Raw genomic sequence first — 62,224 nt, forward strand, 5'->3', positions numbered from 1 at the left:
TATGTGGAGAGCATCTTAGAGAATTTTATGTATGCAAACCCACAACTCATCAATTGTGTATGTTGCCTAGGCTTAGGATTAAATTCTGGATAGAGTGTATGGGCATGTTGATTGGTGCATTCAATTGAACTTTTACAATTCACCATAGTCTGATTGTCTAAACCAAATCATCATACTATAGTTCAAAGCTGAGACAATAAAAACAAGAGTGTCATTGTCCATTTCGTTGAAATTTTCAACTCCAACATTTTGAAGTGGTGAAGGTTTGAAAACTTATATTTGTTAAATGGAAACATACTCAGTGCGTGTGGAATTTTGTCAAATGGATTGCGGGCATTGCTTCAAAATCAAATGAACTGTTTTTGGAATTTGAAACTTGATTATGAATGAAATAGTTGTTTGATGTTTTGAAGTTTGGGAATCACGAGGAGGGAATATGGTGAATAGAATTTGAAGCCAAAGTATCATTACATAAAGCTGGAGTGAAAAACAAATTAAGAAAAAAATGTCGATATTATCAATGTTCAAAATTATTTTATTGCCATGTTATTGTTCGATTTTAAGTTATGTTGAATATATCGGTCATTTTCCAATAAATTGTTGATACATACCGGTATTTCATATGAAATTTTGCAAAATCATTCTTATGGCTTAAAAAACCACCAAATCAATAATAATGATTAAATTTAATTTTTTTTTTCCAAATATGAGATTATTTTAAAAAAATTTACTACTGTTGGTTGGTTACTATTGTTTGTGCTCATGATGTCGTAATGAATATCGATGACCTTTTCACTTTCTTCATCGTCATCTCTATATAATTTTTCTGTTATATATACCAACGGCTTGGCCTATTCATTTTTTTGCTTGTTTGTTGTTTTTTGTCACGATGAGGAATAATCAATAGTATAATACCAAAGTAAGTTCCTATGCTTTATCCAAATTAAATACAATAATAACATATAATTAGTTTGCTATTCCAAATCTCGTCGTGCCTAAGATATTTGTTTATTATGTTATTCAAGAACCAAGATATATATTATTTTATTTGAGAAATCATTCTACCTTGCCAATTCAAAAGATAACTTCTTTTTGTACTCCAAATTTTTCTTTTAAGTTTTATTTTCATTATTGTGGGGGATTGTTATATATTTTATAAAATTTGATTTGTTTTTAAAATAAACAATTTTATAAAAAAAAAATTAGAATGAAACTAATCATTGTATCATGGGAGGTAGTTGCCAAGAGGTTGTTAGCATCATTGTGGCGGCAATAATACTTTAAGGACAGTGTGCAAGCACATGCCTCGATCAAACGATAAGTTTTACGTTTTTTCAATTCTATTTACTTATAATTTTTGTATATTTAAATTAGTTCGATTAATTAATTTAGTGGCATAATTCCCTACAATTACATCACATGCATTAATGTAATAGTAAATAAAATCTCATTTTTTTTTTTTGGCTAAATTAACTTGTGTTAGTAATAGGTGTATGAACTATGTAGCATTACATGTAACCTTGTAACCAATAACTCCCTTCCAATAACTAACCAATAGGGCAAAACTATCCAGCTCATGGTTTACCACTAAACACTCAAAACTGATTTCGTCGTATTTTTGGATGATCAAGTGCATACACTTTGCCGAGCAGGGGTATCTTGAACGAACCTTCCACATTGTATATTTTTTAAGTTTTCCACACAATGATTTAAAAGGTTGGTGGCGTTCAATTTTGTGTTGTGTTAGTACATAAAGTTTAGTTATCTTCATTTTAAATGTTTTTTACTAATTTGATGAGCCTCCCCCCCCTAAAACCATACTTACCAATTCATTAGAGATTCAAAGGAACAATGTTCAGTCTTCATACACTTTGGAAGAGGGCCCATCCCTTGACTATGACTAGCCTAACTAGCTAGGTCATGGGCCTCCCCATTAAATAATCTACGGATCCATCTAAACTTACAGAAAGACAATTCTAGAAAAGTTTTTCTGCATATAGAGTCTCTGACTTGCTGGAGGTTCCAAGTACATTTTGCATTGATACTAGTTAGAGCTATTATTACTTTCTGACAGTCACCCTCAAAGATATAAGTTGCTCCTCCCAGTCTCAATGCCAGTTGTACTGTGGTTACCTCTGCTGCCAGCATCTCTACTTCTTCCGCACTCCTAGCTTGAAACTTTTTCTTGCTACTCTCAGCTCATTGTTACGCCCTCATGGTCCCAAGCAATTGCACCATCACCAGCTCTCTCTGTTTCCTTGCATCTGTCATAGGCATCATCAAATTTAATACAATCTGAGAGTGGATTAAAAACAAGGAAGACACCATCCAAATTTGAATTGTCCACATAGTTATTAGAAGAAGAGAAAGAAGGAGCTATCTCATATGCTCCTTTGAAGGCATTGATATATTTTGAGGCTTGAGTATAGCTCTTGCATAACACCCTTCTTCTATATTAATGTGAGACCCTTCAAATTTTATTTCATTTCTATCTTCCCATAAAGCATGAAACAAAGTTAGTTAAAGCTAGAATCCCCCTGTAAGCAACTTTTTCTTTTTTGTTGTTGGTCTAGTTAATGAATACCTCCATCCACTGCTTTATATCCCTACATGCTAACTCTTCCACCCTTGATGCCTATACCAACAAACCATAGGCTTCTGACCTAACTACATTCAAAGAAAAGACGCATAAGATCTTCCACTTCTTTGTCACAATAAGGGCATGAAAAATCCCTCGTCATATTCCTCCTCAACAAACTATTGCCAATAGCTAAGCCAAACATATAAGCCTTCCACGGAAAAAATTGTATGCTTGTTGGAAGTTCTGTTTTCCAAAGCTTCTTGATGATGACAGTATTGAAGTTGGATGGTTATTGTTCAGCCCAATTTTTCTAACATAAGAAATTGTAGGCTGATTTTACAGTCAGTTTTCCATCATTCCTGTTCATCCACATGATTTTGTCAGCCCTTGCATATATGGGCCGGCCTAATCAGGATGTCCAAAATCATATTACTAATGATTGGTGGGAAGTGATTTATTTGTTATAAGTTCACTATCCCACTTGTCCCTGATCAGCTCCCAAATGTGCGTTTTATTACCCGTATATTGCTGTATAACAGTCATTCGTACGCTTAATGAAAATACAACTTATAGCTTTTATTGCCTTTTTCAGGTTAAAGAGTATTTCAAACCACTTATCATAAAAGCTGCGTCTTAGCACAAAAATGAGCCTTAATCACGCTTATTATGAAGATCAGTATCTGCTATGAAAAAGTGTTGAAAAAGTCAAAGTCGATCGGTCAAAGTCAAAAGTTAAAGCCTTCAAATCAGAAGACCAGATATGGAGGACCTTATCTCAAAATATGATGACTTTTTTCCTAAACCTACCTTGGTCAAGAAGAAACCAAAAAGCAAAAGCAAAAGTGAAGTGTGAGGTGTCTAGTTGGTAATGGAGAAGGGCAAATTTATAAAAGACAAAAGTAGGGGTATATAAGCTTAAAGCAAGGGAGGGAGAGAGAAACCACATGCATCCATTGTCTTAGGATCCAAACCATTTGGTTTGTTTAATTTATTGTCTTGTTTTTCAATTCATGTTTTTACTTCCTTGTTGTTTTATTTTATTTCAATCAACTTGTTATTTACTTGTTCTTATTTCAATCTTATTTACTTTGTTCTTGTTTCAAGTTTTAATCAATCTTTACTTCCATGTTTTTAAGTCATTTCAATACAACAATTAAAGCTTCTAAGTTTTCATTAGCTTAGAACCATTCCAATCCATACAAGAGTCTACCTTTCTTCTTCACATCTCCCTCACTCAAACTCTAACAATTTAGGATGAACCTCACTCTTAAACAAACTTTTTGAAGTATACTTGCCACTATCTAAAGCTTCAAATGGCGCCGCCGTCATGGATTGAAGGAGTGAGAGTGATTGGTTGAGAATCTAAGAAAGGGGCATCATTCTCATCTCTCCATTTATATATATTTTTTAATTTTTCGTTATTTTATTTTATTGTTTCTCAGTACTGATCTACTTTCTTACAAATCAGGTTGTGGGACAACAAAGCTGGAAAAGAGTTGAAGACACAGGAGAATTAATTGGGAGGGGCTCTATATAGTGGTGGACATAGGAGGAGCTGGCACCTACAAGCTACAAACAGTGGGGGGGAAATTAATAGAAAGGTCGTGGAATGTGAGAATGTTGAAGAAATTTTACACTTGAATGTAATGTAAGTCTAGTGCAAAAGACTAGAGTTGTTTGTAAATATATAATAGAACGACACTTTTGAGAAAGGAATATCACATGTAATGAAAGGCTTCCAAATCAAACTTGAGACAGCGGGGGGGACGAGCCCTTCACGGACACGAGGTCCGAATCAAACTTGGGGCAAAAAAGAGTTGCCTATGTGACGGACTTAAACTCCGAGACAACGGGGGAGACGCCCCTTCACTAACACGAGGTCCAAATCAAACACGGGGCAAGATGAGTTGCCCCCAGCAGGCCTCATAGCCTAATAGAGACCACGGAGTGGGAGGATCCCTTCGCGGATGAGAGGTCCAAATCACACTTGGGGGCAAAGTGAGTTGTCCCCAGCAAGCTGTACAACCAATCAAAGAGAGCTGGGATGTATGGAGAGGCCCCTGGAACCCAGGGTTAAAAGGAGCACCTTATATTGGGAAACTTAATGGGATAGAGAAAACATGATACAACACAATAAGAGAACAATGACAATGTGCATACCAAGCTGTCAATTTGGGGTATTAACTAGGGTAGGGATTGGGTCGGGTTCGGGTCGGATATGGCTATATCCGAATCCGAATCCGAAATCGATTATATCCGAAATTTAATATCCGAACCCGACCCGAACCCAACTAACTCGATAAAAATTCAAAAAAAGCCCAAAAAATATATCCGAACTTGACATACCCGAACCCGACCCGAATAAGTAAACGGATATAAACATTGACCAGAACCCGAACTATTCGGGTTCGAGTCGATTCGGGTCAAACCCGACCCGATTCCCTGTCCTAGTACTAACTCTCGCCAGAATTTATCCAAACATATACAATCAGAGGGGATTGAAGAGGATAAATAGTGGTATCATAAATCACTAGACTAAAGCAATTCATAATTTCAAGTACTAGCAGAGTTTAAATGACAAAGGAACAAAAGGGTAAAGACAAACACATTAGTCAAAGTATCCACGAGACAGAATCCGAAACAATAACTAGATCATGAGTTCTTATACATAGGTACAATATACATATAGAAAAACTGAAGGGAGCAACAAAAGAGTACAGGCTTGGAGCCAAGGGGAGGTTTGACTCCTAGATTATCTTGGAAAGGGGTTCAAAAACATCTTTCGCAGGATCCTTGCCCGGCATATCCTTGTTTATAGCCTCTTCCACAGTATCTGCAGCATCCTTGTCCGCTGATCGCTCATCTGCAGTGCCTTCATTCGCGGTGTCTTCCATCATGGCTTCCGTGACTTCAGTCACAAGGGAGGCTGGCTTCTCGGGAAGAAGGCGCCTTTCTTTGAGGAGTCGCACATGTTGTTCTTGTATCTTCTTTGCCACCCTCTTGTCTGCCAAGAGTTTGAAGCGTTCTTAGAGCTTGTCCATGTCAACTTTGTGCTACTACAAAAGAGCCGCAGAAGAGTCTTGGTGCTGCTGAGTGAGGACAACTAGACTCTTTTGATGTTGCTGAAGGAGGGTTTCCCGATAACGACTCAAACGGTCATTGACTTCGTCCATATATTGTGATAAAAGATAAAAATGATAGTTTTACCTATGAATAAGTTACGAGACTCAAACGCAAGTAAAACTAAAACTTGACTTGAGTGTGTTTTTATCAAAGTTTTTCTACTCTCAATTCTATAGCAATATAGTGGGAATAGAAGATTCGTTCCACTCCTAGTTCTTTAGAATTAGCGTTTACTAAGATTATCAATCTATCCAAGGTCAATGAGAGTATTGCAGAAATTATACTACAATGCAAATTATACTAACGATACGATACTTCAACAATGAAATGCTAACTTGATACTAGGAAAAGGAATTAGGGTGGATTGATTCCACCTTAACTCGACTTAATTTACTAACGAAGAATCGTCGTAATCCGAATTGAAATGTTTTCGCATAACAATTGGTTCTTCCTAATCCCTAGTTGTTCATAGTAATCTCTACCAACTAACATCTAGTATGTGAAACAATCAAACCCATTCTCATGGTGAACTAATTATTTTCTAGAATGGAATGGAAATTACGACTATTCTACGCTTAACAAAAATCAAGCTTCATCAAACCCCTCTAATGGAGGTTTAGCCTAGAATCATTATGCTATCATTTCCCAATGAAATTAAACAAGACATGGTATAAATATTTTAATTTTGCTTATTTGAATTCAAATGGAAACTACTCATACAAGATTTGATTGAAACTAATAATGACAAATGACTAAATCTGGAAATTAAAACTACAATGATTAATGAAATGAAACTATATTATGAAGAACAAACTACTTTATTGATCTAATAAATAAATAACAATTGATTCAAATACTAAATTAAAATAAGATAATAAAAACTAATTAATAAACTAATTAATGGATTCTCAAAACTAGATCTAAAACTATGCTCTAATGGCTACCTTCTACCTAAAATAAGGATCGCTTAAGAGTTAAGTCTTGTGTGTTCAAATGGAGGAGACCAGATCCACATTTTCATGCATGGGCTGAGGAGCCATGTTTTAGGCAAAAAAATCGAGCCCAAAGCCCAATTTCTTCAGTCCACAGACCCCTTTCCAGCTGAATTTGACTTTAGTAGACTTTTCATTCACTTTTGCTCCTCTGATTGGGTCAAGGCATGGACCATTGTAAAGCTCTTTCCGAGCCAGTCATTTTTACATAAGGTAGGCCCAATTCCGATGTCTGAGTCCAAAGATATGGCCTTCGGAAGTTCTGCTGACTTTTGTGTGTTGTTTCTATACCCGCGTTGACTTTGACTTTTCAGCTTTAACCGGGCTTTATAAAGGTTTTTTCTCCTTGAATATTGGCCTTTAATCACAGAACTTCTTAGCAACCAACCCTTGCTCCTTTATTTCACCAAAGTGACACCTTTCTGCACATAATTGACTTCAATGTCAGAAATACATAAAAGCACGTAATCAGCATTAACTCTTATTTATTACTCGCATAATTGGTCTAAAAACATTATTGTTAAGGGGTTAAAACTACAGTTTTGGGCTCTTATCAAACCACCCTCAAACAGCATTTTGCTTGTCATCAAGCAAATATGAGAAATTAGAATAAATGACCAAAAATGGAGTTCTAACTACTCTCGTTTCGCCGAGTGCGATTGCATTGACTATATGCAACAAGGCCTTAAACCACTAGGAATTCCCTAGTGGATGAGTTATAGCCTCGTGAGAGTTTTCCAATGAAGGTACTCACAAACTTCATCTATACTACAACGACTAAGAAATAAAACTATTGTTTCCTTATTTATGCTCCCAATTATCTATATATCTCACTAGCAATGAATAAAGAATAATCAAGTTGAACCCTAAGCTAATATATGCATAATAATCAATCATCTACGAATAAACATATATACAATGAGTAATACTATGAAGTACACTAGCAGGTCCGTTTCTGAAAACTCGGAATAGCGTCTTTAAGTAGGTCTTCACATAAATGTCAAGACAAAAACCACTCTGATTTTTCCGCTCAAGTTTTGTTACTCTAGTGTGCAGTGGGCATACTTTACCTTACAATATCAATGACACACACGGAAGCAAGAGTCGATCAAACACATCTGCCACTTACTATCACACTAACATATTCCTAATTGAGCTAGAGGTCTTTATTAGGTGTTGCGGGGATTAGGAGATGGTTTAAGAAGAAAGGAAATGGATATTCAAAACGGACAAGTATGAGATAATAGAATCTTCATATTAGGTAACTAGATAAAATCTTGTTATTTACTTTTGCTTCTACCCTTTGTTTCTATCTTTAGCCATTTTTTTTTTCTTTTTCTTTGGCTTTTAACTCCTTTGATTCTATTTTTTTGGAGTTCTAACACTTTATTTTCTTTTATTTTTTTATTTTTTATTTGGATGAAGCGACTAACAAATTCTTGATTTCAAAGGTCTTTCTCTTTTCTATTCTTCATATATATTCTAAGACTCATTCAAAGAATGGGTAGGCTGATTTTTTTATTTTGTTTTGTTTTTGTAACAGGGTAAAGGAATTGTGGTTTATGAAAGGCTAGCTAAAGAAAGGCTCAGATGGGCGACTAGCGGAAAATAATTTCATAAGGTTTGAATTTCTGGCTATATCGATCCAAAGAGGGCCTAAATTCTCGCTTAGGATATGGTATAGTGATCAAGCAAGTGGACGTGTGATTTCTCTATCCGGATTTTACTTCTCCCTTGTGTCATTTCTCAAATGTTTCACTCATATAAGATTTTAGGCTATATTCTCACAAGATTTGTAGAATAAGTACTCTAGCCTAGATTTCAGAAACTTATTACCAAACAATCATAGATACTCATGTAATATATTTATAGATAGATGCAAAGATTATTATCTACATATTAACATAAGTTTCTAAAAATTATTCTAATGCATAAGCTATGTGGGACTTCTAGATTATTCAGAGCATAGAGAAAGAAAACAATATCAATATTCCTAAGTGTATATCATAAACTTTTTATTTATTTTTTTCAAATTTTTGAATTTTTACTAGAAAATAAGTGCATATTATACATATCTATATCCTAACAGATGCCTTAATTACACGTTTTTCTATGCCCCCCATCTAAAACAAAAAGCATGTTTTGTCCTCAAAGTATTTAAATAAAAATGGTAGATAAATACCATTAAAATGCGTGAAATTCTGGAACATTTGCAAAACAAGGTTAAACATACTAATAGAAAATAAAAATTGACGCAACTCTATAAGAGTTCCACCCGTTATGGGGTTAACAGGAATCAAATTGCTTGGGACATAAGCAGACACTAACTAAAACTAAAAACTTACCTTAACTCCCGTGTTTACTCGTCATCATCCTCATCATCCTCTCTAAAGAGATGAGGTTCCTTCGCGTCCTGCCACGTCATGACGATTTGCTAGGCTTCACGCTGCTTATCATCTACTATAGCTAACATGTCAAGCGCCACTTGGTCGGATGGGGTGTAAGGTGCAACCTGATGAGGTTGTATCCTCCACCCTTGCCAAGTCATTGCACAAAACGATCGAATAATACAATTGGTGGGTCTCACAACGTCGACCCCAACCCAATCCATGTAACGAGTACAAAAAACAGGGAAGAAACATAGCATAATACGGCAAACTAAAACATGCATAAGAATGTACTTATGCCTCATGCTATGGGCTCGCGCTAAACTATAAACTAAGGTTCGGGGAAGGTCATAAAACATACGTCCCGTGGCTAAAGCAAGAAAGACATTGCAAGTGGCGTCATTCACATACGAAAAATGTCATTCCCCTAATATGTTTAGCATGATTCAAAACATAATAGTGCCCACGTTCATGGACATGCTACCAAGGGCGACGTTGTATTCCCCTTGGTCCTCGATACAGAATATTCCTGCCCCATAAGCCTTATGCAAAAACTCATAGGTGTAGACATACATATTATCTACCCAATAGCTCCATAGGTCTTGTATTTCAGCGGGCATAGCAAATCTAAGAACAAATGCTAGCAAGAACCTGGTAATTTCCATTGGTTCATCCTCAATGTTGATGGAGAACACTTGTTCTCCATCCGGTCTATCAAAGAACATGCAATTATCATAAAAATAAGATGTAAGTGCTGGAGAATAATGTTCATCGGGTCTTACCATTAGTGGTTCCCAGCCTACGTGTATGATCACCTCGCGAAACCAAGCACCATAGGTGGTGCTTTGGAACAAATCTTCGAAAGACTATTCCGGTATGACTATAGGAGATGTCATCTCAAAATTACCCTCTGGAACAGCTGCAAACGATCCTGGAACAACCCACAAAAAATCGGAATTTTTCTTGCCCACGGGGGTCAGGGTGCGGGGTGCGCTCAACTGAAGCCTTGTATGGGTGCGGGTCGCGCTCCGGAGAATTTGGACTTACAGTGTTTTGGGCGTGGGTCGCGCTCAACCTAGGCCTGGGTAGAGGCGAATCGCTTTCGGTGAATTTGGACTTCACGGTGTTTAGGGGCGGTGGCTTCTCTTTGAGGCACAAGCGCTCGAAGTCTTTGAAGTGAGAAGGAAAAAGAAGGAAAACTTGGGAGTGAAAGGTGAAAGATGAAAGTGAGAGATGTGAGTTGTGTGTGGAGAATGAATGAAGTTCATATAGGTTTTTAGTTTCCAAAACGAATCGGGAAGTTGCCAAAAAGTTTTAAGGCAATTGTCGGAAACAAAAATTTCCAAAACCGAAAACGGAAACAACCTATATTCTTGATTATAAAACAAACATAATATATTTTAGGTTGAATTTAGGGTAGTAACTGCCTAACTTATTGAGATTTCATCCTACCACAATATTTACTCATAGTCATGCCAATATCGGCAATATTCTCAACCATCACTCCAAAATAACTTCTAAAATGAGGATCATATAAAAATCATGTTAGAATAAATAATACCACCCCCAAACAATTCGGGAAGGTGGGATTAACAATAAAAACAATTCACAATTTGAAAAGAACCACATTATATTAAAAATGACATTCAGACAACATGTAACTACCAAATTCAAATTTAACTACGGAATTCAAAATTAACATACGAACTAAATAAAAAAAAATAAAAAACGACATCAACTTAAAATATCCCTAACAACGCGCTACTGGTAGTGGATGGCACATGAGAAAGAGATGACTCCTGAGTTCCCGATGGCCCCGAGCCATCTGTCCTACGGCGACGACGCTCGTGCCTCACAGACACCTCCTCAAAGGAGGAACCCCCATGGGGTGGGAAGCGTTCAAGCATATCTTCACAGAACTTACGTTGAGCTTCCATCTCGGCCTTCATTTTCTCCCAACGCTCATCCTCGCGCTGGGCATGAGTCTCATAGTTAGGATGTATAACAGCTTGTCGAGTCTAGAGATCTCCACAAATAGCGTTGAAAGAACGCATGCCACGATGAAGCACCGACATGCGTTCTGCATCAGACTTACACCTCTCTAAGGCATCGGCATCAAAACATGTCGTGTCCTCCTCATCCTCCAACTCTTCCTCTTCCACTACCCTCTATTCAGGCAACCTCCACGTCTTCTTGATACACTCCGTATAAATAGTAGGATTTTTGTGCCTTTTCAGGCAAATCTGATCAGACTTCGGAGTCTCTTTCAAACTCATCATGATCTTTGTTATCAAAACGGGGAGAGGTGCAATTCTCTTCCCAACTCCCCTAATCATACTAATAAAAAACTCAAGAATACAAAATTCATACTTATGCTCCTGTAGTATCCATAGCATATGAAGACAGTTCAGACTTATGTCACTAACCTTCTCTTTTCCCGTGACATTCCTACCGATCCACTGAGCTACAGCCAGCTGGTTGGTTCGCAGAGACGACAGGCGAACACAATGTGAGCTCGCATTGTAGTTTCCTTCCAAAACCGTCGTATTCATCAAGGGTTCGATCCCAGTAAATTGGGATTCCTGCAATGTGGCGTCGAGATGGCGTCTAGGCGGAATGCCTAAAATCTCAGCCAACAACTTCCTACATATTTTTCTCCTCGTCCCGACCACCTTAACAAAATTTTATTCCCATCCAACTCCCTCTTCTTATATAATTGTTCCACCAAATCGGAGTGATAGAAATCCTCAGTCGAATACTACAACCTACTCCAATCCCTCCTAATCATCTCGTCACCGTAAAAGCGTAGCGAAAATGATCGGTAAAATGGCAGAACTTGCTCGGCAAAATTCTCCATCTTTGCGCCATTGGAGTTTTGATAAAATTTGTGGGTTTGAGTAAGGTGGAGAAAACAATTTGAAGCAACCTTACTAAAAAAAAAAGGGTGGTGGCACAACAGTTTGAAATTGTTTAATTTTTTGATGTTTTTGGTGGTTTAAAAAGGTCGGAATTGGTGGGGGAATGTTTTGAAGAAGATTTGAAGTTAGGATTGTATTGTGGGCGTGGGTGTATACTACACCATAAGGGATATTTTGTAACAGAGCAAAATTTTCATTTGTAATGAATATATCCGTTACTATCTTTCTAACAGATATAATTGTGAGGTTTGTTGCTATCCGTTAGTATATTTCAATTGATTTTTCTAATTATTATCAAAGCCTTTTGGTAACAATTGTGTCCGTTAGCAAACAACTAAAATAATGACCAGAAGGGTATATTCGGAACTAACATAGAACATTAAATTAAATAGAAGAAAATTGATTTCACATTCTCGTCTCTCTCTTCAAGCCTCCATCGAACACTTCCCCCGTCTCCTCTGTCAAACCCTCACCGACGAAGAAGGAAATAAACCAGGTACGTTTTTTTTCTTTTCTTCTACCCAAACCCCATCTAGCGAATTTCTAAGTTATTTTTTTTAATGGTGCTCCATGATCGAATTGTTCAAGTTAGGTTTACTTGGTTCACTTGCTGATAAATTTGGGGAAATTAAGCTTTGTATTGAAATTGTAAGATTGGACTCTAAATTTATGCTTCTCGATCAATTGGGATATTTCGTTGGTTTGGGGTTCGGTTGGCTAATAAACAATCGAAAGAATTTCGATATTAATTAAATAGTTTCTGTTTATCTAAGATTCAGTTTTCCTTACAAACTATTTCTGTTTCTGTTTGATTTCCTAGGTTGTGACTGCTACATAGCTTTTTCTCTCTTCCTTTGACAGACACAGGCAGGTTATCGAATTTTTGTTACGTATTATTTTTTTTACTAGTTTTTTTTCCAGTGAATTCAATCTTCAGATAATGGGTTGGTTTATTCCCTGTTCATTTTTGTTTTTGTCAAGTGAAAAGCTTCGCCACATTGAACCTTTACAGTATTTTTATGGAACATGCACGACATTCTCCGATTGATGAGAGCAACTCTTTGGAGTCTGGTTATTGTTTGGAGTTGAATTGGATTTTTGTTCAAGGTAGTATGATTGATGGTTTATTTGTTTTGTTTTGGGGTTTAGGATATTGCGGTTGCTGACCTTCCTCCAACGCAACCTATTCGATTGGGGATAGCACTGAATTACTCTGTGTTTTAGTATGAGATATTGAATTCTTTTGAGAAAGCTTGTAGCATGGCGAAACAGGTTTGCTTACTTTTTTGGATTCAGGATATTGATTGGTTCTAATATGATGGGTTTTTAGCATTTTTATGGATTTGGTAAGTCATATGTGGTAACATAATTTGTAGGTAATATAATTAAATGAAGTAATTGATTGTAATGAAAACATGCTTAGTCAGCTAACTAACACAATGTTTAATTCTTTACTTTTTTTCTTTGCTCGGTAATGAATGAAATTAATTCCTTGTTTGACTTCTCGATTTATACATGTCCTTCCACAAAGGATTTCTTGTGTAAGTTGACTTGTGCATAGAATTTGCAAGCACATTGGAGTTAGTCTAGCTAACTTGTGTGATTTTCATGTTTTTCTTTTCTTTTAATTCCTTTTTCATTTTGCTTGTTCACATATTTGTGGGTAAGTTTGTATAATCACGAATGAGTGTGCATTTGTATTACAAACAAACACTACACCATATAGAAGCTGCAAAAAAACTTGTCTCGGAGAAAGGAGAGGCAGTCAAATCTGCTAAAGCCAAAAAGGAAGATATAACTGATTTGGTGACTGAGTTAAAGAAGGCCAAGGATGATCTGACACGTCTAGAAGAAACATTTAAACTCAAACCTGGCCTCCCAGAGAAGGATGGGAAGATTGATTATACTCGTGATTTTTTCGCTCGGCAAGCATTTTTGACAGTGTCGGGCCAGCTCCAGGTTGAGACATTTGCTTGTGCTCTTAGCAATGTTTATACATTTGGACCAACTTTTCGAGCTGAACATTCTCACACATCAAGGCATCTCGCAAAATTTTGAATGGTAGAGCCTGAGATAGCATTTGCAGATTTAGAGGTATGAGATGTTATTTTACGTCATTTCAATTATACCAGCATAAAAATGACTCAAAGATTACACTCTAGCTTTATAAAATGTTCATGATAAACAACAACACGTGCATACACACATTAGAACACACTGGTTGAACCTCCAAAAAAATGTTTGTATCAAACATAGTCAGACATTCATGTAGTCCACTGTTCACAGAATAAAAATTATCTCATGATCTCCCTAGATTAATCTTTTTTTTTTTGTTAACGCCATCAAACCCATAGTTTCAGTTTTGAGTAAAACAGATTGCCCCTCCCTAGTCGGGTCATTCTCGTAATTACCTCTTTCAGTTTTCCATATAATAGACAGCCTAGTTTTTTTAATTTTACAGCCCGATTTCAAGAAGCTTGAGGCGTTCAAAGGTATGATGTTTTATGGGGAAATTCTTTTTAGTGACTTGACGATCTTCACCAAGTAGACCCATAATTCATCTCTTGTGATCATGCTCCCGTGTTAGTGTAAAAAATTCTTGATCTATTTGACAACTTAATATAGGAATATGTTGCATTATAGTTTCCTATTGATGGTTCTAATGTTTATGTTTGGAAGAATTTTGGTATTTCAGTGGGCAATTATTGAAGTTTCCGTGCTTGTAGGATGATATAAACTGTGCGGAGGAATATGTTAAATTTCTCTGTAAATGGTTACTAGAACATTGTCGAGATGATATGGAGTTCATGGTGAAGAATTTTGACAAAACAGCGATAGACCATCTGGAAATGGGTTCTTCAACTCCCTTTGAGCGTATTACTTACACAAGAGCAATTGAGCTGCTAAAGGATGTCGATGCCAAGGTCAAGACCTTTGAGAAAAAGGTGGAATGGGGAATAGATCTAGCATCTGAACATGAACGGTAGATGAAGATATTGTGAAATGATTGTTATTTTGTGTTAATCTGTTGATTTACTTTCTAAGCTGATTGTGTTCCTGATGGCGAAGATACCTCACAGAGGTCATGTTCAAAAAACTTGTTATCGTGTACAACTATCCCAAAGATTTTAAAGCATTTTACATGAGGCTTAATGATGACTTGAGAATAGTGGCTGCTATGGATGTACTAGTACCCAAGGTATGTTAGTTTATGTCTTTCTTTGGGAAATGTTGTACTTTTCAGTAGACCAAAAGTGCTCCTTTTTTATATATTTAAAAAATAATAATCTTATGCTAGTCTGCTGATTAACCAAAACATTATATGGATGCTATGATTGAGTTGAACATCTAGAGCTGTTCTATAATTGAGATTGTTTATTCCATTAGTATTTAAGTGATTTGCTTTTGCATTTCAGGTTGGGGACCCATGTTGAGAGATCTGTTTGACATGGTGGAAAGTTTTCCACAAAAGCTCCATTGCCGATAGGCTTGCACTTGAATAACGTTACGAACACTACATCAATGGTCTGCTCCTTGTCTACAAGTATAAACTCTAGTGACGATGATTATCCAAGTGCACACAGAGAGAAGCCACCATTTGTACTGGTAAGGAAAAAACTCTCCCACTTCTCCTATTTCTTACGGTATGAGTAAATACTTTGATAGTTTTTTTCAATTATTTTACAAGTTAAGTCATTATAGTGAGAATTTTGTTTCCTCCAGATGATGCTGATGGAATTTAGGAATTTATCGAAATGAGCCCCACAAAGAATAGGCAAGAATCAAATCCTTTTTCCTGAGATTACGATATGAGGCGAGTAACTACTTCTAAATTTCATTGCTTGTTTGCCTTGACATTTTGTACTAATCAAGTGTCATTTTGTAGGCTCACAACGAGTAGCCCTGTTCCATTATGCTGCCTCAATTCTGTTTTGGATCCTTGCAATTTTAATATGCAATGCAAAACTAAGGTAGGTTCCAAAATCTGTCTTTTAACTATGCTAATTGTGAAGTGGATATAACTTTATGTTGTCGAGTACTTGAGGTTTTTTAACAAATGCTTGCAACCATTCTATGGTTTTAAATCTAGATTTACATACAAATGACTTTGAATTGTTTTCCATTTTTTAAGTAGTGGGCAGTAGTGTATCTTATTTATTTGTCTTGTGTCTTAGACCAACATTACAACAATGTGGACAATACACTAGGCTTACGTTCGTTCTAATTGCATCACTTGCACTTCAGTAAGAATAATCAGCTCATGCATGTATTAAACATGTGCCCCTTGGCCAACAAGCTTGACGTGTCGATATCGTTAATGGCATCATCTCGCATTTGGTCATTGTTGTAGGCTCTATCTTAAAAAGCTAGTTTATTCCTCGTGTTCTATGTTATTCAGGTTTGTCCACCCTTTAAATCTTGAACCCCAACATACTTGACCAAGGCAGTAATATTATTTTTGAAGGATATGCAAAAAATGACCCTGTTTTTGGTTGGTTTACAAGTACTGTTTTTTGGTTGCTTTCTCTTCAATTTCGAAGTGAAGATTATAGGATCAAGTCAATGGGTCCATTTGGCAAAAGCTCTAACTAAAGGAAGAAAAAAAATATTTTGACGGAAACTTAGGCTGCTTGACTGAATGATTCCATTTGCTTATGGTAACTCAAAGTTAAACATTATACTTATAAAGTACACTAATACTACTTATATCTATTCTTTGGTTTATAACTCTTTTGCTATTAGTTATTAATAATGACAACACAGTTTCTGGTTTTTGTTTCCTTCATTTGATCAGGAGGCGTTAGATATTGTTCAACTTTGTAAAGATGATCAAGAAAGTACATTTGCTATGCTTGCTTCTGTGCTAAGCCTGGGAAACATTTCTGTTCAAGTAATTGACAATGAGAACCATGTGCTTGTTAGGTTTGTCAATATATGTCCATCTGTATATGGTAGAAATGAATCGAGAAAAAAATAGGAAAACTCATTTTGAGAATTTGTTTTTGTTTCAATGTACATTGTAATTTGGATTGGAGGTTTTGTTTCTTTCTATGTAAATTGAGATTTGGATTGGTGGTTTTATTTCTATAAAGTTTAATTGGTTATTGGTTTTTCTTGTTGCCCATTTGTTGCTTGAGTTGTTGTGTAGATATTTATGTGAGATGAAATAGTCAGATGTAGTAGAATTAGATGTGTATGGTGGACATTATTTGACCTAGGATTTATTTTTTATTTTTTAGTGGCTACAGTTTACTAACGGATATTTCCGTTACAAACAATAGTTAGTAAATAGCACATCCATTACTAATATCCGTTAGAAATGACAAATTCAATCGGGACATCAACAGTTAGCTATATGTTACAAAAAACTTTAGTAACGGAATTTGGCCTAAGTGAGAGTGACGCCCCAGAGTTAACGGATATAACCGTTAATAAACGCCTTTTCTGGTGGTGTTTTTTATTTATTTATTTTGGTTTCTAGGTTTTAAGCTTTGTTAATGGCGGTGGGGAAAAAGGAAACTCGCGATCTGTTGGTTTGAAGGAAAGGGACGCACGCGCATGTGAGATATTGGGCCCAAGCCCAATTTCGATTTTTTGAAATTTGTCGATTTTTCCGCACAATTTCAAACTAAAATTGCGGCTTCGTTACCGGTCCGATTTTTACGAATGAGATATGGAAATGATCAAGAGAGAATTTCCAATCCAATGATCCATAAAATACTCTATTCCGACCGTGGGTAACATATAAGAAGATGGAAAATGCCTCGAAGTGTGTGCATGACGTAAATTATGCGAACGAATGAAATCTAAATTCATAGATAATGTTAACCTGAATCGAAATACGATAAAACGGCCTAAGCAACACAAATGGAAAGTTGAGCAATCAAAGACGGAAAACGAACATCCCACCCCCAAACAAATTTTTGGCAACGAAATTTGAAAATTTGTTTTAAACGTGGGTCTTTTAAAGTCAGACTTCCTAAATTATATATATATATATATATATATATATATATATATATATATATAATTTAGGAAGTCTCGGAAATCTGACTTTTATTACTATTTATTTATTTATGAAGAAGATTTAATATAAGAAAAACAATAAAGTAATAAAAACATAATTCACACCATAGATAAACATGACTCAAAAACTGAGAAAACATGCATGAGTGGAATACGTGAATTATGTTAACCATGGACTTAGGATCTGGTACTTATAGCCACACACTCCATAGGGAGGGCCCGGTTACCTGAATGATGTACTTACCCATGTATGGAATTATAAAGAAGTACACCAAACAACAAAATAAGTCGTTTATAGTCAGATCCTCGAGACTTTAACAAATAATTGGATATATATATATACCCTGCAGTTTTCTATAAATCAACAACCTAAAGAGTTGTGGGTCTTTCCATAAAAAAATAATATGGAATGCACCCCCAAACAGAATCAAACACCAAGATTTTCTACGACTCAACTTAGTGAAATGGAAGCGAAGTCTAATAGATCTAGAACGTAACCGCACATGTACCTTCTTTTTCATCGTTGAACAAGAGGGTGTCCAAGTGAATGATCGTGAGAAAATGGATGTTTGTGGAAGATATGGTGGATATGGATGAATTTTAGGCGTAAGGAATTAAAGAATTGAGAATGTGGGTTTAGTAGAAAACTCATTCATGGTGTAGGTGGGTGCTGTCTCAATTCTGAAAATGAAGGTGTCAGTACGTGCTTTTCCCTTGAGAATTATTTCCATATTAGGAGGATTTAGAAAATCATGGTGCACAGAAGAACCAAGAGGATCAAGCGCAAACTCCAGGTTCCGTTGAAAAGGTGGAGAGTGGGGAACATTGATGGAAGGTGAATGAGTGACTGGATGATATGAAGTAGGTAAATGGCACTCACCTAATGCTCTCAGTTCTAGATCATCAGAATCTTTAAGATAGGCGAGACATTCCTCAATAGGTGGGCTAGAAGAATCACTGGGATAGATGGTGAAAAATTCTTCTTCTATCATGGCGTCGAGGGATGAATGGATGTTGATAAGTGGGGACTCATGAGGTGGCAAAGAAGAGTTGCACAAGAGTTAAAGGAAATCTTCCTCAATTTCATCTACGTCCAGGGAGTCCTTGTCGAAATTAGAACTTTCAAAGGAAATGAATTGGTGCATATGATTATGAGGAAACGTGTTGTTAAAATACTCATGAGATAAGGTCTCTATCATGCTAACTTGTCCATCGATATTCGTATCAGGAAAATGTTTCCTCGTTTTAAAAACATTGACCTCAACATAAAGATGGCCAAAGGACAAGGACATCGAACCATCGCGGCAGTTTATAAGCGCGTTGGCAGTTGCCAAGAAAGGGCTCCCTAAAATAATTGGAACAAAGTCGTTAGTGACTTTTGTATCGAGGATAACAAAATCCGCAGGATAGTAGAAATCCTGAACCTTAACCAGCACGTATTCCACTACACCCTTAGGATACTTGATAGACCTATCAGCTAATTGCAACGTTATTGTTGTAGGTTGCATCTCCTGTAGACCTATTTGTTTATATAAATAATAAGGAAGTAAGTTAACACTCGCCCCCAGGTCTAATAAAGCAGTGGTCGTGTGAGTATCCCCTAAAGTGCATTGTACAGTAGGACGAACATGGTCCTTGTACTTAATAAGTCCATTGTGATCCGTTAAGGTTGGAAACTGTTCAGTTAAAAAGGCGTCTTTAGAAATATTTGTCTTACGCCTAGTAGTGTACAACTCTTTGAGAAACTTAGCATGGTGAGATAATTTTTTAATTACTTCAAGAAAATGGTAAGTTTATCGTTAGATTTTTAAAAACTTTCCTAATCTCGTCAAAATTTGTATCCTTGTTTAACATAGCTAATCTATGAGAAAACGGTGGTATCTCTCTATATTTAGCATATGGATCAACAGGATGTTTAACCTTGGCGTTCTGTTTCTTAGTTTGTGGTTTAACTGGTACCTCTACAGGGGTAGGATCTTCAGTTTCTATTTCGGTATCTAGTTCAATATCTGGTGTAGGGACTACTGGTGGGGTAACTATAGGCATAGTTACTTTGTTATCAACCACTCTGCCTGAACGGAGAGTGGTGATGGAATTAAGCTCACCTACATTTTCATTGTCCTTACTAGTACTATCGTTAACCTCAAAGGCTGTGTTTGTTGTTTTAGGATTAGGTATCGCTTGTCCTGGAAACACACCTTTTGTTTGTACCTTCTCTTGTGCTAACTGCTGTAAGAAAAGTTGGATGGCTTATAAAATCTGTTGTTGGGTTTGCATAAAGGTATCAAAACGATCCGGTTGTGGAGGAGTGTTAGTTGTAGGTTGTGTGACAGAAACTATGTCACGTTGATTATTAATGGGTGGATTTTGATAAATATTATTTACCGGAGCGATACCTCTATTAGCATTATAATTATTATTGTTATAATTATTATAATTACCCTGATCTTGTCCTTGTCGTGGGGAGCTTGGTTGTTATAATTATTATAATTACCATGACCTTGTCCTTGACCTTTTCGTGGGGAGCTTGGTTGTTATAATTATTATAATTACCCTGACCTTGTCCTTGACCTTGTCGTGGTGGGGCTTGGTTATAATTGTTTGCTGGCCTAACATTTTGATTATTAAACCCTGGAGGTGTTACTTGTTGATTATTTCTCCAACTGAAGTTGGGATGTTGTTTCCAAAGGGCGTTAGGAATAGGATAACTATTAATCGAGCAAACATTATCTTGTTGTGATGTTTGTTGTTCATAAGTGAAAGGACAATAGGAGTCAGGATGCTCTGGACTCAAACAAAAATTACATGGATTGGTGTTGACATTCATGATGGAAATAGACTTTTGTTGAACAGAAATAGCCTCTACCTTTTTAGTGAGAGATTCGATTAAAATTTTAAGTTCAGGATCGGGTTTCATCTCAAACATACCGGGCGACCTTAATCGCATTGTAGAAGAACTAGCTTTAACGGAGAGATATCGTCTACCCGCCCAGCTTATTATTACACTTGGTTTGATTTTCTAAAAATTTATAAGCTTCTGAGGCTCCCTTATTGAGGAAACTACTCCCATTCATTATGTCAAGCACCTCTTTGTGGTGGTGCAAGTGTCCCATGAAAAAAGCACGAACTAACGTGTCTTTCGCGAGGTTATGGTGTGGACACTCTATAAGAAATATCGGTGAAATGATTCCAAGCCTCTGAAAATGATTCATGAGGATTCTGTCGAAAGAAATGAATCTTGGAAAGCATTTCATCCGTCTTCAGTGATGGGTAAAAATGTTCCATAAATAGTTGAACAAGTTTGGCCCACGAGTCCACGAAATTAAGTAGCTTGGGCAAGTTTAACCAAGACGCCTTTTGTCGGCTAGGGTGAAAGGAAATACCCTCAGTTTAATTTGTTAAGCACCAACCGTAGGATGGTGGAATGTTGTAAGTACTTGTTCAATCCTACGCATGTGCTGATAAGGTTTTTCATAGTCTAACCCATGAAAAACGGGTAACAAATTAAATATATTTGGGGGGATTCGGAAATCCCCCACTGGGTCCGGCTTGAACGATGCAAGATTTTGGGCTATCGTTCAAGGCTTTGTAAAAGTCAGAGAGAGGAGACTCTCTTTCTTCAGCCATTATTTCAGGTGTGGTGTGTGGTATATTAGTTAGAGGTGTAGAGAGTGGTATACTAGAAAAGCGTGTTTGTGGACGTTGCCGGTTGATTACGTTAGGTGTTTTTCTTCGACCTGACCTTAATCTCATGCAAGGCTAAGACCAATTTTAACTAATAAACACGACAACACTTAAACAATCCTGATATACTAGTATGAACCTCTAACATGTGATGCGAGGTGTGGAAGATAGAAGTATCTGAAAGCCTCCTTGCTTCGCTTATGAATACCATCTTGTTTACGCGAGCTCAGTGTATATAACAAGTTAGAAACACTGAATAACTTGAAGAAATGGAAGTTTGAACTAACCTGCAGAAATCAGGTGTTTTCAGAAGAGGGCGCAGGTCGCGCTCTGGTGAAGCATTTGGAGGGCGCGGGTCGCGCTCAAGTGAAACTCGAGTTACAGTGATTTGGGTGCGGGTGGCTCTATTGAGGCACAGGCGCACTCTGGTATTCACTCGAGTTACAGTGATTTAGGTGCGGGTGGCGCTCCAATGAGGTGTAGGTGCGCTCTGGTATTCACTCGAGTTACAGTGATTTGGGCGCAGGTGGCGCTCAAATTTAGCCTACCAAGGGCGCGGTCGCGCTTCGTGTAATCCTGCGAGGAAAATTTCAGTTATGAAATGAACAACCATAGTTAGAATCAAACAAGGGTGGGTGGGTTATGGGACTTTGGAAGACTAACAATACTAAAGAAAACAATACTAAAGGGAACTAAGACGGCAGCGGCGCCATTTGATAAAAGATAAAAATGATAGTTTTACCTACGAATAAGTTACGAGACTCAAACGCAAGTAAAACTAAAACTTGACTTGAGTGTGTTTTTATCAAAGTTTTTCTACTCTCGATTTTATAGCAATATAGTGGGAATAGAAGATTCGTTCCACTCCTAGTTCTTTAGAATTAGCGTTTACTAAGATTATCAATCTATCCAAGGTCAATAAGAGTATTGCAGAAATTATACTACAATGCAAATTATACTAACGATACGATACTTCAACAATGAAATGCTAACTTGATACTAGGAAAAGGAATTAAGGTGGATTGATTCCACCTTAACTCGACTTAATTTACTAACGAAGAATCGTCGTAATCCGAATTGAAATGCTTTCGTATAACAATTGGTTCTTCCTAATCCCTAGTTGTTCATGGTAATCTCTACCAACTAACATCTAGTATGTGAAACAATCAAACCCATTCTCATGGTGAACTAATTGTTTTCTAGAATGGAATGGAAATTACGACTATTCTACGCTTAACAAAAATCAATCTTCATCAATGCTTCATCAAACCCCTCTAATAGAGGTTTAGCCTATAATCATTATGTTATCGTTTCCTAATGAAATTAAACAAGACATGGTATAAATATTCTAATTTTGCTTATTTGAATTCAAATGGAAACTACTCATGCAAGATTTGATTGAAACTAATAATGACAAATGACTAAATCTAGAAATTAAAACTACAATGATTAATGAAATGAAACTATATTATGAAGAACAAACTACTTTATTGATCTAATAAATAAATAACAATTGATTCAAATACTAAATTAAAATAAGATAATAAAAACTAATTAATAAGCTAATCAATGGATTCTCAAAACTAGATCTAAAACTATGCTCTAATGGCTACCTTCTACCTAAACTAAGGATCGCTTAAGAGTTAAGTCTTGTGTGTTCAAATGGAGGAGACCAGATCTACATTTTTGTGCATGAGCTGAGGAGCCATGTTTTGGGTCGGAAAATCGAGCCCAAAGCCCAATTTCTTTAGTCCACATACCTCTTTCCAGCCAGATCTGACTTTAGCAGAGTTTTCGTCCACTTTTGCTCCTCTGATTGGGTCAAGGCTTGGACCATTGGAAATGTCTTTCCGAGCCGGTCATTTTGACATAAGGTAGGCCCAATTCCGAGGTCTGAGTCCAAAGATATGGCCTTCGGAAGTTCTGCTGACTTTTGTGTGTTGTTTATGCCCGCGTTGACTTTGACTTTTCAGCTTTGACCGGGCTTTATAAAGGTTTTTTCTCCTTGAATCTTGGCCTTTAATCACATAACTTCTTAGCAACCAACTCTTGCTCCTTTATCTCACCAAAGTGACACCTTTCTGCACATAATTGACTTCAATGCCTGAAATACATAAAAACATGTAATCAGCATTAACTCTTATTTATTACTCGCATAATTGGTCTAAAAACATTATTGTTAAGGGGTTAAAACTACAATTTTGGGCTCTTATCATATTATTGATGGGAGTCCTCCACAGACTTGAGTTCATCTTGAGCCTTGAGTTTGGCCAGGTTAGCAACTTCCAGCTCTTGTTGGAGTCAAGCAGACAGCCCTCAGTCCGGTAGGGCTGCTGAGTTCCTTGTCAAAGGACTCCACCTTGGCCTTGGACCGAAAAGGCCATGGATCATATAAAAGATGTCCAAGCTCACCTGAGATCAATGAGGATGGTGGGTCAAGAATGGAATGTGACAAAATAAAAAGTAGAGGGAAAAAGTCGTACCTTCTCCCAATTGGTGTACAAGGAAGTCCAGTGTTGTTAAAACGACCCCCTTTCTGCATAAGCCAAGTCTTTGGGCAAGTGGGTGCCGTAAAATAGGGAGGAGGCCACCACTGGGTTTTCCAGAGCTGAGTCCGCGATGTTTACCTTGCGGTTGCGAACCTTAAAAGTGGGGCAAAATTCCTCTGGGGTCGCAATCGTGGATCCCTAGCTCGAATGGATGACAGGATCTTTCCCCGTCTGGCGAGTACGGGGAGAAGAGGCCACAGAATCGACGGCAAGTGTCGTGGGGGCAGGTTCCTCGGACACAGAAGTATGCTGCCTTTGTTTGGAGGCCCATTAGCATAAACACGCACCTTGGTAGAAGGTACCTCCATCACATCATCGTCATCATCAGTGTCACTGTCGAATAGCTTTATCTTGTTGACATCCATGTCATCGGCGGGAGAAGGTGGGGAGGTGTATTAATCTTCCCAGGTGGAGATAGAGCGGTAAGAGGGGACGTCTTCTGGTGTCAAAGAGGAATGAGGTTCGCGGAGTTCAATGGAGGCAGGGGATGAGGTACGGGGATGGTTACGGCAGGAGGACTGAGTACGAGATCTTTTCTTGGGAGGGGGTGAAGCTCGAGGTTTCCTTTCCTTGGGCGGCGGTGGACGGTAAAAAGGGGCGGAATATCTACCGATAGAATGGAGTGCCGAGACTTGCAACAGTGGAGTACCTTGAGTAGGATGTATGCCCAACGTTCAACTTGAGCAGAGCCTAGATTGCGGAGTCTTTCGAAAGCAGGGCAGGATGTTCCAGAGTAGATTATGGACTTAGAATTAGGCCGCCAACCTATAAGTAAAAATAGCCATGAGTAAGTTGATAACAAGGAGTATATATCAGAAAACAGGGAAAGTACTAGAAGACTCACCACGGGTTTATGGAAGGCAAGATGATTAAGAGTTAACTCATAAGAAAGGTCAGCGGATAAAAAGTTCCCGGATACATATAGCGGATAGCGATGGCACACCTTACCTGAGGTGATAATACGGAGGACAAAGGATTGTTTTTTAGGGCGTACACAAAATGACTGATACCCTACACTGACATCTTTGGTACTTGTCTTTATATAGTATTGGGAGATGATATCGCGACTAGCTATCTTGGGTTCTCCTGTCTTATTATAAGCATTCGCGGCATACATAATCCTCCAAAAGTTTCCAATGCCTTGGCAAGGAGGGATGTTGAAATGGTTGCACACCTCGATGTCTAATAGTGTGAGAGAAACCAGATGAGGATAATGGGTGACTGAGGGCACATGTTCTAATAATACATCAGCTAGAACCCCATAGGTATAGCCCTAATTGCATCCAAATTAGGTCTACTGCATCGAGAAGGGGGCTGCAGTAAGGGTATGAGCCGCCCAGAGGTGGAGGGGGTTTCAGCCGGGGCAAGAGGAGGTGGGGATGCTATCCTATTAGACGGGGAAGATGATGAGTCACCGGATTCGGATTCCGATATCGAAAAGGGGAGATGAACAAACTCAAGAACAGTTACAAAACAAAAGGAAATGAAGGAAAGAAAACGTACCAAGACAAAAAAGGGGAAGAAGATAACGAACCTGAGGGGAGTGTCCAAAGGACAAGAGAATCACGGAGAAAGCATTGAAGAAACATGCGTACCGGAGAGCGAACGGAAAAAGGATAACTGGTAAGGTAAAGGGAAGACTGAGAGAAAGTGGAGAAATAAAATGAGGGAGGAAGAAGAATGAGCGGGATTTAAATAGGGGAAGGGCAAAAAAGTAATTTCAGTATGATGGAGAAGTCAAAGAGGCGTCAAGTGGTCTAACAAGAAGATGATGCGTGAAGGCACGAAAAGCTAGGAGTCGATGAATAGGTGCGCATGATGATTGCACTTAGCAGTACGCGCATACCGATGCAGAGATAGAAGAGGAAAACTAGATTCATAAGGAAAGGGGCGGCGGGAGTTCTCGACCCTAGGCCAATTAGATGACCGTGGAGTCGAGAAGGGGCATTTGTAGTGGCCTAAGAAGAGTAGGGGGACTTAGTCAGCGGTGACCTGTTTGGGAAGCAACATAACAAGGGAAGTTAAGGAGTAGGGGAACATGGCCGCGGATACCTAAACCACGGACGTGGCAGATGTACGGGTAGAAGGGAGATCGAGTGATGAGAAGACAGGTGGACGTCTGGGATGAAAGATGGAAGGGGTATAAAGAGAAAGAGATGTGAAGGGAAAAGGGGGCTGAAAACAGAGAAAAGGAGAGAGTTAGACAGAGCATCAGTGCGAGTGAAGAGTAAGGAGAGTGTGATACAATAGTGATCATAAAATTGTTAATAGTGATCATAAAATTGTTGATATCGGTCAAACGTATCACGCATGCATAGTTCAACACATTATTATTGTAATAGAAGTGAATTTGGAAATGTTGGGTGTATGACTTGCTAAAATCTTAATCCTCCTTGTTGGTGTTTCCAAATAGTGTGTTGTCATATTTAACTTTCTAATGCATGTTTCCAAATAGTGTGTTGTCATATTTAACTTTCTAATGCACACAAATTGTATGTTGCATGCCAACTTCCAATGTTCTTGGAACCCGAAATCAATTGCAAACTCAGTGATGTTATCCGTTTGACGTTATTCAAGATCACTAGAGAGCCTAACTATAATTTTTCAATATATTTGGTACAAAGTGTGATAGCTAAATCACGAGCAGAGAATAAATCAAAACGATCCCTAACATGTTGTTTATGTGTTTTCCCTCACAAAGTGTAGAACAAGCAATTGGTTGTCCAATAATCTCTACATCCCCTATTTATACCACACTCCATTACTATAGTCCCAACGTTCTCTCACACTTAGGGGTGCCAATGGGTACCCGATTACCCGAAACCGAACCGAAATTGAAACCGAATATTTCGGTTTTGGGTCTTAAAAAGTTAGACCCATTTAAAATGGGTCATTAAAAGCCAAACCGATAAAGAACCGAAACCGTTGAACCGAATAGTAAAAAACCCGTGGGTACCCGAACCAAAACCGAAACCGATTATTATGATTTCGATATATAAAATTTAATATTATATTACATTTAAGATAATCAAACTCATACATCATAATATAAAATATATATTTTACGTGTAAAAGTCTATTAAATATATATAGTATAATAGTGAATGTGTATTGTTAAATGTATATTTTATAATTATACGTTAAACAAGTGAATCATAGATTGTTAATAATAATGTCAACGTATATATTATGAATTAACTAATACATTTTATATTTATTAACTTATGCACGTGTATATTTAAATAGGATACACATGCTTGATATATTGTGGCACACACACTTATTATAAATCAATATATAGTGTTCATGTTAAAAATTAGTGATGAGATGTAATTGTAAAATGCATGTACTCGCCTGTTCGATTTAAAATGCGAGTTAATACACGTATACAAATATGTGTATGCACGTAAAATATATAAATGTAACAAATATATGTGATTGCACGTATACACGATCTAGTTAATACAAGGAAACAAATATGTGTGTATGTACGTAAAAAAAAAATCAAAATTATAAGGTTATATATTTGATTATTTTAATTTCTATATCAAAGGTTTAAATTATCACATGAATAGTAAATATTTTAACGTGTATGATTGATACATATTCATAAATTGATGTAAATATGATTGTTGATACATCACTAATTATATATAAAATATTATCGTGTAGGAAAAAAAAAAACAATGCAAATTTTAGTATTTAAATTATTGAAATTGTTTAATAATCATAATAAATAATAAAGACCCGAATTAGAACCGAAATCGATAAAAACCCATAGGTTTTTATGGTTTTGGGTTGGGTTATATAATTCTCATACTAAAACCGTTGAGAACCGAAACCGATATAATTGCAAATAGTAAAACCCAAACCCAAAACCGACCCGTTGGTACCCCTATTCACACTCCATCAAAATATATCAGGCTACCAGGCTACCAGGCACAGACCCACAGTAGGTGGACGGTGGACCACTCGAATATATCGCTGACTTTACATTGTTTCAAAATTCCAATATATGATGACGATATATATCGATATTTCGTGTGAAATGTTGCAAAAAGGATTCTAAAAAAGCACCAAATCAATAATAATAATAATAATAATTATTCTTTCCCAAATCTGAGATCGATCAGAGTTTTGAGACGTTGTTAGCAAGAATGTTAAAATTCTTGAAAGGAGTGGTAGCGGGATCTGGAACGGGACTAAAAGATCTACCATATAACATAGGTGAACCATATGGTTCGGCTTGGGGTTCCTGGGTTCACTACCGTGGCACTTCCAAGGTATTCAATTGTCACAAAATATTATGTTTGATTATATACAGATGAACATTTTAATTTTTTTTACCAGGATGATGGATCTTCGGTCTCCATATTTGCTCTCTCAGGAAGTAATCCTCAAGATGGACATTTAGCTGCTGGTCGGAATGGCGTTAAGCGCCTGCGTACGGTAATATATTCCTTATTTGTAGTTCTACATGTTGCAGGATTGCCCTCAACTAGTGTAACCATTTTTCTTTTATTTTCTATGTTTTGCAGGTTAGGCATCCTAATATTTTGTCATTCCTTCATAGCACTGAAGCCGAAACCTTTGATGCTTCTTCTACAAAGCAGACTATCTACATTGTAACGGAGCCGGTTATGCCATTATCAGAAAAAATAAATGAATTAGGCCTAGAAGGTACACAAAGGTGTGTACAAATTTATACATTTCATAGTATGTACGTACTTTTGTTATGTATTTGTTCTGTCATTGTATTCTTTCCAGTCCTACACTCATCATTAATCGAATCAGGATTACTTGTGAAATTTATCTGTAGAATATTTTTTAGCAATAAGGCTTGTTGACCTAGTGTTGTTTTTTAGCATATGTGCTGACTTAATATAGTACATTACCGAGAAATGCTGCTTAGACTCTGGCTATTAAGATTCAATGTTCTTTACGAATCAATAAAAATGTCAAATTTTATGGGGTACTGTCGTTTCATCATGAAACAATTATTTAGAAAATCCTTTTTGCATCATCGATCTTAATAATGTTTTTCCATTCCTATTAACTTGGGGCTCTATGCCCTTGGATTGAATCATATAATGTATTTAAAGGTTGGTTCTATGCTTCGAAGGCGTTTGTTTCTATTTCCCACACCTACACACACAAGATTTATATTTAATTGTACGTTGCTTTTACTGTTGAATTTCCTTTGAAAAAAATATATGTAACAATGCATAATTGTTGAGTTATGAAGTTTTTTTTTCTCTAGGCTGCTGGTAAAAGTTTCTTTGCTCATAATTTATTTTTGTAAAGTTGCTTTTGGTTTTTTACGAAACAGAGAAATATGAGTCCTCGCCTACACATATCGTTACAATACCCCACCCACTGTGAGTGTGTTTCTAGTCATTTCACTCCCATGGTTACAATATGTATTTTGAAGAGGGAGCAACATGAATCTCCTTGCCAGTCAATGTGTAGACCAACCCTCCCCCCAACACACACACACACACACACAAACAACACCTCTCTCTTCATACTCACACATATAGGTATGTATGTGTGTGTGTTTTTCGGCGTACATATGTATTTAAGGTATATTGTACATATAAGTCAACCCGCACAAGTTAAATACATAACTAGATTAGTTCTTACATACATATAAAATGGGCTGACGTGTACTTGTGGGTGTGTGAATGCGTATATGTATAGAGAAGTCATCCTTGCATATGTTTGCATACCTGACAGAGAAGTTCCGTTTTCTGACTCATGATTAATTGCACTTCTGGTGGCAGGGATGAGTATTATGCTATGGGGTTGCGCCAGATAGCTAAAGCAGTGAGCTTTCTGAATAATGACTGCAAACTTGTAAGTGCTCTCACTTGGATGCCTCTTACGGTATAAACCAAATTTCAATCATCACCATTGAAATTCAGTCCTCAGCCTTTTATTATCAAGTCCGATTCCTTTTTCAACTTTCTGGTCCTGTTGAGGACTTTCTTTCTTAGAAGGCCAGGTTATGTCAGGAATCTTTAAGCCAGTCGATTTTTCATATCATATAGCTCTATGCTTTTCAACTCCTAGCTGTCTAGGCAAGGAACTTTGTGAGATCAGACAGACTGAGCAACTAGCTCTCCACGGCAGAAAGAATGCCCTTCTTTCTTACAGCTTGTTTCTGCGATTAATACCTTTCATATTTGAACTGTCCTTTATTTCTGATTTCTGACATGGAAATTGAGTCTGTAGATATTTTTCCCTTCACAATATTTGGACGGTTTTTGTGCTTGACGTTAGCAATTCTGTTCCCTCTCTCCCTTCGTTCTTTCCTTTATAAGAACCCGAGAAGGCGAGAAGCTTCTTAGAATTGAAAGTTTTTTTTCAGCTCATATATTTTGGCCAGTTTCTCACTGCGTATGTTCCTCTTTGATGTCTGACTTTTTTTGGTAATGACTGTTGGATTTACTTGTTGAGGGTTACCTTATCTCTTCTCCGTTGGGAACCTGGGATGTCAAACATCATTTCTTTTATTATCAGAAAATACTCACGGTCATATACTATTTGTCTCGATTGTTTCCCTGAATAGTAACTAGTAGGCGCATTGTGGTTGTGTTAGTAGGATGACCCAACCCAACTAGGAACCTCTGTGTGTATAGAACCTCTATGTGTGTGTGTGTGTGTATGTGCATGCATGTGTGCTGCGTGTGTATAACAGCCTGTTTTGGACATTACATTTTTTTTTTGCCATTCTATTTCAGGTTCACGGAAATGTATGTGTTGCCAGTGTTGTTGTGACTCCGACCTTGGACTGGAAGCTTCATGCTTTTGATGTCTTATCAGAGTTTGATGGGAATAATGAAGCTTCTACTGGACCAGTGCTGGTAAAATCTTTGCTGAAGTTTAACTTTTTCTTGGATTTAGTTTCTTATACTTCTTTGTTAGCATGGGAACTACATTTTAGGACATGGATGGAATGAAGTTTGTTAATTGGTTGATCAGTTAAGCCTTACTTCTATGATGATTGAAGATGACCAGATGCTGATATCAAAATTGTGATAGAAATAGAAATATTAGAATGGAGGGTTAGGATATTCCCTTTTAAATTGGGATTTATTAAATCCAGCAGGGTGTGTTGATGATTCCTGTATGTTTAAAGGTAGATGTGTGATATCATTAAAAAAAGGGCAACAAACATGGCATTGACTTGTATTTGACACGATAGCCGTTTTTGTTTCTTTTTCGACTGGTACTTGTACTGTAGGTTAGCTCATCCTATGATTCTTTTTCTCCTTTGGTTCTACGTAATATATATCGATTCTTACTGATCAAAAGGAGAAAAATGAAAAGAAGAAGAAGAAGAAGATGCAATATCTATGGAATGGTAATTAACATTGTTCATCAGCAACGACAAGCCCATAATGGGCTAATAATCAGTATGCCATTCTACTGAAAAATGTGTATTTCCAACTTATATCATTGGAATTTTGTTTTGAATTTATTAAGTTATTGGGGCATTTGTTTTACTGATTTTTCTGAATTGTCGGGAGAAATCATAAGATGAGTTTATGACCCATAGTGATAGATATCGACCTAGTATGGTGGTATGTGAGCTGTGACATGTGATTACCTAATACTCTCGTTGTGAATTTCTGATATTGTAGATCTACAAGTAGAGTAAAGACATGGTTAAGATGTTTATTGCAAAACTACACTTCAGATTTTTTTTGATCGGTAAAGTATAATTTTATTGCAAAACTACACTTTAGATTTTAAGGGTAGAGTCAAGACGGTGGCTGAGATGCTTACTCTAAAACTGCATTATTCTTCCATATATCTTTGCGTAATGAAGTCCTATATGTATAATTGTACATTTTCCAAAAGAAGGGTTAGTCTGATAGTCTTCCATGAACTGTATCAAGCAGACGTATATAAGCCAGCTGAGGTAGTTTTGAAGGTTGCCATCTCTTGGGGAATGTTAACACCATGCAAAACTCAGGTTTAATTATGGAGACTTTTCCTTTGTTGATTTGTGTCTACATGAATTCTCTAAAAGCCAATGTACGAAAGAGATTGTAGTCAACTGTTTCAATCAGACATCTACAAGCTAGCTGAGGTGGTTTTGGCTGACATCTCAACGGGAACATCAACACCAAGCCAATTTTCATGGATTCAGCTTTATCTTAGAGACATTTTATCTGTTGATTTGTGACTACATGAATTTTCTAAGCATCGGTGTGTGTGTTATGCATGTCAAATAGTAGTTGTCTTCAGTTTTGGTTTGTAATGAGTCAGTGTATCCTGATTCTTTATATACCCGTGTTTGACAAAGACCTCAAAAGAGGAATCTGGTGTGAATTTTTAACCAAGATTGGAGTTTTTTTATAAGAAAACTGTAACTTCAGCTATATTTGTAGTACATACATGTGTGAATATGGACCTCTGTTTGCTCTATAGTTATTGAGATTTTCTATCTGGGTGAGATGGAATTCACGGTGTACTTTTGATATTTTTTTAGATAATTGTGTTTGCTAATCAGATAAACTAGGAGGGTGTCTCACGGAGTATTGTTTTGTGCAGCAATTTGAATGGCTAGTTGGTCCACAATACAAACCGCTGGAGTTGGTAAAGTCTGACTGGGTAGCAGTCAGAAAATCACCACCTTGGGCTATTGATTCTTGGGGCTTGGGTAAGTATTAAGAATTTGTAGATTCATAATCACCCTTGTCATCTGTGTTATAAGCTCCTTCCATTCTCAACTAGTGGTAACTGTCTAATTCATTCCATGCAAGAAGAGTAAAAGACTGTTAGCAAATTGGCGTCTTGTTTTAGTTGACAGTTATTTTATTTAGAGAAACTACTGCCTTTGTATATAAACATGTGTAAAGTAAAAACTTGGTTAAGCAGTGCAAGTGTTGCAAATTAATCTAACAATTCTAAGGCCTATGACATATCACATGTGGGAACTAGAAAATAACCTATTCGACTACCTAAACTGCACAAAGCAAGCATTGATGCCACACTACACAATGTCTTAGAACCTTACATTATTCCCTAAAACCTACTCTAAATTAATTGAATTCCAGATTCGTTGTGTGTTTATCAAATGTGGACCCTCCATGGAGAACATTGTTGACTAAAAAAAACAATGTTGTTCTGAGAGGAATCTTAATAACCCAAATCAGGTGTTGTTGAAAGAGTATCCCCTCCCCCAAAAGATAATTTCATGAAGAGATTTGAAATGATTAATCATGAGATTGTATTAGGACTAGTCGTGAGGGAGGCGGGTCTTCATTTAGAGGTCATAAGAAAGGTAATGCAGGATTGTAACGCATATAGGTACGTAATCCAAACAAATGGTGATATTTCATGTAGTGGAAATAGGGGTCCTATGAATTTCATACTAGCAATAATGTTATGTATAAAAAGTACTATATTTGAAGTGATGTAATAACAAGCCTTTCAATGTTTACACATTTGTAAAGTATGCTTAAAAGTTTAAAACATATTTTTCATCCTTATTTTTCTGTAAAGTATACCCACCTTCTTGTCTAAATAAGTAAATAGTGATTATTGTTATGAGAGTGAATATCACATTTAAGACAATGGGATAAGCTCCAGGACATACCTAAAGTATCTAGAGCAATGATCCCATTTCGAACAAGATTCTTACGTCATAATTTATTTCCTAGCTTAGAAGTTTTTAAGTATTGATATATACAAGATTGAATCTTCTTTCCCTACTAAGGTGGGTTCCTAATGTGTGTGTGTTAATTATTTTGACCAGGTTGTCTTATATATGAAATTTTCACTGCTGCAAAGTTGGTGAAAACAGAAGAGTTAAGGAATACTGCTTCAATTCCCAAGGTCAGCAGTAGTAACACTGTAATACATTACTTATTCTTTTGTTGGGTTGTTTACATTGGGTATTGTTTATAGAAGATACAGTTTTGTTAGAATGTTGGTTTATAACTTTATATGAAGGAAGTAAAAGGGCTCTTTAGCAACTATTTACAAAGAGCTTTTGAGCAAGAGAAATTCCATTCAGTTGACTTTCGTGCCAAGGGAAAAAATATTAAATAATTATAGCACCTATTTGGAATGAATCCCATAGATAGATGAGGCTTATAATGATTTAGTCATTATTTTCTTTGCAACTCCATCTGCATTTATCAATTTTTCTTGTCTCACAGTCTCTGCTTCCAGATTACCAGAGGCTATTGAGTTCCATGCCCTCTCGCAGATTGAATACTTCAAAGCTTATAGAAAATAGTGGTGAGTGGTGTTTTAACCAAGCTTACATCAGTAGATTCTACTCCTTTCATCTGGTTTCTTTTTTCCCCCATTTCCTTTTACCAAGTTAGTTCATCTTCACAAAATCAAATATAAATTAAGATGAGAAAGCCATTAAATGGACAATTGTTTTTTGCAATACTTCTTTCAGCATTTTATTTGCATGTTTACTGAAATTGATTACTGTTTTAGGATGACAACAATGTTCAAATTTATCCATGAGAAGACTATTGAGGACGGGCCCATGAGATGAAATTTGTCTCATACAGTTGGTTTTTGTTTTATGTGTAGGCTGTATGATTTCAAATAGGGGGTTTGGCGTTTATTGATCATGTCTCTTAACATAATCTTGGCCATGGGACCCCCTCTTTACCAATGTACACCTGAATTTTGATTTTTTTTGCTTGGTAAAGTGAAACTTCATTAATAAAAAGAAGGGTTTTTTGTGCTAACCCTCCATTGTATGGCAGCGTTTATGACCCCCTAACCCCCAAAGTTACAATCATCACAAAAAGACCCCCCATTCCGTCTTGGATCTGGTAGTTTATCGTTCAATGTTTACATAATACCAACGTTACCCTTTGATTAACAAAATAATCTCATCCCACTTGAGTTGATAGTCACATGTCAAAATCTAGCCCACTCATCACTTAAAATTCGACGGTCATCATCCAAATCTCATAACTCTTTCTTCTTCAATAGACATCACAAGCATATTCAATGGCGAACCTCTATCTTCTTCAATTGCTTATTTAGTGGGAAATATTTAAGAACAAAATAAGGAAGAAATGAAGAAAGCATTGCCACTGCTCGATTTCATAGTTGTAATTGAAAAACACCCTTTAATCTTTTCATGGTAGTGGTGGGGAAGCATGGCGAACGAAATATAGATACTGTTGGGTTTAATTTAGTACCGAAACTCTTGGAAAAAGCATCAATCCAATATCCATCTTTAACCTCCAAACAAAACACTTTCATTGCTAAAATCACTGAAGTGCAAGAATCCACTCCCACTTATTGGCTATCTGAATCCACCATGATTGCTTCCTCTCTTTGCCACACTTCGTTCATATCCATCCCTTTACGTTAATTGTAGATTCTTTTTCTCAATCCATACTGTCTTTTCATTGCTCGATTTGATGATGCCCATGGATTGTAGAGTTTCACTTGAGAAGATTGAAGAGTTGGGTTTAATTTGCCAGAAAATTTGAAGGAATTATTGATTCCAAATTATCCAGTGTAGATGTTCATGGATTCTATTATCTCAATTTAGAAAATTGGGATTCTTCTATAGCAATCAATCTATTTGTTGCTACTGTATTAATTGGTTCGCGAAGGGGATTCGAGAAACAGGAGTTTTGGTGAGGAACATAATCTGTTGCTAGTTGAATTGTTGCTTTGTTTGGTTAGGAATCATAGAACATTGCTGATAAAGGAGCTAAAGTAAGAAGGATGGTCATTTTTTTTTGTTTAAAAAAGGGCAAATATGGTATTATGTAAATTCTAACAGTTTTTTTATCTGAACTGGGACGGAGTGGGGAGTTTTTCATAAACGCTACCATACAATGGGGGGTTAAGTAAAAAAACCCCTAAAAAGAAAGTAGGCTAAGAAGGCCTGCATTACAAGTGAAAGAGAATTACAAAAAAGAAAGAAAACATTTAGAAGAAACTGAAACAAACAAACTCATGCAAGATTTTAATTTAATCTTATTTTTCCAAAATTGGTTGTGGTATGGTTGGTCTCTGCTTCCTTGGAGCCCCCCGTTGTTGTTTTGTGTGCGTGTGTGCGCTCGCCTTTCTTGTAACTTTCACTCTTTTCATTGATGGAACTCGTTATTAATGTACTTGGATATTTGTCTGGCAGAGTATTTTCAGAATAAGTTGGTGGAGACTATACAATTTATGGAAGTTTTAAATCTGAAAGACAGTGTTGACAAGGATGCCTTTTTCCGTAAGCTTCCGAATTTGGCTGAGCAGCTACCTCGCCAAATTGTGCTTAAAAAGGTATCCATTTTACCATTTGCATGGGTTCTAAAGTGTATTTTTTTGTCTAATGAACAAATTAATTTTTCTTTTAATCATCTGGAATTTGCAGCTACTTCCTTTACTAGCTTCTTCTTTAGAATTCGGCTCAGCTGCAGCCCCTGCTTTGACTGCCTTATTGAAAATGGGTTCCTGGTTTTCTACTGAAGAATATAGTGTTAAGGTGATTATCTTGTAATGTTTCTTCTATACTACCATATATCAGCCTATAACTTAGTTTGTATGCTCTAGTGCAATTTGATGTGCTGTTGTGCTTTCCTTTAGCAAAATTACTTCTGTGATGCATCCTTGCTTTTCATTTGCAGGTACTACCAACTGTTGTGAAACTTTTTGCATCGAATGACCGGGCAATTCGAGTTGGCCTCCTCCAGCATATAGATCAGTACGGAGAATCATTATCTTCTCAAATTGTAGACGAGCAAGTATGTGGTCAACGATGATAGTTTCTCTTCTAGCATTTAGAAAACTCTTTAGGTCATAATCCACCTGATATATATGTATTTATTCCGTTCAATATCAGATTGGAAATCCTAAAATGTCTGGGTGATCCTTGCGATTAGGTTTACCCTCATGTTGCTACGGGCTTTTCTGATACATCTGCTTTTCTTCGGGAGTTGACTTTAAAATCCATGCTTGTATTGGCTCCTAAGGTATGAATCGCTTCTCCAGACTTTCGAGTTTCATATAACTTCTGACACCTCATAGAATTGTACAATTTATGTTTTAGTCTTTATTGATATAATGAAATTTCATTAAGGAAAACAAACCATATTACATCCAAGAGAGTCTATACTCTATACATATCTGCACGGAAACTAAGACATCCCTGTGAGGTTTCCACCTTGTAGCCCACTCATCCTTTTCCATCTCAGTTGGATAGGTGATACTATATTGTGAGTTTGTAGATGTTTGTGGTCTACATTTTCAAAAATGTTAGAGCCCTTTAATCTATCTGGCATTTTTCGTAGAGGTTAGAGTTTCTTTGGCTGTCTTATGGCTTGTATTGTTTCTCTTGTGAGGACAATAATATCTTTCCATCTTGCTACATTAAATTATTTTTAATAAAGCATATTATAAAAGTTTCTTCGTGTTTGGTTTGGAATTGCAGCTGTCGCAACGTACTATTTCAGGATCTTTGCTGAAATATCTTTCAAAACTACAGGTGTGGTTGTCTAAATTATTCTTTGTGCAATGTTGGTGATCCTACATTCTTTATCATTACACAAGATATGATTATTTTGTATTTTCATTTATTGAAACCATTAGATATGGTTGAATACTTGATATCTGTTTTTCTTGTAGTTTTTACAATTTTATCAGTCATTCAGGTGGATGAAGAACCGGCAATCAGAACAAATACCACGATTCTTCTTGGGAATATTGCTGGCTATCTTAATGAAGGGGTTAGTTTGTAAAACCATCATATTCTGTAGATTTGTTGCTCTTCAAACTACACTGAAAGTTATTTCATTTTAGGTAGTTATAAGCTGGGATGCGGAGTTAACTAGTTAAGTTGTTAGATATTTGGGGTGACTGTTTAGAACATGCTCATGACTGGAGCATTTTGTTAGCTCTTACAAGTAATTAGGTGGCATATGCCGACCTGCTTAATGATAATTTTATTAACCATACTTTTCAATGATTTTGAATTTTAATTTGCAATGTAGACGAGGAAGAGGGTTTTGATTAATGCATTTACAGTTCGTGCTCTGCGTGATACTTTCTCTCCAGCTCGTGGAGCAGGTATTACTTCAATCGATTTCACATAGTGCGTCAATCATATCTACTCTCTGTAGATGTAGTCTCCCGTGTTTTAGATAACTTGTCATATTTTTCAACTTATGAGTATGTAATACATTTCGTGGCAGGTGTTATGGCTTTATGTGCAACCAGTTCCTATTATGACACCACTGAAATTGCAACAAGAATTCTCCCGAATGTTATCGTACTTACAATTGATCCTGACAGGTAAATATTTCTAGGCATCTTTTAGTATTTTACTACAGAAATTTGTTCAGTAAACTGTATCCTATTTCACTATTAAATAAATAAAACCTTACTGGAATGCTGTCCCTATGACCAATTTGAAGTTGGGTACTAAGTGTGTCGGATACGATATTATAGAAATCCATGCCTTCCAAGGTTTGACTGTTTGAGAAGGTTAGTGTGGGAAAGATAGGATAATAGGCTTTAGCATACTATTATTTTCACAGTTGATAAACAAAACAACTTATGTCATCATTTTAAGACGTAGAATTATCGTGCTTGCATTAGCGCATGGAGTTATCCTCATAAATTCTTTTTCCCAAAATCCACTTGGATAGTGGGCACTCTTTCTATCCACTAGGGCTTAGAGTCGAAAAGCGTGTCCAATAGGTTTCTAGAGTCGAAAAGCATGTCCAATAGGTTTCTTATTCTTTCAGGTATTCAGCTAAAGAATCATGTGAGTTTACCTCATCTACTATTTTGTGTTACATACTGTATGTTTGGTCCTACTAGTTCATCTGTTGCACACTTGCACTTGTCTTTTTCTCTCCCTGTCCTTGCTAGACACTTTCTCTTAACACTCTGGATTCTCTTGATGGATAGTTCTTACAGGCGTTACAGCTCCTTTATGTATACCCTACCTTTATTTGTTATCTCTTCTCATCACCATGCATAGTGGAATGTGACATTGCCCCCTTTTCTTATTTCAGTGATGTCCGATCAAAAGCATTCCAAACTGTTGATCAGTTTTTGCAGATAGTGAAGCAATACAATGATAAGGTGCGTCACCAGGTTATTGCTTTTGAGTTTGTTAATACGACTCTGACAAATACTGAAACCAGATACATTTATAAGATGTTTAATTTGTCAATGGTAATGGCCAGTTGCCTAGTTCTAGTAGTGGCTGCGTATATATTACTTAATTTTTCAATGTTAGCCCCCCCTGGCAAAAAAAAAAAAAAACTCACACACAAAAAACTCAAAAAGAAAAGGAATAAAAAACGAATTGATTGGTTCTCACAGGAATGGAACTGTGGCCTAGTAGAAGGTTTCAGGTTTGTTGTCTGGTTTGTTTGTGTCTACATTGGGGTGTTTGGGCTTTGATCCTTGGAATTTAGCTTCTTGCTATCTTCTGAGATGTTTTTTTTTGGTAACTAACGATATATTATATAGTAGAAGTGGTTCTTGTACATGTGGGGGTGGAGCATATGTCTATACCTATAGCATCCACTAGCCACAGAGGAGGATCTCCTTCCCATTGATAGGAGTCCTTTAGCAGTAGTGCTTTATGCGATAAAATGTCAGCAATTCCGTTTAGCAAACGGTTACAAAAAGATATACTAAAATGTACAAAATGTGAGCTCAACGATCTGATGTCCTGGAGAATGAGCTCGGATTGCCATGCAAGATTAGAGTGCAGATTCTCCCAGTATGTAGCTATAGCCTGGGCATCTGTCTCTATCTCTAGATGTGAGATCTGTCTGGCTAAGGCCCATTGTGTGGCCATGAGGATACCTCTGCATTCTGCGTCCTCCGCTAAAGTGGCATAGCCTATCCTGGTTCCTGCTGCTAAGAAGGAACCATGTGAGTCCCGTAGAATAAAACCAATACCAAAACACTGTGTGTCACAGAGGTAGGCTGCATCCACATTTAACTTTTGGGATGGGTGAGTTGGTGGTTGGTTTGTGGGTGGGTGGGATGGTTTGTGGGTGGGTGGGATGGGTGAGTTGGTGGTTGGTTTGTGGCTGCATCCACATTTAACTTGTGGGATTGTTCATCTTGCATTTTCTTTTATCTGTTTTATTGGCTGACTGAGTTATCATGTAAGCTTGGAATTTGACACGGCATTGCAACGAACTTTCCATATAGCCCATGTAAGATTGATACAGAAAGAGCTCCATTTATCATTATTGAATTTCCACAGTTTTGGTGGGGATAGCCATATATCAATCCAATGGTGCGTTGAGAGGTGTGTGAGGGAATGGAGAATGATAGCCCATTGGGAAGTGAACCAACAGGCCCTAGTGAAAGGGCATGTGAGGAGCATATGGTGTAGTGTTTCATTTGGATGGTCGCAGAGAGGGCATTGATGTGTGGGGATGGGAACATGAGTCCCTATTTTTTCGCGTGTTGGAGCGAAGTCATGATAGCATTTCCAAGCGAAGTTAATCGTTCTTGGGGAGGCATTGACATGCCGGATCTTGAGGAAACTCTTGTTTATATGGTTTGGGTCATTAGCACTGGGAGTGAGCTTTTTATACAAGGATTGAGTCGTGAAAATGCTTTTTTTGTGAGGATCCACTTTAGATGGTCCTGTGAAGGCTGGCTGCGGCTTAGATGGATAGTGCGGATTTGTACGATCGTTACCGCAGAAAATAGGTTTTGGAGAAGGGGGATGTTCCACTCGATTGGATTGGGAAGGATGAGGTCTTTGACATGTGTCAGAAGGGGTACGAAGTGATGAGGAGTGTTTAGTATTGGGGGGTTTCCGGGGATCCAATGGTCGTTCCAAATGGAAACAGCAGATCCGTCACCAATATGCCAAATGGAATTTGATTTGATGTGCTCCATCCCTTTGCAAGTACTGTGCCAAATCCAAGATGAACCTTGCTTAGGGGTGGAATTAATGGCAGTACTATGTGGATGATATTTAGCTTTGAGGATAGTGGCCCAGAGGGAGGAAGGTTCAGTGATTAATTGCCAAGCCAACTTTGAAAGCATAGTAATGTTTGAGTTTTCTAAGTCACGGATACCAAGCCCACCCTGGCATTTGGATTTGCAAATGAATTTCCAATTTTTTAAGTATAGCCCATGCGAGTGATTGGCTTGGTCAGTTTTATTATGTTTACCCCACCAGAAGTCGCGTTGAAGTGAGTCCTTTTTTTGCAAGATTTTCTTTGGGATACTGAAGCAAGCCATTTGGTAGGTTGGGATAACTATGGTGATAGATTTAATGAGCACAGTTCGGCCGGCTTGGGAAAGAAGTTTACTTTTCCACCCTGTAATGCATTGTTCCACCTTGGCTATAAGCGAATCAAACATCTGCATTTTTGTTTTCCCCATAAAAAGAGGGCATCCTAGGTATTTGTCGGAAGAAGAAATAATGGTCATGCCCATGAGGCGACGTATGGATTGTTTCTCAGAATGACTCATATTAGCACTGAAATGGACACCTGATTTGTCAAAATTAATAGTTTCCCCCGTGATAGCATAGAACTGGCTGAGTGTGTCCATTAGCGCCACAACCTCTTCCATGTTTGCTCGACAGAAAAAGAAACTGTCATCAACAAAAAGGAGATGTGAGATTTCCGGGCTGTTTCTTGATACGTGAATACCATGAAGCTGCCCTTGTTCCCTCTTAAGGTTTAAGAGACGCGTAAGAACTTCCATACAGAGGATGAAGAGGAGTGGAGACATCGGATCGCCTTGGCGCAGACCCCGAGTACCTTTGAAATAACCATGGGGTGAGCCATTAAGGAGGATGGAGTAGTTAACGGTCGAGATGCATTGAGATATGTATGAAATCCATTTTGGATTGAAGCCAAGAGTTCAGAGGATGTTAAGAAGGGGTTCCCATTCGATGCGGTCAAAAGCTGTTGACATATCAAGTTTAATGACCATGAGTCCGGTTTTACCATTCTTTTTTTTCATTGTGTGGATGATCTCATGGGCAATGATAATATTATCCGTGATTTGGCGCTTTACGAGGAAAGCGCTTTGGAAGGGTGAGATGATGTTGTGGAGGAGGGGTTTGAGTCGAGCCGCAATAATTTTTGAAATGATTTTATATGATATATTGCAAAGGCTGATGGGTCTGAAATGGATGGGGGTGGTCGGGTGATTGTTCTTGGGGATAAGGACTAAATTGGTGGAGTTGATGTCAGATAGACTATGGGGATGATCAAAGAATTTTTGGACAATGGATGTGATGTCCAGGTAGCCATATCCCAAGAATTTTGGTAGAAGAGGCTAGGAAAGCCATCTGGGCTTGGAGCTTTAGTGGGGCCTATACCAAAGAGAGCTGAACGGATCTCACTTTCTTCAGGTATAGCAATGAGATCAAGATTCTCCTCCGGTGTGATGACGTAGTTGAAGAGGTGGGTGAGAGAGACTGGGGGTGGTTAGGATGACTCAAGGATAGTAGAGAAGTGGTTTTGAAGGAGATCACCGAGCTTGCGATGATCAGAAATCCAGTTGTCATTGGGGTCTTTTAACCACTCAATTTTTTTAGTTTTTCTGCGACAAACCGTCTGCATGTGGAAGTATTGTGTATTACGATCACCCTCAGCGACGATGGTGTCCCCAGATTTTTGCTTCCAGTGGATCTCTTCTCGTTTATAGTTCTCATGGAGTTTAGAGACAAGGATTTTTTCTTGCAGGACATTATGAGGTGGGGTTTAACTTCTGAATGGATTCTATTTGGTGTTTGAGATTTTTGTTTTCAGTGAAAATATTCCCAAAATGTTGTTTATTCCATTTTTTTAGAGCATATTTTGTTTTGTTCAAGTTAAATCCAAGATGAGCAAGGGGTTCAATGAAATGGGAGTCATGCCAGTTGGCTGATATGAGTTTGGGATAGATAGCGTTTCTGATCCACATGGCTTGAAAGTAAAAGGGACGAGGGAGTGTTGTGATGTTTGGTTGAGTATCCAGGAGTAGAGCAGTATGGTCTGAGGTTGTGGTGGAGATGTGGCTTAGTTTGGCTTCAAGGAAGATCAGTAACCACTCTGCATTGGCGAGGCTACGATCCAATCTTTTCTTCACAGATTTTAGACCGGATTGTTTGTTCCACTAGGTGAAAGGGTTGCCAGAGAACCCAATATCTATGAGACTTGTATCTTGAATTAGTTCTTTGGCAATAAGGCTCTCATTCGAAGAGGAGGGGTCTCCCCCGCTTTTTTCTGATTGGTTGATGATGATATTAAGGTCACCGATGATAAGCCAAGGGTGAGAATATTCTTCTGCTAAAGTACGAAGGAATTGCCAACTGTGACGTTTAAGCTTTGGATACAGACTACCATAAAAGAAAGATATAAGCCACGTGTGATTATGTGGGTGTGAAGTGATCAAGACAACAATCATGTATTGCCCTTGAAAAATGGGGTGTAGTTTAATAGGATCATTCGAAAAAATACAAAGACCTCTTGCAGTTCCTACGGGGTTAACAATTAAGAAATGCTGGTAAGAAAGTTTAAACTTAAGGGAATATACATATGGTTGTGGACATTTAGTTTCGGATAGAAATATAATATCGGAGTTATTGCTATGTACTAAGTCTTTATGCTCACTAACTGTAGAGTTGCCCCCGCAGCCCCTACAGTTCCATGACAGTATACTCATAATGGCGATGGGGAATGTTCTGGGACAGTCGCCAAACCCCAATGGTTGTGCATGAACAAATATCTATGATATGTAGTAATTCTTGAAAAGGAAAGGTTAGATTGGACTTCAGAATTTCCTCGTTGTGCTGCTTGGTGAATCCCCCTTAGATGCTCAGAAGCGACATAGCCAGTCCCCTCTCTAGCGAAGTGAGGATGCCTGTGAATCCTGGAGCCATGCATATAATATGGGTTTGTAGGGTGCATCTGAGTAGCAAACGGGCTTTGTCCTCCATATAATTGTTGGTGAGTAATCTCGTTGGTGTTCCGGTCATATAATCAGTGGAATATGGGACCTGTTGATCCTCGAGATTATTTGGCAAAAAATTCGGAGGACCAGTAAGCATGGTGTTGACTAACGGGAGGTTGTGAATTTCTCCAGTAGTATTGCCTATAAAATAATTTCCAGTATCTTGTGCTCCCGTGGCATGTAACTGTTCTTCAATGCGAATGGACTCAAACCCTGGGGGAAATGGTGCCAGATTCGAATTGGTATAGCCGAGAGCAGAGAGATAGCGTGACATGAACGAGGTATTAACAAAGCTGAGAAGCGAAGATGCTGTGAAGTTATGTTGTTCCAGTAATGTGGGGGTGGTGTTGTGATTACTGTATAAGGGTTGTGAATTGTGATTGTGTATTGGTTGGTTGATGGAGGCGGAGCTTCTGGTAATATATGGGGACAACTGTGTATGAAATTTATGTTTTTTGTTTGTTTCGCTGGCATGAGGATTGAATTGAGAGTGTGCTGGTTGTTTTCCGTTATCAGTGGAAGTGGGTGTGGCATTGGGAGAAGGCATGTTGTTGGGCTTGGTTGGTGGTTTGGAATGGATGGAATCATGGCTGTAGAGGGGGGGAGGTAGTGTGGGGGATTGTTAGTCGGTGGTGGTTGGAAGGTGGGGGTAATGTTGGAGGTGTTGATGGTTATTGGATTGGAGTTTGTTCCGGAGTGTGGTGGTGGGCTGGTATTTCCGGTGGATTGGTGGTTGGGTTTGGATTGGTAGGAACTGGAGTTTGGTGGGCTTACCTCCGGTATCTTGTTAGGAGCCAGGTTGACCTGTGGGCTTGGGGCCCCAAGCCCATATGTAGAATCTTTTGGAAGATTGCTTTGAGCAGATATTTTAGCGTGGGATAGAGGTGGCGTCTCACGTGAGACTTGATTGGTGAGGCTGGGTGCCACGTGGATCGCTTCCGAACCTTGCAAATTGATCGGAACAGTGTTGTGGTTTCCCGGGAGAGTTTGAACTATGAGCATGTCGTTTGTTTCCAGATCACCGAAATGTGAATAACCACTTCCGATCTGCTCCTCAGGTACTACTGCGAGAGGTGTTTGAGCTGCCATAAGAGTTCCGACTTGGTGAACATATGGGGGATCATGGCAGGCGATGGAACGATGTCCAGTCTTGAGACACTTGATGCAGAATGGATTCGGCAATTTATCCGGTTTAAATTTGACGTGGACATATTCACCGGCAAGGGTTGAGGCTTCAATAACCGGTATGATTGGTTGCTTGACGTTGACATCGATTCTTGCTCGTTACCCTTTTCGGAGCCTTGGAAAGCCATCTGGTGGGTCCACCTTCAAGAACTTGCCAGCACTGGAAGAGATTTCTTTTATGGCTTCTTGGCTGCAATGATCAAAGTGGAGTCCCTCAAAACTGAACCATAAAGGAACACTGTTTAACTGAATGTTGTGTGGATCCATGCCTGCGTCAAATTCCTTCATGATAAAGAGATGACCAAGAACATGCAGAGGCTGATCAGCAAGAATTCTCATTCTTTCAGTGAAGCTGTTAAGATTTAACACAAACAAGTTATCTTCTATAACAAGGATGTCCATTCCCCTTTGTTTCTTCAACAGGTTCGGATGGCAGTCGTATGTTGTCAACATCAAACGGGATGGTGGTGTTGAGCTTGCTGAGAATACTGAAATTCCATTTGTTGTGATTTTGGAGTAGGGTCCCATGTTGCAGTAGCATTTTTCCTTGGTTTATGCTGAGAGTCTGGGAGAAGGAGTTAGAAAGATGTTCTATATTTGTACCCATCACAATGTAGAGAGGCTTGTTGTAGATCTATGGCGGTGAGTAGGGGCCTAGCTATGTAGATCTTCTGGGAATCTGTGGAGGATTAACCTGCAAGCACAATCAAAAGAAATCTATGAAATAGATCGTTAATATTAAAAAAAAAAGTTTATGGGATATGGTTGTATGGTTGGAAGTGGACCGAGTGAGATATGGTAAGAGGAAGGATCTATGTTGTCAGGTGGTTTTTGTTGGCGGCTGAAAATTTTTCCTAAGCTTTACCCCCGGGGCGAAAAGCTATCTCGAGTAGAGAAAAACTTGGTCCCCATTAACAAAAACTTGGTTATTAGAGCTATCTTCTGAGATGTTGATATATTATTATTATTTTAATAAAGCTTAGGTTTAGGCATACCACTACCTGTAATAGTGGAAACTATTACAATTCTCCCACATAGACTTCATGGAATTGTGGGAGGGGCAAAGAATAATGAGAACAAAGCCTGAAGGCTGCGCCAATCCTACAAGCTAGGGGAAACCTAGCTTAAGTCTAACAATCCTATCAACATATTATCTTACATAACTGGAAAAAATAAGAAGGTTTGAGGTTTGAATTTTTTTGAAAAACACAGGTAGTCTACCCCCAGTGGAAATGGAATTGTGACCTTGTAGATGGGTTGCGGATTGTAAATTATTGAAAAACATTTGTTCTACCCCCAACATTTAGTAGTGTCAATTTTATGAGCTTTCAATTTCTCAATCGGTGGTGTAAGTGGAGAGATGCAGATTTTCTCTCTGAAGAGAGTTTCATAGAAGAAAAACATTACGAAGATTATGTTTACTAGGAGAGATTTTATATTTGTAGGTTCTTTATCTGTTGTTTGGCGGAAAATAGATATTGTTGGAGATACTTGTGCTACACTGCTACAAGTATTAAATTGCATTGATAAACATGTTTGTTAAGGCATTTTTGTGTGAATTTTTTTTTGCACTCACACATTGAGTGTCATTTTTTTGCTGCACACCCCTTGTAGCTTAATTCAGGAGATAGTAGCGGAACTTCAACTATTGGAGGAATGCCATCAGGACCTGGAAATGCAAGTTTGCTTGGGTAAGCGGATATGAACTTCTCACTTATGTGTAATTCATCCACAATTTATTGCTATATCCATTTTTATTCCCCTCCCTACTTTATTGAACATTTAACCAGCACCCATACTTGGTCTTATAGGTAATGGTGCTATTAATCCTGTAAGCCTTGTTATTTTTCCTTGTGCTGGTCAATCAATGATTTCAAATTTTTGGCTCTTTCCACTACTTTCTCAATCCCATATGTGCTTTGTGGAAATCATAACTTATTCTAAGGAATAATCTGAGAAACATTTAATATCAACCAAATAATCAGATATAGATTATAAAATGGGAACAGATTTGTGTGTTAGGGTATCTATCTTAGCAATAAAAGTGAATTATATTGTCATTAGATTTTCTTTTAGAGATTCGTCCTTAATATTGTTATGATGTGAGGAAAATTTGCAAAATAAGTTAACATGATAACTTTGAAGCTACTAGGTAGGAATATATGTTTGAAGCTGTTGCACTTAAAACTTTCCATATTTTTTAAAGTAAGGCTGACCAATCATTTCATTTAAAATGCAGATGGGCAATGAGTTCTTTGACACTCAAGGGTAAAGGTTCTGAACAAGCTCCAGTTGCATCATCAAATGCCAACCCACCTCTTGCTTCTGCATCATCAAATGCAAGCTCTGGTATATTTCTGCTTTTGCTAACTCTTTTTTCTCTTTGTTATCCTGCTTACTTTGAGTAAACTGATAGGAACCTACATATAAAATAGCAATCACTGATTCCGGGGCCCTGGATTTAAGATAAAATTTGACCAAACTGTCTGGGTCCATGCCAAAGTGGTGGGAAATTGTGTTTTTTAGCGTTCTTGTTTACAGTGTGGAGTACGTGAAAAGTCTTTCCTAGAATTGTCCATTTTCTGATAGTAACCCAAGTCTATGATTAATGGTTCCACTGCTCATAGTTAGCATTTCGCCTTACGGCAAAAAGTGGAGATATGAAAAGGTTGAGTTATGTTTGCCTGTATGTATAAATGCTCCGGTAAACTGTTCCAGTGAAATACATGTTCAAACATTTGGAAGGTGGTAAAAGGATATATTTGTGATTTAAACGGTAAGAATCCAAAAATCCGCAATGGAATTATTGGGCTTCATAACTGTGTGTATACATACACATAAAGAAATGTTCTAAGTAGGATTGAACAGGGAGTACTGGTCATGAAATTTTCTGGAGACTTAAGTATCAAAGTAACATAGTGTTTCTTGCATGGATAAGAAAAGTTAGTAGACATTTTTGAGATATGACAGAGTGAAAAGTTGGCATAATTTTGAGCAATTATATTTCAGAACGCTGGAAATGAAAACAGAAAAGTATTATGCGGTTTCATGTTCTCTTTAACTAACAATAGAAAATGTGAAATTTTGAAGTACTTTTGATAATATGTAAGTTTAATTCGATTTACGATAAGTATGGAAGATTCATGTTTTAGACGCGAATTAAGCTGCATAAAATGGCTCCTGATATCGAAAAAGAAGCTAGGTTGTGGTAGCTATGGTAGAATGCAGCAATGGTAGGTTGCCTTTAGGAAGCAGAGTCGCATTTGTCTGCTTGAAGTGATAATTTCATCCCTTATATGAGTTATATGATTTATTAATTAAATAATGGGAGATGCTGTAGCCCTCGAAGAACATATTCTTTAAACTATTTTCTCACAAGGATCCTTCTTGTCAAACTTAAATGAGGTCCTAGTGGGCAAGCAACCTTTGAGAAGAACCAGCGACACACTGGTATCTTAGTGGGGGGAAAGGCGACCTATTGAGTTGTTAAATCTATTACAGCGCTGATATAGCTGTGAAACATTTACACTCCATTTTTTTAAATAATATCTGTGTCGCATATACAACGCATACATAGCGAAGGTTTTTGCTTTTTTGCCTTGTCGGATACCGACACGAGATAACTAGTATTTAGATCCATTCCTTCCGTATTCGTCAACTCTTTAGAGCCCATGCATAATATAGGCTATTCAGTGTATAAACTGTGGTGGGAATGTTAAACCGGAAAGAAAGAGCATCAGAGAGAATTATAGTTATGCTAAGGTGCTATCCATAGCTTTGCAGTCAAAGGCTGGTTCTGCCTCGCCACTCATCCCTAAGTATCATGCCTAAGGTCTCCTAGGTTTGCGCCTAGAGCCACCTAGGCCCATTGCCTAGCCCTTAGGCTCACCTCCTGCAACGCCTGTGCCCTTTAATTGCACAATCCATTTTAAAAGGAATTGCCGAGCTATTCCTCTAAGTAGTAAGTACAGGGTATTTGTGGATTCCAATATAATATTTTTAGTTTTTAAGTTCTCGAGGAACGGGGATCATGAAAGAAATCCTGCTTATGAAAGAGTAGCTTCCTGCTTATGCTTTAAAGAGGTCTTTAAAAGTTCTCATGAAGTTCAGTTTTTTTTTTTTAAATTTTTTTGACTCAGCAATCCTGGATAAACTTTGTGTTTTCTGTTGCTATAATAGTGATTGCAGCTTTTACTTTGATTCAATTTCCAATGCTTTTTCAGTTCAGTCATGATCTCCTTTTTTGATGAAATGAGAACATGCCAACATTATGTTTAGATACCGAGCAAAAAAAATAAAAATGGTTAGATGCGTATAATGATAGACTGGTGTGTGGCATTCACATATTTGTCACTGTACTTAACAGATTATGGGTGCTTAATGTCTTTATAGCTCACTAGCTCAGAGATTTTCCTTTCCTTGATCAGTGTATGAAGTAGTGGGCATGTATATGTTTAATTATTTGTTCAATATGCATGTGTATATTATTTTATTTCAGCTGTAGATTGATGTTGGGCTCTTTTTACAGTAGTGATGGATACTCCAGATACAACGCCAATCCACATGCCTTCCAGCTTTGATACAGCTGATCAACATGCCCCACCGTCACCGACATCAACAGATGGTTGGGGAGAACTTGAAAATGGTATCCATGATGATCATGAGAGCGACAAAGACGGATGGGATGATGTTGAGTCACTTGAGGAGTTGAAGCCACCTCCATTACTTGCTAACATCCAAGCTGCTCAAAAACGACCTGTAGCACCACCAAAGGCGCACGGTAAATTCCTTTCCTCCAGTCCTTGTTGGGATATATTAGTCTTCTGTTTGACCCAAGCATTCATATGTCTATTATGCATAAATTTAATAGTTGTGCTTGGTTTGTACACAACGTGATATTTAGTGAAGGGAGGTGTGCTGGAGACTCGAAAGAATTTGACTCAATTTCTGCTCATGCCTGTTTGACGTACATAGACATGTTGGGGGAGTGATTTTCTTTGTGGGATCCTAAAAGGTTTAGCCCTATCAAAGGTAGCCTTTTAGAAATTGTATATCACTATGTTCTTTTGTGGAGATGATCTACAAGACCACTCGCAGAAAATCAGGCCAACGAACATTTCTATGTACAACAGGCGTGAGTCAAATTGAGTTTATTTGTTCTTTAGTCCCCTGAATCCCTCCTTTTAGTAAAATGTTGTTCTGTTGTTTTAAATCATATTAAGTCAAGAATTAGTCCTTACACAATGCTTGTAGTTAGAGTAGCTTTCTACATGCTGAAAATCAGTAAATATTAGCCTGGTCTTAGATATGCTGGTATCAGTAAATGTCAGCGATTTGTGGAATTTCAGGAACCGATCAATCATACGGTATTGCCATATGGATGTTTTGGACCTTCCGTATAAGTGACTCGTGAAAGTTTTCACATTCTATTTTTTCAGTCATGAAACTTTTCACATGTTCAGAGTGCATGCTTGCACTCAATCCTTGTTGCGCATGTTCACTTAATTGAGTTAATTCTGTTGTCTACTCAACCTGAATTTCTACTGCTTCAGTACAGGTCGTAGTCTTGTAGATTAGTGGGACCTTAGCCAATAAATTTTTGGCATATTCAGAAAGCCAGAACGGGAAGTTATTTCTAGGAGTCTCTTACTAGGTTTTACCCCAGTGGGGCAAGAATAAGAGAATCTTTCTTGCGAACGGATAACCCGGAATGGACGTTATTCTTTCGCACTTCATTGCAACATTCTTCCAATGACACTCCGTGGTACCTTGTCGTGTTGTGACTGTTGTTCGTTAGTGAGCTAGGTGCAAGCCTATAGCTTGGCCGCAGGTATAGGTGTGGGGTTTTCTCAAATGGCTCAGAGATTAGTATGTGGTAGATCATTTGAATACCCATTCTTAAACAATTTGGAACCTTGCCTTCATGCTACCATCACCACAACTTATGAGCTGAAGGTGTCATGACTCATGACAGACCAAAACCAACCTTAATGCTTCGAAGCATTGGGACTTTGAAAAGATTTAAAGATGTATAGTGTGTTAGTTTATTTGAGAGTTGGAACTAAGACTTCATGCTACCATCGCAACTTACGAGCTGAAGGTGTCATGAAAAACTAAAACCAACTTTAATGCTATGAGGCATTTGGAGTTTGAGAAGATTTCAAGGTGTGTAATGCATTTGTTTATTTGAGAGACTAACATGTTTTTGTCAAGTAGGAAACTAATTTTTAAGACGTAAGGCCTGTCGGTTCAGATGCACAACGTAGTCCAAATGTTCAGGAAGGGCAAAAATGGCGTTCCGGAATGTAGGATTCATGTAATGGGAGGTATCCTAAGCGAAAAAAATGGTGTTCCAGAATGTAGGATTCATATCAGGGGAGCTATCCTAAGCTCAAAAAATTAGGGCCTCGTGACAGTCATGGGGAAGATTTTGTAAATCTGACCCCATTTTGAGATCCGCTGGTGTAAAATTTTTGTTTTAAAGGTGATAACCCTTGCTTGGTATCGCTCTTAAACTAACAACAAGTTCCACTTATTAATAGTTAAAGACTAACAACAAGTTAATGGATAAACAATATTTATAAACCTTCTCTAGTTGTTTGTAGGTTAGGGTAAGAAGGGTGTCTACTACATTCAAGCTAATGAATTCTAGTTTTTTATCTACTCTTATTAACCAAAGGGAAAGGTGAGAGAAGGGTTTTTGGTTTTTGTAAATCTATTGACTAAAAAGAAAGTGAAACATCCCGTAAGGAAAAGCTTGAAGTTTTAAAAGTTTTATAAAGATGAAAACAATGAAGAAGGGTTCATGAGGAGAGATAAATCCACCAAAGAAGAACTTGAGTTATCTCAATAGAAGAATATTTTGATTTGCTTAGACTCACCCCTTCTTGAGTCATAAACAAGGCAAGAAGGGTGTTACCTTATTGATCCCTAACAACTACTTCATATCTCTATTCAAGTGTTGTTAGCATAAGGATGGAGAAAAGAACCTTATAAGTGCTCATTTCAACACCCTACTTATCCTCTTCTTCCCAACTATTTTGGAGGAGAAGGGGATAAGTTGTTAAACCTCAAGTAAAATACAAAATAAACCCCATCAAGACAACATGCTTCCACTAGGCTTCATTAACTCTCCCCATTAGCCTAGCATCACTAGCTAACAAGTTGATTTGGGGTATAAAAGATTAAAAACCTGAACAGAGAAGAAAAGATTTAACTTTTATTAATGGAGATAAGAAAAACTACAAACTAGCCTAAAAGAAAAAGAGAATAGAGCATGAAAAGTAAAGCTGTGTATGTGTGTGAATACAAGTGTGTGGAAAGATAAAGATGGGATTACGTGGAGTTTACTAATCTACCCCTTCTCTCTTCTTTTCCACTATTCTACATTCTTCTATTCTCTTCTAAGTATATTCCTTTTCTATCCTAATGACAACTTGCTTATTTGTCCTTTTTTGCTTTTGCTTTTGTTTTTTGAATACATAAATGGATAAGAACAAAGGAAGCTTCTACTTTTGGGCCTATTTGGCCAAACCCATGTTTTTGAATAGTGCTCGAATCTTTGGGCTTTGTCTTTAGTCTTTGAGTCTTTGGCATCTTTCTTTGACCTTGAAGGTTCCTTGACTTGAAGCTGTGACTTTGACTTTAACTTTGAGGCTTCTTTTCCAATTAGCTCGTGCCATAAGATGTGCTCTTTTTAGCTCTTTTTGGCGCTTGATATCCTTTTTTAAGACTTTTCATCAAATCCAGGCTTGTATCCTACAAAAGCAATAAGAACATGAGTTTCTTACATGTATTGAACACATAATTGACTTTATTAAAGCATTATAAGGGGATAGAAATGCATATTTGAGTGCTTATCAAAAGGCACAGGCCTGTTTATTGAATCATGCTTTTAGTTCACTGTAGGTTCTTCTTTACCTCAATACAACATGTAGAACAACATATATAAGTGCCTTTCTTTCTTTTGGGATATTTAAAAGAGAATTGCTAGTGTCCTACTCTTTAAAGGGGTAGGACCATCCTACCCAATATAAGACAGAAAATAATGAACCAGTTACTTGCAAAGTTTTATTTGAAACTGTTTTCACTCGATTTACCACCGCAAGTTGTTTCCGCTTAGCACCATCTCCAACCACTTTTTCTTTTGTTTCATTTATTTGTTCACGTTTCTTTATTCATATTTTCATGTGTTTTTTTCTTCTCCTTTTTTCCCCTCTCCACACCACTAACTATCAAGGCATCATACATGATTGATTTCGAAATTGTTGTAGTTCAATTGTTGTAAATTTAGTGGTGGGGTTACTTATTGCTTATTATTTTTGGGTCATATTTATTGGCTATTGTTCTAGATGATTTACATCTCAAACTTGAAGGCATCTTAGTTTGATGCTATGATGTTATACTTTCCTTGTAATCTCAAATGAATAATATTGTAAGTGGGGATTTCTCTTTTTGATTAAAATAATTAGTCGCCTGAACGGATTCCGGCAGCCTGAGTAATTGGGTGTTTGGTGTTGGTTGGGACTTTAGGTTAGGTTGTAGAAAAAGAGAGAAGAAGATGAGTCAACTCATTAATTGACATTTACTCACCAAATTAAGTTAAACCTTTAGAATTGGTAAACAGGTTGTTTTTTATTGTCTGTTTAGTGGTAGGATGGTCCTACCCCTTTATTTCTACCCCTTTAAAGGGGTAGGACACTAGCAATTCTCTATTTAAAAAGCCTTTTTGCACTTGATATCTTTTAAAATTTTGTTTTCACTAGACTTCTTCAACTCAACTTGATAAATTCTACTGTTCAGTTACTAGTATACGGCCTCAAAGTTCAGTAAAAGTTGCCAAAGATGAAGATGACGACCTGTGGGGTTCTATAGCTGCTCCTGCTCCAAGAACAGCTTCAAAACCTTTGAACAGTAGATCAATGACAGCACTTGATGAGGAGGATCCCTGGGCTGCCATTGCTGCTCCTCCCCCAGTGACTAAGGCCAAACCTTTATCTTTGGGCAGAGGAAGGGGAGCTAAACCTGCTGCTCCAAAATTGGGTGCGCAAAGAATAAATCGGGCATCCTCTGGTGGACTGTAAAATTTTATAGGCGAAAGAAAGAAGATGCTGTGGCAGAAATATTTTTCCTGAATCCTGGTGCTGATAAATAGACAAATATTTCTAGTCACCAGGTGTAATATTCTTTTTCTAACATTTGATCAGTAAATAGTTTTTCCTTTGCAGTTTATATTTTTGATGTCAAACTGGGGCTGTTTGAATTGTATCTCCAGGGTTTTTTTATCACCAAAAGTCCAATGTGAAATAGGCTAGGGTGCGCTACGGTGATTGTATTGTTTTTGTGTCGCATTTGTATGATTAGCAGTGTGAACAAGAATGAAATTTGATATGAAATGATTTATAGCAGTTTCTGTCTTGAGGTCCAACCGTATCATCAGTTTGAGATATACTGTTTCGCACCTCATTTATGCTATATGATTAACTTTACTTTTGTGTTGCATGCCTTGACAATTGACACCCACTTCATACTGTGGTAGGTTTACTGGCTTACTGCACAGAAATGTTCATCAGCATGTATCAGTTACATGAGTTAAGGAAACCTGGCTTTCATCTTCGTCCATGAGTAAAGGAAAAAGATAAAAGTAATCAGGTATCCTCTCAGGAGTGGAAAAAAAGAAAGAGAAAAATCAAGAGACCCCTTGTGAGTTAGGATACACTCATAAAGCCATTTGAGATTGAGAGGAGTATTTCTAAAGATGAGTTGGTTTCACGTTCTAACCCCTGAACCCCACGTGAAGTTGCAAATTTAGTTCGGCAGTTTGGGGAACTCATGAGTGTGATTTCTCGTTGTAATAGGTTCGGAAACCAAAGGTTGCCTTGTTCGACAAGTAATCCTATCAATGCAAAGGTGCAAAAGAAGCTTGTACAGGAGTGATTCATATGAGCACAGGAGTAGAAACCAGCTTTCCACTTTCTAATATGTCTGCTCTTCCTTGTTGCATTGTTTATTTTCAGGTGATTCGTTACCCATAGGGTATATATGGGGCAAACCAGATCCCTACATTCATTCCTTCTAACCATGATATCTCCTCCTGTTCGGTCAGAAACTTCAAAGAATTTTCTTTTGAAATTGGACAACAGCGCAAATTGGAGGGATGGCCCTTAAAACACCCCAATTTCAATTCAAAACAACTGTAGAGGACAGTGTTTTGTTATAATTACTATCAGACCCATTTCCCACGTCAAAACAACTCACGGACCCAGTTTTTCTATTTTAATAACCCTCAAAACAAATTAAGTTGGCCCAGTCTATTATAATTTTATTAAATACCTCTTTTACCCTTTTGTGTGTTAAGTTATAAATCGAAGATGTTTTCAAAATTAGAAATAAACAACGCGTTCTGGTTTCAATCGATTACTTCTTCTCCCTCAATTGAAAATCGAGTGGGTTCTTCAACTGAAGGTTTCAATCTATAGCTTCTTCTTCTTGCCGTCTAAAAATGTTCTTATTCAAACTTTGTATTAGGTTTTTATATTATGTTTTGTTTTTTAGATAAGATCTGTGATTTTGGAGATATAATTTGTTTATAGCAATGATATAGTTTTAATATCATGTTTGTAATGAAAACGCTATTTTATGTACTTTTCTTAATTGAACTTTAGGTTTTGATTTTGATTTTTGCTATAAACAATTATTGTTCATACGAATTTGTTGTATGAACAATCATTGTTCATACACAAACAACTATGAACAACCAATGTTCATAGTAGTTTTAAATATATTTGACGATGAATTTTTTCTTAATTGAACTTTAGGTTTTGATTTTGTTTTTTGCTATGAACAATTACGTATTTGTTGTATAAACAATCATTGTTCATACCCAAACAGCTATGAACAACCAATGTTCATAGTAGTTGTAAATTCATTTGACGATGCATTTTATTATGATTTTGCAGTTTATATGGATCATAGTGTGATTGGAGTTTTTTGTTACAATGGTGGTAGTTTTTCCATTCGTATTGGGTTGGATTCTTCTATTAGTGGTGTTGCACAAGAGTTACATGAAAAATGGCCTGAGTTGGGATTAAAATATTATAATATGTGTTTCAACCGTGACGAGAAAGATAACCTGATTGAATCTGATGGGGAGTTGCATTCTTTGGCTTGTTACTATTTTACAAAGAAGATTGCAATTGTTGAGATCAGAGTGGTTGTTTGTGTCACTTCGTTGATTACCTCTAGTGGTTCTATTTCTGCAAGTTCTTCAAGTTCATCAAATTCTTCAGTTAGTGGTGGTGGTGGTGGTGTGGTTGTTGTTCGTAAACCTTTCAAGTCTGATTTTTGGGCAAAAAACTTTGATGGTGGTGTTGGGCAGTGATTTGCTTTAGGTGCGCCTGAGTTTCACTGTAAATTGATAGAGTATTCGATTGTTAGTGGTTACAAATATGAATTAATCAAGAATGACGAGTTTAGAGTGACTGCGGTTTGTGTGAATAAGAAGGAGGGAAACTGTGAATGGTGTATACACTCTTGCGATACATATGGAAGTTTTGAAATTAAAAAGATTAATCTCACACACACTTGTGGTTTTGCATTTAAAGATTACAACCATCCTCCTCTCACTTCTTATCTTGTAATGACATATTTTGGATTTTACTAGAGATAAACCATTTTTGTCATTGGGAGATATTATTTCCTTTTATAGTCGTGAGTATGGGCTTAAGATTTCTAAACATATGAGTTATGTGAGTAAGAAGTTGGCATTGATAGAGTTGTATGGTGATGTTTTATCCTATAATGAACTTTTGTGGTATACGAAGGAGTTGAAGTGAAAAGATCTTGGGAATTGTGTTGATCTTCAGGTGAATGAAGAGAGTGGAAAGTTTGAGAGGGTGTTTGTTGCTTTTGAATCGAGTATTAATGGTTTTAAATACTGTCGAGCAATGGTGTATTTAGATGGAACCTTCTTGAGATCAGAGTATAAAGGGTGCTTATTGGCTGCTACTGCCAAAAATGGAGATCAAGGTGTTCCTTTATTTTTACTTTCATTTCTTATTTTTGAACATGTATTATTGTTCATATCTGCTTAGAGGTATGAACAATGAGTGTTCATATCTATTTTGGGTATGAACACTCATTGTTCATATCTATTTTGGGTATGAACACTTATTGTTCATGTCTGTTGTGGGTATGAACACTTTATATCTGTTTTGGGTATGAACACTCATTATTTATATCTGTTTGAGGTATGAACACTCATTGTTCATATCTATTTTGGGTATGAACACTCATTGTTCATATTTGTTTTGGATATGAACATGTATTGTTCATAACTTTTCAGGTATCTCATATTTGGTTATTTTTTGTGGTTTTGTAGGATTATTCCCTCTTGCTGTTGGTGTTGTTGATATTGAAAATGAATTAAATTGGTTTTGGTTTCTCAATATGTTTAAGAAGGCTTTTGGGTATGAGAGAAGGTATACCTTTTTGAGTGATAGACATCATGGTTTGCTTGTGAACATTCCTCTTGTATTTCCTGATTCCAGTTTCTGCTTGTGGCACATGGAGAACAACCTTCGAACAGCTTTGTCAAAGACATGTGGTGTTTCAAAATATTTGGTGGGCTTATTCAAGAAATGTGTTTATGCTTCCACGCATGAGGAGTTTCAGGAGCACATGGCTGAATTGTTGAATATAGGTGGAGATGCAGTATCTAATTTTCTATCTAGGGCACCTTATGATAATTGGGCTAATGCATACTTTTGTGGCACCCGGTATGGTGAGATGTGCTTTTCTTTGGGAGAGTGTTTCAATAGCTGGATAGACAAAGAGCGTCATCTGCCCATCACAGCCATGTTAGATGAAATTCGCATGAAGATGATGAAAATGGCATCGGACCGGAGGATGGAGTGCAAGAATTAGAAAACTATTCTTTGTCCTAAAATGGAAGTGAAATTGGCTGAGAGGATTGAGGAGGCTCGCTTACGCGGATCGTGGGCAAGGTCAGATGAGCACGTGTTTCAAGTTGTTATGGAGAAGCATGAGTATCGGGTTGACTTGCTTAGTAGATATTGCACTTGTAATAATTGGGGCATAGACGGGTTTCCTTGCCGGCATGCAATTGCGAGTATTTATTGCAAAGGGGATTCAGTGTATTCATACATTGATGTTGCATTTCTTGCCACTTCGTTCAGCAACATGTACTCTCATGGCATTACTGCAATTAGTCGCAATGAGATCTCTTCAGATGTTTCTGATGAAGTAGAAATTCTTCCACCAAATTTGAAGAGGGCTCCAGGTAGACCACGAGTTAAGAGGATTGAGAGCACGGGTGCTATGCGTTATACTGCCCACAAATGCAGAAAATGCCACAAAACTGACCGGCACGATCGGAAGACTTGCCATGGGAAAACTTCTGACACTGCTGATGTGGAATCTAGAGCAAGGGATGATTTCTTTAGTGCAATGGTTGAGTTGCCTAGTGGTAGTGGTAATATGGTATTAAGGTCTTGACAATTTTTTTATGTGGGAAACTAGTGAGGCTGTTTGATGTTTTTGTATTAAATATTTTTTGATTGAATGATAGTTATTAATACAGGTTTGGAATTCATTTTTAAAGTCTCTTATGATTTCATTCATTTATTTAATTTTGATTGCATGATACTTATTTAGGGTATGAACAACCAATGTTCATACCTATTGGTGGGTATGAACAATCAATGTTGATATATCAATTCATTCATGGATATAACAATTGGTGGGTATGAACAATTAATGTTCATACATGAATAGGTATGAACAATCAATGTTAGTTGATATATCAATTCATTCATGGATATAACAATTTTCATTCATGGATATAACAATTGGTGGGTATGAACAATCAATGTTCATACCTATTTATGGTATGACCAATCAATGTTCATACATTGTATGAACAATCAATGTTGATATATCAATTCATTCATGGATATAACAATTGGTGGGTATGAACAATCAATGTTCATACCTATTTATGAACAATGAACTTTGATTTTTCATACTTGGTTCATACTCATATTAATACAGATGTGAAACAGTGAGAAACACAGTGATTGTTTGGGTATGAACAATAAGTGTTCATACCTATTTCGTGTATGAACAATGGATGTTCATACCCACCAAATTTAGTTTAGGGTTATTACGTGTCACGTCCTAAATAAATGGTTTCGTGTCCACTTCAAATACAAAACTAACTTCTCATTTTGCACACATTTCCAAAAAACACCGAAAGCAAAAAGAAAACTAACACAAAAACAGTAAAGCCCTAGGTTCCTTTTTAAACCAAAATTGTCTCCAAAATTAGAATCAAAATATATCAAATGGATGAAATGTTGTGCAATACTGAAAATTGTAAGAACCCTAGGTATGAGAACGACATTTACTGTGAAGAACACAAACAAGAAATATCAAATGTTGTACAAAATATTGTAAATGATACTGTTGGAGAGCAAGGTGGGGGAGATGAGGAGGAGGATAAACCAAAAGGAGTTGTTGGAAGTGAAGATGACAAGAAAATAGATACCGATGATGATGATGGAAATGTTGAAGAAGATGAAGAAAAAAAAAGAAAGAAGAAGAAGAAGAAGAAGAAGAAGGGGAAGAAGATGCACAAGAAGAAGAAGATTTAGAGGTTTTTTTTTTTTTTTTTAAATTATTGATTTTATTTTTTACTAGAAATTGGTATGAACAATGTGTGTTCATACGTGTGTTTTTTGCATGTTAGGGTTTGAATATGTTAGAACCGCGTAGAATAGGAAATAGGCATGAACATTTATTGTTCATACTCATATTAGACTATGAATACTTATATTCATGTAGTATAACTTGATAGTAAATATGTATGAATACTGATTTTTCATAACTTTGTTTTGCATGTTAGGATTTGAATGCTGGAAATAAAGAAGTACAACAACAACAAGATGAAGAAGAATATGATTTTGAGGTTCCATTAAAGGTACATTTACATTAGTGATTACTCATAACTCTGTATGAACATTAATTGTTCATAGTCCATTGGGATGAACATTAATTGTTCATAGTCCCTGGGTATGAACATTAATTGTTCATAGTCCATTATATTGGGATGAACATTGATTGTTCATAGTCCCTGGGTATGAACATTGATTTCATACCTTTACAATAACAAAACTATGTTTATAATTTGCATGTATGACTTTCAATTATTTGCAGTCCTTAATCCGAGGAAGGAAGAAAAGCAATATGGAGAAGAAGAAGAAAGTCGATAAGTCCCCTGTGAGTAGATTTGTGAGTAAAAAGTTATCTTTGAGATCTGACACACCAAACAAAAAGTTGTGTTTGAGATATGCATCCAAAAAAAGGAAACTAGAGTCGAGCAGCGCTACCAGCCAATCGAAAAAACTAAAGACAAAGAAAACTAGTAAAGGGAAGGTTGTGGTTAAGAATACTAGGAAAGGGAAGGTGGTGGAAGAGAAGGAAGATGAGAAAGAGACTGTTAAAGGTAGCATAGTAGCACCTGTGCAGCTGCGATGTACTTTCTCACACATAATAAGTTTGGTACAAAAACTTAAAGAAGTGGGAATTCCAAAAAAGTATGTTGATGAAATGAAGAAGACACCGTTCTGGTTTATGTTTTATGAGTTATACAATAGTGGGATTGTTGAAGGAAACAAATTCAAGCCAAACAAAGAAATATTCTATCTGTTGGACAATTTCAAATCAGTACCTGAGGAGGCATTTGAGATTGGTAAAAAAATGGTAAAGCTAACTGTAGAGGAGGTTAGTCTCATGTTTGGGCTGCCTATCACAGATACTTTGGTTCAGTTAAATAGGACTGTTGGAGATGATGAAAAGAAAACCAACTTCATTAAAAAGTACTTTGGTGGTGGCAACACCAGGTATTCCAAGTCTCATGTTGAAGATGGCATAATGAGGACTTTGGTAACCACTGATGAGCAATCTCCAACTGAAGATTTTGCAAAGCTGATGTCGCTTTTCATGTTGGTTACATGTTTTTTCAGCAATGCCAATTACAGAACATCATGGCCATTGATCAAGGCTGTTGACAGCTTAGATACACTTAGAAGTCTGTCTTGGCCAACTGCCATACACAAGGAGTTAATTGATGCTGCCATTGAATACAAAGAAGCAAAAAAACAGACGATCAATGGATGCACTATAATGTTTTTGGTATATTTCTTTAACTCAATATCCTTAATTTATGGTTGTTTGTATGTTTTTATAATAATGTGTGGGTATGAACAATAAATGTTCATAGCTATTGGTGGGTATGAACATTCAATGTTCATACATGGATACCTATTGGTGGGTATGAACAACCAATGTTCATAGCTAATGGTGGGTATGAACACTCAATGTTCATAGCTATTGGTGGATATGAACAATGAATGTTCATACATGGATACCTATTGGGGGATAGCTAATAGTGGGTATGAACAATCAATGTTCATAGCTATTGGTGGGTATGAACAACCAATGTTCATATATCAGTGTATGAACATTGATTGGTTTAATGTTTTGATTTATTGGTGTGTAAACTAATATAGCTTTCATCACGTGTGTTGCAGTTTTGGTTTTGTGAGCACTCTGTAGTCATCAAGAAGGTAGAGAACCATGAAACCAAATTCCCGAGGTGTGCAAGGTGGAATTTGAAGACCTTGCTTGATGCGTTCCAAAAGACACCAATAACGTAAATAGGCGCAAAAGTCGATTATTGTTGATGCCGGCAAAGAACGGAGGGAGAAAAAGAAGACTTTACTTCATGACATGTATAGTGATTTAGTTACAAACAATGAAGTAACAA

At 37.3% G+C, this 62,224-nt stretch overlaps 2 protein-coding genes and 1 pseudogene across 4 annotated transcripts; all 3 read left to right on the plus strand.

Annotated features, from left to right (window-relative positions):
- Positions 1-12,379: 12,379 nt before the first annotated feature.
- Positions 12,380-17,112, plus strand: LOC147480447 (asparagine--tRNA ligase, cytoplasmic 1-like; annotated as a pseudogene). The gene is made up of 10 exons (XR_015204202.1): positions 12,380-12,497; positions 12,822-12,872; positions 13,151-13,273; positions 13,670-14,095; positions 14,728-14,984; positions 15,071-15,200; positions 15,418-15,607; positions 15,725-15,815; positions 15,888-15,972; positions 16,797-17,112. The product of XR_015204202.1 is annotated as an asparagine--tRNA ligase, cytoplasmic 1-like (transcript).
- An 11,253-nt stretch (positions 17,113-28,365) lies between these two features.
- On the plus strand, positions 28,366-54,785 carry CTEXP (kinase family with ARM repeat domain-containing protein). Of its 2 annotated transcripts, none has more exons than XM_086575344.1 (21): positions 28,366-28,544; positions 28,612-28,710; positions 28,800-28,951; positions 30,045-30,117; positions 31,005-31,127; positions 32,824-32,932; positions 34,031-34,110; positions 34,437-34,518; positions 36,401-36,540; positions 36,632-36,742; positions 36,885-37,001; positions 37,140-37,229; positions 37,688-37,741; positions 37,908-37,982; positions 38,247-38,322; positions 38,448-38,547; positions 39,276-39,345; positions 46,993-47,069; positions 47,618-47,727; positions 49,907-50,158; positions 54,181-54,785. In XM_086575344.1, exons 1-21 carry the CDS (start codon positions 28,419-28,421, stop codon positions 54,459-54,461), a joined length of 2,397 nt encoding a protein of 798 aa, XP_086431470.1. In that variant the 5' UTR covers positions 28,366-28,418; the 3' UTR covers positions 54,462-54,785. The 2 variants fall into 2 exon arrangements, with proteins under 2 accessions (XP_086431470.1, XP_086431471.1); XM_086575345.1 differs by having other exon boundaries at positions 49,910-50,158.
- A 2,331-nt stretch (positions 54,786-57,116) lies between these two features.
- On the plus strand, positions 57,117-58,302 carry LOC147480449 (uncharacterized). The gene is made up of 3 exons (XM_086578656.1): positions 57,117-57,125; positions 57,243-57,405; positions 57,758-58,302. The coding sequence occupies exons 1-3, from the start codon at positions 57,117-57,119 to the stop codon at positions 58,300-58,302; spliced, it is 717 nt and encodes a 238-aa protein (XP_086434782.1).
- The last annotated feature ends 3,922 nt before the right edge of the window (positions 58,303-62,224 follow it).

Source organism: Coptis chinensis, chromosome 8 (genome assembly GCF_015680905.1).
Source record: "Coptis chinensis isolate HL-2020 chromosome 8, ASM1568090v1, whole genome shotgun sequence".
Classification (NCBI taxonomy): domain Eukaryota; kingdom Viridiplantae; phylum Streptophyta; class Magnoliopsida; order Ranunculales; family Ranunculaceae; genus Coptis; species Coptis chinensis.

Bases quoted from the DNA above. Each gene is read 5' to 3' on its own strand.
- CTEXP (XM_086575344.1), top strand. From the start codon at position 28,419: ATGTTAAAATTCTTGAAAGGAGTGGTAGCGGGATCTGGAACGGGACTA. The intron at 31,128-32,823 runs GTAAAATCTTTG...TGTTTTGTGCAG, and splicing joins CTTCTACTGGACCAGTGCTG to CAATTTGAATGGCTAGTTGG. The intron at 38,323-38,447 runs GTATTACTTCAA...ATTTCGTGGCAG, and splicing joins CTCTCCAGCTCGTGGAGCAG to GTGTTATGGCTTTATGTGCA.
- LOC147480449 (XM_086578656.1), top strand. The intron at 57,406-57,757 runs GTGTTCCTTTAT...GTGGTTTTGTAG, and splicing joins TGCCAAAAATGGAGATCAAG to GATTATTCCCTCTTGCTGTT.